At 34.6% G+C, this 71,166-nt stretch overlaps 2 protein-coding genes across 10 annotated transcripts; one reads left to right on the top strand and one right to left on the bottom strand.

Moving 5' to 3' along the window:
* Positions 1-10,764: 10,764 nt before the first annotated feature.
* Positions 10,765-19,321, top strand: RBM12B (RNA binding motif protein 12B). 7 transcript variants are annotated; one of them, XM_031946984.1, is made up of 3 exons: positions 10,765-10,819; positions 14,735-14,792; positions 15,456-19,321. In XM_031946984.1, exon 3 carries the CDS (start codon positions 15,484-15,486, stop codon positions 17,719-17,721), a length of 2,238 nt encoding a protein of 745 aa, XP_031802844.1. In that variant the 5' UTR covers positions 10,765-10,819; positions 14,735-14,792; positions 15,456-15,483; the 3' UTR covers positions 17,722-19,321. The 7 variants fall into 7 exon arrangements, with proteins under 7 accessions (XP_031802844.1, XP_031802843.1, XP_031802845.1 ...); XM_031946983.1 differs by having other exon boundaries at positions 10,774-10,823; XM_031946985.1 differs by lacking the exon at positions 10,765-10,819 and adding an exon at positions 10,855-10,974.
* Positions 19,322-19,646: 325 nt separating this feature from the next.
* On the bottom strand, positions 19,647-52,253 carry CIBAR1 (CBY1 interacting BAR domain containing 1). Of its 3 annotated transcripts, none has more exons than XM_012541718.3 (9): positions 52,085-52,253; positions 51,487-51,721; positions 48,509-48,577; positions 47,394-47,495; positions 44,636-44,641; positions 37,743-37,847; positions 26,561-26,674; positions 23,702-23,821; positions 19,647-21,553 (listed from the first exon to the last, which is right to left on the bottom strand). In XM_012541718.3, the coding sequence occupies exons 1-9, from the start codon at positions 52,108-52,110 to the stop codon at positions 21,467-21,469; spliced, it is 864 nt and encodes a 287-aa protein (XP_012397172.2). In that variant the 5' UTR covers positions 52,111-52,253; the 3' UTR covers positions 19,647-21,466. The 3 variants fall into 3 exon arrangements, with proteins under 3 accessions (XP_012397172.2, XP_012397171.2, XP_031802846.1); XM_012541717.3 differs by having other exon boundaries at positions 19,647-21,556; positions 52,085-52,251; XM_031946986.1 differs by lacking the exons at positions 44,636-44,641; positions 47,394-47,495 and having other exon boundaries at positions 19,647-21,556; positions 52,085-52,224.
* Positions 52,254-71,166: the final 18,913 nt, after the last annotated feature.

The raw sequence follows: 71,166 nt of genomic DNA, 5'->3' as shown, positions 1-71,166 counted from the left end.
TCAATACTAAACATATATACACCAAATGATATAACATCCAATTTTTAAAAGAAGTTAAATAGCTACAGGAAGAAATACATAGTAAAACTATACTAATGAGGAAAGTAAGAAAAACACAAAAAAGCAAAAACAGACGTTAAGGTGGTGAATAATTTTTTTAAAATTTAGATATAATAAATTTCTGGAGAAAACTGAATGGTAATAGAAAAGAATACACCTTCTTCTCAAAGGTACATGTCACCTACACAAAAAATTGATCAGGTGCATAAAAACTTCACAATCAAATGCAGAAAAATAGGAAATATTAAATGCATCCTTTTCAGAGCATAATACAGTAAAAATTACATTCAATAAAGGGCAATGGAAAAAGATTAAGAATTAATTGGGAACTAAATAACCTAATTCTAAAAAATAAGTAGATCAAAGAACAAATCATAGCAACAATCAATAATTAAAGAGAATGACAATAATGAGGCAACACACCAAAACTTATGGGATGCAGTAAAAGAAGTACTCACAAGGAAAGTTTACATCTCTTAAATATTTATACCAATAAAATAGAGAAAGAGGGGCAGCTGGATGGCGTAATGGTTAGAGCACCAACCTTGAAGTCAGAAAGACCTGAGCTCAAATCTGGCCTCAGACACCTCCTAGTTGTGTGACCCTGAGCAAGTCACTTAACCCCAACTGCCTCAACAAAAATAAAATAAAATAGAGAAAGAACAGATTAAAGAATTGGGCATATACACGCCCATACTAGTGTATGCGCACGCACACACACACACACACACAAAACCTAGGAAAAGAACAAATAAAAATTTCCCAATTAAAGATCAAATTGGAAATCCTAAAAATCAAAGGAGAGATTAATAAAGCTGAAAGTAAGAAAGCCATTGGACTAATAAATAAAACTAGAAGATGGCTTTATGAAAAAAAATTAGATAAATCATTGGTAAATTTTATTTAAAAAAAAAGAAAGAAGAAATTACCATTACCAAAAATAGGGTGAATTCACCACCAATAAAGAAGAAATTATAGTGATTATTAGGATATTTTTGTCCAATTATACGCCAATACATCTGACAATCTAAGCAAAACAGATGAATATTTACAAAAATATACATTGCCCAGATTAATAGAAGATATAGAATATACTTAAATAACCTTAACTTAGAAAAAGAAATTGAATAAGTCATCAATGAGCTTCCTAAGGAAAACAGTTTCCAGGGCTAAATGGATTCGCAAATGAATTCTACTAAACATTTAGAGGACAATCCCAATACTATATAAATGATTTGGTAAAAGGACTCCTACAAAATTCCTTTTATAGCACAAAAATCATGCTGATATTGAAACCAGAAGAGCAAAAACAGTGAAACAAAACTATAGACCGATTTCATTAATAGATATTGATGCAAAAACTGTAAATAAAATATGAGCTAGGCAGTTACAGAAATACGTCACAAGAATCATACATTATCACTAGTTAAGATCTATACTAGGAATACAGGACTGGTTCACTATCAGCAGAAATCATGTAACTCTCTCAATAGATGTAGAAAAAAGTCTTTGACAAAATATAACACCTATTCCTATTAAAAATACTAGAGAACAAAAGAATAAATGGATTTTTCCTTAAAATGAGCAAGCAATTTCCTTAAAATCAGCAAGAATTATTTAAAATGGAGATAGGTTAGAAACTTTTCCATTAAAATCAAGAGTAAAGCAAGGATGCCCATTATTATCATTATTATTCAATAATCCAAAATGCTAGCTATAGCAATGAGAGAGAGAAAAAAAAATAAAAATAAAAAATAAAGAATAGACAAGGAGGAAACAAAACAGCCAATCTGCCAGAAAATATGATGGTATACTTATAGAATCCTAAAAAATCAACTTAAAAATCTAGTTGAGATCATTAACAAGTTTAGCAAAATTATAGGATATTAGATAAACACACATAAATCATTAGCATGTTTATATATTGCCTAAAAAGTCCAGTAGGAAGAATGATAAGAGAAATTTCATTTAAAATAATTATAGACAATATAAATACTTGGGCATCTATCTGTTAAAATAAATTCAGGAACTATATGAACACAATTACGAAACACTTCATATAAATAAAATCAGATCTAAACAACTGGAAAAATATTAATTGCTCATAAGTAGGCAAAAGCAATATAATGAAAACAAATAATTCTACCTACATTGACCTATTTATTTAGTGCTATACCAATCAAACAGGCAAAAAAATTTTTTTATAGGACTAGAAAAAATAACAAAATTTATCTGGAAAAATAAAAGGTGAAGAATACCAAGAGAATTAATAAAAAAGTGATAGAAAATGTCCTAGCCATACCAGATCTCAAACTATATTACAAAGTGGTCATCATCAAAACAATATGGTATTAGCTAAGAAATAGAGCGGTGGATTAATGGAATAGATTAGGCATAAAATATGTAATAACAAATATCTTTAGCAATCTAGCATTTGATAAAACCAAAGATCCAAGCTTTTGGAATAATAATTTATTATGTGACAAAGCATCTGGAAAAACTGGAAAACAGTATGACAGCAACTGATCAATTTCACACCATGTACCAAAATAAGTTCAAGATGAGTATAAAATTTAAACATAAAAGGTGAGCAAATTACGGGAACATGGAATTATTTACCTATTAGATTTATGGATAGAGGAAGAGCTTAAAGCCAAACAAGAGATAGAGAGGATTAAAAAATATAAAATAGATAATTTTGAGTATATTAAATTTTTAAAATTTTGCACAAACAAAATCAGTGCAACCAAAATTAGAAGGAAAGCAGAAAACTGAGTTAAATTTATGAGAATACAAATTAATCCCAATTGATAAATAGTGAAAAGATATGAACAGGAAGTTTTCAGATGAAGAAATCATAGCTATCTATTGTCATGTGAAAAAATGCTCTAAAATCATTGTTGATTAGAGAAATGCAAATCAAAACTATTCTGAGATACCACCTTACACCTTTCTGATTGACTAATATGACAAAAATAAAAAAGGGAACTGATAGATGTTAGAGGGGATGTGGGAAAATTGGGACACTAAATCACTGTTGCTGGAATAGTGATCTGGATCAGTTTTGGAGAACAATTTGGAACTATGTCCAAAAGGGTATGAAACTTGTGTATACCCTCTGACTTAGCAATACCACTATTAAGTCTGTAATACAAAGAGATCAAAGGGAAAAGGATCTATGTAAACAAAAACATTTATAGTAGCTCAATTTGTGATAGCAAAGAATTGGAAATAGAGGAAATGCCCATCAATTGAGAAATGGGTGAGCAAGTGGATTATGATTGTAATGGTGTATTATTGTAAATAAGAAATAATGAGCAAAATGCTTTTTAAAAATCTGAAAAGGCTTTTATGAATTGGTGTAAATTAAACAAAACCAGGAGAATATTGGACCCAGTTAATAGCCATGTTGTATGATCAACAATTGTCAATGACTTAGCTATTCTGATCAATACAATGATCTAAAATAATCCCAAAGGTTTCATGCTGAAAAATTCTATGTGCCTCTAGAAAAAGAACTGATGGCCTCTGATCCTAGACTGCAACTTAGCATTTTTCACCTCTCACTATGACTTCCTAAATGAAAGATAAAGTCATGTTTGTTGTTTAAAAGCCCTTCATAGCCTGGGCCTGTTCCATCATTAAAGTTTTTACTTTATTTCCCTCCATGTATTCTATAATCCAGTGCCACTGAACATCGGCATATTGCTTAAATAAGACAATCTGTCAATTCCATGCATTTTCATAGACTGCTCCCCGTGCCTGGAATGGTCTTTAACTTTAGTCTTGCTGGTTTCCCTGGCTAAAATCCTATCTTCTATAAGAGACATCTTTGAACCCCCTTTAATGATGATCCCCTTTAATGCTTTTGCTCTGATGATCTTTCCATTCTCTGTCTTTCTCCCTGTCTCCCTCTTTTTTCGTCTCTTTTTTCTGTCTCTCTGTCTCTCTCACTTGCATGTAATTTTCATCTTGCCTTACCCATTAGACAATAAATTCCTTGAAAACAGGGACTGTCTTTTTGTCTTTTTCTTCAGAACTTAGCATGGTCTCTGATACATATAGAGTAAGAGCTTATTTTTTAAAAAATTGCAGTAGATAGGGTACCAGCCCTGAAGTTAGGAGGACTAGAGTTCAAATATGATCTCAGGCACTTAACACTTTCCAACTGTGAGACCCTGTGCAAATCACTTAACCCCCCATTGCCTCAGGGGAAGAATGAAAATACGGGGGAGAAGGAGGGAATGTTGCTTAATATTATAAAGATATATTCAAGAGAATAATATTCAGGTAAAAATCAACAGAGAAACAGCAAAGGCTGCTTTCCTTTCCTAATCCCTGTCATTTACCCAGAAAAGTAATGAATATAAATGAATTTCTATTTTGTCAGGGCAACTGGATGGCCCAGAGGATACAGCACTGGGCTTAGAATCAGGAACACTCATCTTCATGAATTCAAATCTGACCTTAAGACACTTTCTGAATGACCCTACACAAATCATTTAACCTCAGTTTCCTTCTCTGTAAAATGTGCTGGAGAAAGAAGTGACAAAGTGTTCTAGTATCTTTGCCAAGAAAACTCCAAATGGGGTAATGAAAAGTCAGCACAACTGAACAATGAAACAAGGATTATTAATTTGTTTCTAAGGTTGCCTTTCAGTAAGGAAGTAGGGCTCCCAATTCTTCAATTTTGCTTCCATATCAGATTTCTGAAGATCAAATCCGTTTTTCAGTCTAGTCCAAGAAGTCTTATTCAGTGGACTGTGGGACAAAATACAACAGGGGAGAGAAAAATATAAGATAATCAGCTTACAAACATGAATCAGATATGGAACAGGAGTTTTTATTCCCAGGCAGAAAGGGAGCACTAAACATAAAGTACTGTAGTGATTACAATTGGTTAAAGAGGTTATAGCTAAGCTTTGTAAGGTCATTTAGAACAAGGAGGTTCATTTACTATTACAGATTTTACCTCCATTGAGAGCAACATGATTAAAGTGGAGTGATTATTTCTAGCTGTTTCTCTCTGTGGGTGACTTTTTTCTCTTAGCTAGTCAGCCTTTGCTGTTACTGTGACTGTTCTAGTTGCTGAAATCCTCATGATTCTCCTTGTATGCCAAGCCATTTCATGCTTTTTGCAAGGGCATTGCTTTTCATTTCCATTTTTTACAAATCCTAACTTCATTCATGGTTCAGTTTACATGACATTTTTTACATGAAACCTTTCCTGATCTTTCTTCTCCAACTGTTAGAACTTACCATTCCTCCAAAATTATTTTGTCTGCTTGAGTGCATATGTTACATTTACTTATTTGTGTACATGGTGTTCTCTAAGAGCAGAATACAAACTTCTTTAGGACAGAGGTTATTTTTAGTTCTGTTTTGTATCTTTGGTAAGAGAGCCTAGAACATAGTAAGTACTTAATGGTTATTTTAATTTAATTGAATTCACATATTGCAGTAGTTAGTAAATTTGGAATATTTATTGGTCTACTCACTGTGCCATGAAATAATTTCATGTTTTCTTTCCCTTAGGCCTTTACTCAGTTATGCCAGAAAGATATCTGGTTCTATTCTCCTTTTCAAACATCATTCAAACATCATCTTCAAACATCAAACATTAAGCATCTAGCTTAAATGCTACCTTGTCCTTGAAAATTTTCCCACTTTCTCTTTTCTAGAAAATAGACTTTCTTTTTTGAATTTGCATAAAATTTGTGATTTTTCTCATTAAATTATATTTTATCATAATGAGGGTGTCTTATCTTCCAAACCTTATGGAAACAGTTTGCTATAATAGAAAGGGAAGTTGGTTTGGACACAGAATACTTTAGTTTATATCTCACTCCACAATCAATCAATCAATTGATAAACATTAATTAAATGTTTACAGTGTATTAGGTACTGTGCTAAGTGCTACAAAAAGATACAAAAAGAGGCAAAGGACAGTTCCTGAATTCAATGATTTATTTTTCACAACAATACAATTCTGGGTAAATCACAAAACTCAATTCAAAAATTTTTTTGAATGCTCATATGCTCATAGGTTTGAAGGAAGGAAGATAAAAGATCAATCAGACATAGTCCTTTCCCTCAAGGGGCTGATAATCTAAAAGGAAAAAATAGTTTGAGAACATATTACTATGAGATACAATTAAGCCACATCATCTCACAAAAATTATAGATGAAACTGGAAGGCTGACAACAAAAAGAAATAAAAATAGAACAGATACATAAACATTTCTATAACAATATTCTTCATTAATAGTAAGGGAACTGTCCTTTTTTTGTATTTTAATATCTCATAGAAACTAAATGAGGGAAGTGAAAAGAGTACAAAAGATAAAGATGAGAATAGAAGGTAGTTCTAAGCACAGAGAAATGCTAAAGGTAAGTTTTTAGTGTGTTAATGGTTCAAGTATTAAGATCCCTAAAACATGTTACTATCCCGAGTTGTTCAGTTCAGTTCTTTTAGTCATAGCTAACCTTTAGTGACCCTGTTTGGTTTGTTCTTTTTTGGCAGAGATACCAGAGTAGTTTGCTAATACTTTAACAACTCATTTTACAGATAAAGAACTGAGGTAAATAGGGTGAAGTGTTTTGTCTAGAGTTATACAACTTGTGATTAGGGGCCACATTTGAACTCATGAAGGTAAATCTTCTTGACTTCAAATCTGGTACCCTATCTGCTATGATAATGCATTGAGATAATTGTGCAGTGTTTTGAATAATTCTGAAATGGTACCTGAAACAAAAATCTGTTTTTTCCCTTGATATTTTATTTCTTCTTAATTGTATGTAAAAACAAATTTTAACATTTAAAAAAATTTATCTCCAACTTCTCTCCTTGCCTTACTTTCTTCCCCCCTACACATGTGCAATTATGTAAAACATCTCCATTTTAGTCTTGTTATGAAAAAGAATGGACTGAAAAGGCCAACCATAAGAAAAATAAAGAAGTGGAAAATAATATGTTTCAATTTGTATTTAGACTCTATTAGATTTTTCTCCAGAGGTTAATAGCATTTTTCTTCATGAGTCCTTTAGACGTTCAAAAAAAAGGGAAAAGGACTTATCTGTACAAAAATATGTATAGCAACTAAGAATTTATGGTGGGTAAGAACTGAGAATCAAGAGGATATCATCAATTAGGAAATAACTAAATAAGCTGTTGTATATATGATTCGGTGTTTTTTTGTAGAGACACTCAACTGACTTTGCCCAGAGTCACAAGCTTACTAAGCATCAAGTATATGAGGTCACATTTGAACTCAGATCTTCCTAACCCTAAGGCCTGTACTTGCCTACTTGCCCCATGTGGTAGATAATTGTAATGGAACATTATTGTATTATAAGAAATGACAAGCAGGATGATTTCAGAAAAACATGAACTGATACACAGTGAAGTGAATAGAATCAGAAGACCATGGTACACAGTAACAGCATTGTTGCTCCATGAATAACTCTTCTCAGAAATATGATCCAAGACAAAGCCAAGACTAATGATGAAGCATATCATCCACATCCAGAGAAAGAACTGATAGTTTGACTATAGGCTGAAGCATGCTGTTTTCACTTTCTTTTTCAAAATGATTAATAGAAATGTTTTATGTATACATATATAACCTATATCTGCTTATTGTCTCAGGGAGCTAATATGAGTGATGGAGGTGTGAAATAGTGTTCCCTTTAATATGTAAAATTAATACTCTAAAATTGTGTACCCTTTGATCTGTAAAGAAGGGAGATTCCAGTCTCAGGTCCTCCTGGGAAGCCTATCTCCTCAGACAAATTAGGTGGCATCATCTGACTGGGCCATTTCTAAGGCAAATCACCTCCATTGATAGTTCGTCTCTATTCAAATTCAGCCTGAAAAAGCCTTCGAATCAATTTCATTTGGGAGATTCTGGTTTGATCAGCTCAAACTGCCCAACCCCACTCTCTTCCCCAAGATCTGCTCATATAACAAGTTTCTGTTTACTCATTTCTTTGCAGAATGTCCAAAGCAGGACTATGCCTTTCCCTTGGTATAGTTGCCTGTCAGGACCCTGCCCGCTGAGAAGACATTCTTTTCTCAGTGCCAGCCTCCATTTCCTTAAAAGGACTTTGCCACTAAAGAAGTCAGTCTCTAAGCAAAGCTGACTTATCCAACAATAAACTTCCATTTTTGCCACCTAAAACTCTTCGGGTTCATGAATTCTTTCATGAAGAACCTGCACCTTCCACCAAAAGGGGATTTCCACAACTTTCTGACTGCCACTAGAACTCTATCATGAGGATTACCCAGATCTTAGGCACAGGCATGATGAAATCATGCAGCTAGGGGTGGGAAATAATCTAAGGAGGTGTGAATTTGATTTGATAATTTGTTGTTCAATGGGTTCAGTCATGTCTTTGGGACCCTGTTTGGGGATTTTCTTGGCAAGGATACTAGGATGGTTTGTTATTTCCTTTTCCAGTTCATTTTACAGAAAAAAGAAAACAATCTGGCCCAGAAACTCTAAGATATCTTGCTAGGTTTTAGCAATCAAAATTTACATTCCTTTGGCCAGAGCGCCTGCAATTAAGAGTTTGATATCTTATATAGATCGAGGGAAGGGAAGAGAAAGAAGAGGAGAGGAAAGGATAGCTGTATTACCCAATTGGGTAGCCAAGGAATGTACAGGGATAATGGGTTATCAAGTAGATCAGTCAAATAACAAAACTTTCCAAGAATAATGGTAATATAGGATACTGATTTGATCATCCTTCAACTATCACTAACCTCATCAGAACTCATCATGTTCTATATTCTATTCCAAACTCTAATCATTATCACATAATGAGGAAGCCAAAACGAACGACTCAATGCAGTCCTATACTTCCTCTTCTGTACACTACTAGTTGGATCTCTCCCACCCCAGTGGCCCTACTCCACCTATACAGCAACCTAGGCTCACTTCATATACTAACTATATCACTAATTTCACCAACTCTAGACTCCTCTATGTCAACTTCCTTGCTTTGATACATCTGTATAATAGCATACATAGTAAAAATAACATTATATGGTTTCCACCTATGACTACCCAAAGTACATGTTGAGGCCCTTATTGCAGGGTCCATGGTCTTAGCTGCAGTCCTATTGAAACTAAGAGGCTATGGCATCATACGAATTACAACCTTTCCTGAACTCACTGTTACAATCTATGTTATCCATTTATAATCCTTTCACTATGAAGCACAATCATGACAAGCTCTATCTATGACAAAGAGACCTAAAATTAATATTAGTAATAATAATCAAGTAAAGAAATGCCATCAAAGATCTCATCAGAAAAAGGCAATTAAGCACTTGGGTAATGGAGTATGGTATGAACTATTCCAATTTGGGAGTGGAATGTCCAAGGACAGACTTTTAGTTCCTTGCAGGAAGATCTCTCTCCCTTAATGGTCCCTTTCAGAGGATTTAAAGGAAGCCAGAGACTAGAGTGACATTAGATATTGTGTGCACTGGTTTGAACGATACCACTTGAAGGAATAACACGAAAGATAACAGCCAAATTCTCATAGGTAGGCTAAGGTCTCACCTTTGTTTATTCACTTTTGTATCCCTAACATAGTGTAATGTATAGTTACATTTTAATAAATATTTGTTGAATTCCAGATTTTTTTTTTAAAGGGGATGGGGAGAGACATATAGTAAATGTCAATGTGTCACTGTGTTAAACTCTTGGGAATACAAAGTTCAGAAGAAGGAAGACAGCACAAAGAACTGAAAAGGGCAGGACAACTCTTAGCTCTTAGGAATGGGCATGATGAAGTTAGTTATAAAGTTTAATTTATCTCTGCAGAACGATCAGTTTCTGGAAACATGGAGATCAGAAAGGGAAGTAAATTCCCCAGGTGCTCTCCTTAAATGATGAGTGTTCTAATAGGAACTCTTCAATGTCCCTCTCCATTCACATTTAGGGAAACCCTCCGGGGCAGAGGCAGATGCAGGAACAGACAGGGCAGCAGAGAAGGTGTGAATTACAGCTGAATTCTTTAACAAAACGATTAGTTTCTTAATCACAAAGAGTGAGGGCAGTCAGATAAAAAATAAAGTATCTGACTCTCCCCACCCCCTTAAATTGAGGATCTGGGAGGAGCGGCCAAAAAAAAAGTCTCACGCCTTTTGATCAAAGAAGGGCAGGGATGCTGAGGAAGTGTCAATTAGAGTTACGTTTGTCTAGCAGAGTTACCAGTTTCTGGAGTCCATGGAGCCGCCCGGTGGGAAAGGGAGGAAGGAGGAAAAAGCAGAGGGTACTGAGGCGTGAGCTCCGAAGCGGATTCTGTTCTGCACTCTTATCACTCCTCCTCGATACTTTCTCTTGCCGCCTCCCCCATCCCGCTTTTATTGAATTTTTTTTAATATTGTTCTCCCCCCCCCCCCTCCCGTTAAGACTTTTTTTCTTAAAATCCCCTGCGCTTAGCATAGCGCCCGGCACGTGGAAGGCACTTAATGTTTACGAATTAACTGACTTCTACTCTTCCGCTCCTCTCAAGGCATTGCCGAAAAAGCAAAAGGCAAAGAAACGCCGTCGACGCGCACGCGTAATAGTCACGAAGTAGAGGAAAGGGGCAGATTTCCTCGAGGAAAAAAAAAAAAAAAAAAAAGACTTTAACGAGTTCGGCGACCGAATGCGCATGCGCCTCGTTTTGCCCTATGGAGAGGGGCGGGAGGAGGGGGAGAGCGCGAGCTCCGAGAAGGGAAGGCGCATGAGCGGACCAACTGCAAGTCGGTTTGTCGAGAGACCCCGGGTGGGGGGGGAGGGGTAGAAGTCGCCGCCATTTTGTTGTAAGCTTGCTCTGAGTTGGAGCTTTTTTTTTTTTATCCTCCCCCACTTTTTATTTCCTCGGGAAGCGGTTGTGGTGCAGAAGGAGACCTCCCAGGTTCGGCTGGGAGCTTGAGACTCGGGAGCCGCGGTGTGTGTTTATAACCGGGTTGTGGAAGAACTACGCTGCAGGCTCCAGGAATGGTGGGAGGGGTCCGGTCAAGTGGGGGGGTTAAGGGGGATTGGGGAGGAAGCGAGCCGAGGCCGAGGCCGAGGCGGGGCCCGCCCGCCCGCTCTGGAGGAGGAAGCGGCGGAAACGGCGGCGGCGGCGGCGGCAGCAGCGGCGGTGGCGACGGCGGCCGCCGCGCAAGGAAGTAACTGCCGCCACTGCTGCGGGCAGCGCCCCCGACACGAGCACCGTGCCGTGGCTCCCGCGGCGCGGTCTTCCCGATCGCGGGCAGCCGCTGCCCGTCTCCCTCTCTCTCCCTTCCCCTCTCTCCGTGTTACACCCTCCTCTGAGCTTTGAGGCCGGAGGTTCCGGCCCTTCAGCGTAGTGACGGTCGGGGGAGGCCCAGGCCCGCCTCGATTTCGGGGAGGGAGGAGGGGGCGGCCGCGCGCCTCCCCTCGGCTCCCCCGAGTTAGGTAGGATGGAAGTAGCGGACGACCTTGGCCGAGCCGCTGGGTAGGGGTCCTAGCCTCCCCGGGGGGGAGCGAGTGACTGAGTGCCCTCGGGCCCGGCCGGGGAGACGGACGGAGGCGCCTGCGAGGTCAGGCTTGGTTGACCCTGGGGGCTGGCCCCAGGCCTTTGGGGACGGCGTCGGATCCCATCTGGCGACCTTGGCCTGGCGGGAACGAAGGAGCCGCTTGACTCTCTTGGGAATGTGGACGGACTCTAACGGCATTTGGCTCTAGAACCCGTGGTAATGGAGGCCCCTGGAGGACCCCCCTTTAAGGAGGATGGAGGATGTTGAGGGGAATCCCGTGCACCCCGTGGAATCCATCGTCTCCATTATTTTCTTGTGTCTATCGGAGACTAAGGCTCTGGGCAGTCTGGCTTTGGCGCTCACTTGAGGGATCCGTTCCCAAAGACACCCAGATAGGCAGTCCACCGATCCTAGAAACTAATTGAGAGTGGCAAAGGAAGAGAGACCCGTAGAGTTGTGGGGCTTGCTGAAGAGCTGTAGGAGCAATCACGTTTGATCCGAGAGCCTGAGGAAATCACGGTTTAGTCGTCCTGTCTGGAAGGAAACTTATGGTGTTATAGTTGAAGGAATGTAGAGCGGACTGATGCCAGAATTGAAAGGTGATGGTTTTTCGTGTGTGTTTTTTGGCTTACATTGGAGGAAGACTTTAATTTGTCAATCTTGTAGGAAGAACTGGTGAAACTGTTTTTGCTTGAGTGGTCGTGTAAACTCGATGTCTGTTGCAGTTGAGTTCACTTTTAAATGAACTCTTGTAACCTGCCTCCCCACTTCTAGATTTCATTTAGATTTTTTTGTTGTAACCAAAATGTTGTAACTCAACAAAACTAGGCAAACTAAAATTTTTCTACTTAATTTTCAGAGTACAGTTGAATGTGTCTTGTGTTACTGTCATTTTGTCTTAATTAAAAAAATTTTTTTATTAGGGTAGACATACATGGAAACTTAATTTAAAGATGTAACTTGGTAGTTTGACAAACTTTTGAAAGTTTGCCTTTGGATATGCTTGATTAGTCTCCAAGACAGGATTCACTAGGATAGTGAAAAACTGCCCATTCCCCACTACTCTCAGTACCAAAGTGTTTTCATGAAACATATTGGAATGTTTGGTGTAGCTATGGTGCTTCCTTAGAATACCATCTTGCTACTCCTTAAAAAAAGAATCTCTAGGATAATTCTTAAGTGGAATCATTAAGTCTTCACTGAACTACTTCTTTAAATGGCTTAGTGTTTTCAATATCAGTGTCGTTAGAGATAGATAAACCTGACACTTTGCCCCTAGTATCTTTCAAGAATCTTTGGTCTTAAATTTCTTTTATATATTCTAGGGAATATATATTGCTACAAGAAAAGAATTTTCTTTCTAATAGGCATACATTTACCTTACTTTAGGAATAAAGGTGTGGCCATAGTTAATACTGTTTTCATCCTATAAAAAAGTTAATTTTTTTTGTACATTGTGCAGAATAGGGAATTTTGTAGTTATGTATAGACCCAGTGCCAAAAGAAGTTTGCTTAGAGTGTTAATAGCTACTTTCAGAGTGTTCTAGATATTGTTTCAAAAAAAGAAAAGATTAGGAGTATTCCTGGCAGTTTTTTCTTGGTGGCAAGTAAAGTTACAGTAAACTTCATTAATTTGAAATTAATCCTAATTCAAGGCAAAGACTGAGTTAAACATTTCTGTTATGAAAATGTTAAGGAGTGAGGGTGTATTTAATCTCCCAAAGTCAAACAGTTTTCAAGTTTCAAATTTTTTTTTAATAAAAGGTAATTACAGAAGAAGCCTCTTTGTTTATTAAATAAGGCTTGGTAAGACATTTAATTGGACATGCTTTTTAGTTCTGCTTGGCTTGGAAAAAGTAGTAAAATCACTTTTATAAAAATATTCCATAATTTGAACCTTTGACTAATTCAAACTGCCCTTCCTTTAAACTCCCTTCATTGAGAGTAAGTTTGGTGTAGCATAAATAAAAAGTACACTGGCCTTGGAATAGAAGGCCTGGTTTCAATTCTGGCCTTAGTATTTATTTTCCGAATCATGAGAAAGTCACTTCAACGTGCCTGAGTCTCACTTTTCTGTAATATTTCATCTCTCAGTCTATGATGGGAATAAAATTGTATAATTTATCTTACAGTACTGTTGTGAGGAGTGTGCTATGTAAAGTTGAAGTGATATGTAAACGTGATATATTCCAAATTAATGTGATGTTACTGTATTTCAATTGTTTTTTTTCTGTAGTTTATTTAGAACTTTTTGTAAATAAGTGCAATTTAGTTGTTTTGAAATGAATTAAGATCGTATTCTACAGATATTTGTTTTATTTCACTGATTTGTTGGGGAACTGTTATGTGGTAGTTTTTTAGTTAATCACATTTTTCTGTGCATCAGTAATTGTCTGTAGTTCCAGTCTATATTATGTTCCTGGTTAGTAAAAACTCATTTGATTTTAGTGATGGTGTAGGAATTGTTTCAAGACTTTAATGAAGACTAGTTTTGTTGTTGTTTTTTTAAAGAGATGGGTACGTGAAAGTTTGGTTCTGTCTGAAAGTTAGGCACAGTATTTTTTCTGCAAGGGTCACAGGTTATGACATTTGGTTGAATTGGACTTGTGGTTTACATATGACAGAAAGATTCCAGGCATTGTCTCTTATGGTTTCTTTTCCTTGATATTTTGAATGATTGGACTGTTGTTTTATTTTGGTTAGTTTCAAAGAGGAGGAAGAAAGAGGATTTGAATATTAGTCATAACGTGAGCTGGATTTTTGTTCCTTTCATGGATGGAAGTTAATGGAGGGTTTTCCTCCTAACAGTCTTGGAGCTAATTCATTATGGAACAGTTGATGATCAAGTAATTTCAAGCATGTTTTCACCATTTGCTGACCTCAGTTTCTCATTTTATATTTTCTTTTCTACTTCTAAAATGGAATCAATCAGATTATATTAAAAAAAAAAAATTAAGCAAAGGCACAGTATGTGGCTTTTTGCTGAAGGAGACCTGATTTGCCCTTGGAACAAAGAAGAATATTTCATAAAAATGTGCCCATAATTGTGGTTCCTTACAGTGCTTCACTATTGTGTTATAGCCACTGAAATGGACATTCTACAGTAATCTGGCATTGTTTAAGACAAAATACAGATGGAGCAGGCATTAATTATGTTTCATTTTCTTTCCACAGTTAAGTTGGTTTTACAGAATTATCAGGTCTTCGAGAAAAAAAATAAATAATCCAACAGGTAAGCTGTCTAGAGCATAATGCTTTTCACTGAGCCTTGTCAAAGATCATGGCTTTTCTCACAGAACTCTACCCGGAAAAATAGAATTGTACACCTGGGTACCTATGACTTCTGCTCTTTAAGTCTGATCTACAGTGCGCCATTGCTAGGTAGTTTTACATTGGTGAGCAGAAATCATCCACTGATAGAACTTGTCTGAGAACAAAATTCATCATGGTTGGTGAATTATTTTAATTCTAAAGTTTTTATTTTTGTCTTTTAATATTCTATCAGTTAAGACTTTTCAGTGCAAGAGAGATAGAATTCTAAGTCAAACTAATAAGAGTTTGGTCTTGGTATGAAGCAGCATTTGGCAGGCTGAAGCCATGCCATGGAAGATTTGATTTTTTTTTCCTTTTTTTCATTTTGGCATTTGGATTGTGCAGGGCAGGTGATATGGGATGTTTCTTTGAGGAAGAAGTTGTTTTTACTTTTTTTTTAGTTGGGATAAAGTTCTTCCCATGATTTCTTAAGAATAAGATAGGATCAATATGTTTTGTGAACTTGAGTCTCGCTTTCATTCATAAATCTTGAATGAGACAGAAACTAGTAATTAAAGGTTTAGTTTGTGCTAAGATATTATAAAAGTAAGACTTGCTATTATGTGTACCTTTTTGTCTGCAGGTCATTATTGCTGTGGTTTGAGCTCAGCATGGCTGTAGTCATCCGTTTACAGGGGCTTCCTGTTATTGCGGGGCCTGTGGATATTCGTCACTTCTTCTCGGGATTGAATATTCCTGATGGAGGAGTGCATATAATTGGAGGAGAAATTGGGGAGGCTTTTATTATTTTTGCAACAGATGAAGATGCACGACGTGCCATGAGTCGGTCAGGAGGGTTTATCAAGGACTCCCCTGTAGAGCTTTTTCTTAGCAGCAAGACAGAAATGCAGAATACCATAGAAATGAAACGAAAAAGATTTGATCGTGGAGGAAGAGAACTGATATCAGGCTCCAAAAGACCAGGATCTAGTAGTTCTGGTGCATCAGGGGTTGGCAGCCTATCTAATTTAGTTGAGGCTATTAAGAAAGGAATAAATAAACCTGGCTATGATCCTTCTGATGATCCAGAGGCTGGTTTTCATACCAATGGTACAAGACATGGTATTACGGGGCCAAGAAAAGAAACACGTACATTCAAATCAGATAACCGTTACTTATTTTTACGTGGTTTGCCATACTCAGCAACTGAAGATGAAGTACGTGCTTTCTTTCCTGGATTATGTGTGGATGGAGTTATTTTATTAAAACATCCAACTGGCAGAAATAATGGTGATTGCTTGGTAAAATTTGCTACATCTCATGATGCTTTAGGAGGTCTTCAACGCCATAGACATTACATGGGTTCAAGATTTGTTGAAGTTAGTCCAGCTTCAGAGCAACAGTGGATTGACTGTGGCGGTAGTGTAGATATAAAGGATGAAGTTCATTTCAGAAGTGAAGAGCGTTCTCCACAAAGAGGAATAAATGATGCACATTCAAAAAAACGATCGCGATCAAAATCCCCAAGAAGAGTGAAAAGACGCTCCCGTTCCCCTCACAAATATGGATTTTATGTTCATTTAAAAAATCTGTCACTAAGTGTTGAGAAGAGAGATATAAAAAATTTCTTTAGAGATACTGATCTGGCCAGTGATCAGATTAAATTTTTGTATAAGGATCAGAAAAGAACAGGATCTGCCTTTGTGATGTTCAAGACATTGAGAGACTATAATTCTGCTCTCGCCTTACACAAATTTATATTATTTCATCGTCAAGTTCTTATTGATCCTATATCTAAAAAAACAATGCTGAAATTCATTGAATGTTATGAAAAAAAAAGATCAGGGTCAGTGGGGAGAGAACGACCTGGGCATATTCCAGAAAAAAACTACCGGGAAGGACATTCTGGCCCAAAGCTGTGCATATATATAAGAAATTTTCCATTTGATGTCACTAAAGTTGAGGTACAAAAGTTCTTTGCCGGGTTTTCTATTGATGAGGATGATGTTTACTTGCTTTATGATGACAAAGGAGTTGGTCTGGGAGAGGCACTGGTGAAATTTAAATCAGAAGAACAGGCAATGAAAGCTGAAAGTTTAAACAGACGAAGGTTCTTGGGAACAGAGGTATTATTAAGACTTATATCTGAGGAACAAATGCAGGAGTTTGGTGTGAATATTTCATCTATCTCAGGTGAGAAAATGCAAGATCATTCACAGACACGAGATAGAGATGAACATTCCCATTCAGTTGATACACAAGGACCATCTGTACATTCATTTGGCCCTCCTGGAAAATTCCGCCATCCCCCAGAGGATTTTCGTCAACAACCTGACAATTTCCGGCATCCTTCTGATGATTTCCGGCACCCTCCAGACAGACACCCTCCAGATGATTTCCGGCACCCTCCAGACAGACATCCTCCAGATGATTTCCGGCACCCTCCAGACAGACATCCTCCAGATGACTTCAGGCAACCGGATAATTTTAGACCACCACCTGATGATTTCATGTGCCCACCTGATGATTTCAGAGGTCCTCGTCCTTTCATGAATTTTGGTCCCCCTGAAGGTGAACCTTTTGGCAGGTTTGATTTTGGAAACAATAACATGGGAGGCTTTCCAGAGGGAAGATTTATGTCTGATCCAAATTTCAATTGTGGCTCAGGTAGAGTAACTCCTATTAAAATAATGAATCTTCCATTTAAAGCAAATGTCAATGAAATCTTGGACTTTTTCCATGGTTATGGAGTAATACCAGAATCAGTTTCAATACAGTATAATGACCAAGGATTACCATTAGGGGAGGCCATTGTTGCAATGGTAAACTATGATGAGGCTATGGCTGCTATTAATGACCTGAATGACAGACCAGTTGGCCCACGAAAAGTTAAACTAATTTTGCTCTAGAGGCTACTTAGCAATTTACATTTCCCCCCAACTCCCCCACAGTATTGGTGCAGCAAAATGCATTTGTATAAAAAAAAAGTGTTTATTTTTAATTACCAAAAAACCTCCCCAAACCATTAATTTTGACAATTCCTATGAAGAGCAAATTGTAAATAGTGGAATGTTTAGATCTTTTTTCATAAGGTGTTTTTTTTTTTTTTTTTGAGTGTGCGTGTGAGTGTGCGTGCGTGTGTGCGCAAATTGCCATCTAACTTTTTTAAATTTTCAACTTCATTATGCTTTATTCTTTGACGGTGGATAATAGCACTAATCCTTTAAATGATTTATGTAAATTGCATAGTTTAATTTCAAAAATTGAAAAGTAGAGTTGTAATGTTATTTGGGAAAAGGGAAATTTTTATTCCTCCTTTCCATAGTCCATAGTATCTTTATACAAATGTTTAAGGAAATGTTACATGATTTGTTCAGGTATGACATTTTCATTGCTTACCTGATTGTACAAATAAAATTTCCTAACCATCACCTGGGACAATACTGTATTAGTCCCATGTTAAAAATTGCAAAATGGACAGAATGTAAACTTGAAAATTTCTTCTGTGAAAAATCTTATTAGACTTGTTAAATTGTTTCATATGTTCACAGGAATTCTTAAAAGTTTCCATGTTCATTACTTTACAGAATTAAAAAAAAATAAAGATACAGCTGAATGGACCAACTATTCAATGTTTACTTGTGTTTGTATTTAAAAAAAAAAAAAAAAGAAAAGAAAGGGAAAACTTTATCAGCTTAGTGTTTGGGGGTACTTTTAATAAAAATGTTAAAACTTTTTACAAATATATAGGATCAGATATTCTTTATGTATAACACTCTTTGTTTCTCACAATATTGCAAATACATTGATTTAGGAACCACAGGCATGAGGCTTGTGTATAAAAGTAATATAGCAATTCTCTTGATTTCTTTGTGAAAAATAAATGGACCCATTGGTTTAGGTTACAAAATTAGTATTTGTCATTTCTAGTTTCCAAACAAATGGCTATAGGTATTAACTGTTAGATACCTTAGAGGTTGTATAATAATCTTTGATAGGTACAAAATTAATAACCAGAGAGGTAAAATAATTTGCATATAAATAAAATCACATAACTAGGGTAGGGGCAGGACTTAATTCAAGGATTCATTACCGACCTTACAACATAGTGCTTCTCAAAAGTTTCAAATCACCATAGGCAAAACAATAACTTATAAAATATCAGATTTTATCAGTATTTTTGGACATCTTATTGCATCTATTTGAAAGTATTTCAAGTTGATGCCACTTTTGTGAATGAATTTCATTTCAAAAGTTACTCGGGTACTTTTTGGGAATTCTAGCATGGCAATTTACAGCATGTAATTCTAGTACACATCTCATTGTAAAGTTGCCTTTACATTAAGCTCAGCAATTCTAAAATATTAGGTTATCCTTTGACTTTTGTATCAGTATTTGGGCTGATTACTTAGCCAAAACATTTAGGTTTTCAACCTGCAAAAAAACCCCTCCACTTTTTTTTTAGACTATCTTTGGTGGGTGTCTACAATGTACTTCCATACCTTATTTCCATATGAAAAATTGTTTTTAAACAGGTTTTCCTAAAATGAAGCCCAGTTCTTTTCAAGTGTGACAGGTTGAATCATATAACTTTTCTGAGCCTCCTAATTTATCTGAATAATAAGGGGGTAGGGCTAGATTGTTTTCTAAGATTGTTTTCAATCTTTAAAATTCTGTAATTGTAGTTTTCTTGTTTTTTTAAAAAAATTTCTATAATAAAATTCAGTTTAGCACGTAGAAATATTCAAAACCATCATATTAAAATAGTACACCCATATCTTGATGTCGTTTCCAAGAGGTCTAAGGTACTGGTTTACTTTTTAGGGGGAGGGGGGAAAGCCTATTGAAAGTGACGTACTAATACACTAACGAATTAGGAAGTTTTGTCTAGTTAACTTTCTAACACCCCCCCCCTCCCCCTGATTTCTGTTGGGTATCAGAGATTAGTATAAACCTGTGACTGAAAATATAAAGCACAGATAGTCATCAGCAACCCTCAATTAAATAGGAATTTTGTTATGTTTTTAAAACAAATGAGCAAAAAATGTCTTACAGGGTAAAAATAGGATTTTTTTAGTGTATAACATTTTAAACTAGGTAAAAAAAAGCAGTGTACTCCTTGAAGTGAATGTTAGGATTAAAAGTACAATTTACAAGGGCTTGGCAAATGTTTGATTTGCAACAACTTGGCATCCTTGAGAAGAAAATGTTGGGGGGAAAAAAACTTCTGAAAATAACTTTTTAATTTTCATAGCTAAATAAATAATGCCACAAATCTAAATGTAACTTATCTTGGTTAGACATTTTGAGAGCTGAAAAAGACTTTGAACTAATTAACTTTATATAAAGAAAAATGAATTGATCAGATTGTCACCAAAGAATTTTGAAGCTTTTTTGAAAACAGTGAAATAACTTGCTACAGCCCCAGAAATGTTAAATAGAAAATTTGTAAATTTTTTTATTTATGAATTTTTTTAATGGAAGGTCATATGGGAAAGAGGGAACTTCACTGCTTAGATATGTAGAAAAGAAATGAGTTTCCAATGGAGATTAACTCTTTAGCACTATACATCAGATTTTCAGCTTTTAAACATTTTTACAATGGTATATTAAAAATATGTGAATTATATACTAATTGTAATATTTCAGAGGCAGTTACCTTTATTAAAAATCAAATCACAAAACCAACAGTTTTCTGTAAAGTCTTTATTTTTATGTTGTGAATAGTTGGTTTTCTAGTATTCCAAAGGAAATAAATTTCACAATTGGTAAAAAAAACTTTTCTGAATCATTGAAATGATTTATGTTTTCCTTAAAAGGAAATCTTGGAAATGAAAAAATGTCACAGATATATACTAAAATCCTATGATTCTAATGTCCCTAACTGTTATTTTTGGGTACAAGAATCAGTAATAAATTTTATTTAGAAATTTCTAAATTTCAGGTTCTTTTATACTAGGGGCTTGCCTCTTCTGGGGAACAGCAGGTTTTCTAAAGTCAGTATCATACACTGTAATAACTGCTATTTAAAATCATGAAGGTTGCCCTATTTCATATTTTGTGAAATATATAAAAACCAATTTCCTTACACCCTTTTAATTCTTTTGCTCATGTCCTTTAAACTATTTAAGGTATTAATTTTGCAAGTAAAACTTCCAATTTTTGTAAGTGGTAAGTAAAACAACTAGTACTTTATGGGATGGTATTTGTCAGAATGATTCAAAAGGAGTAACATGAATTTTTTTAAAAACAAAGACATGGAAACTTACATGCAAAACCAAGAGAAAATGATGTAATTCTGTTGGCAATTGTATTTATTTGTGTGGTATGACAACATCTGAATGACAAGCTTTCAAGATATTTAAACAAATATAACCCTGGGTAAAAGAATGAAACTAAAGGTATATTTTAAATTTTTTATTTGAGCTACTTAATTTTTGGGCTACAGAAATTTTCTTTAATCATGTTCCATTTTGGGGATAAATCCTCAAAAGCCATTTACTTTTTAAAATTGTAGGTTCTTTGAAGTATCTGTTAATGGTATATATTGTTGCCTAGTTTTAAAATTTTGACAACTGACAAGCTAAGCTAAACAATTTAGTAAATTGAAGTCTTGATGATTCTGAGGGAAACTGTTAAAAAGCTCATATAAAATTAATTTTCTTCCTCTGTAACTTCTAATTCATCATCATCCTCTTCATCATCATCTTGTTGGTCTTTTCTTATCCGACTGGTGGGAATCTGCTAAAAGTGAAGTGTAACAAAATCATTTTTTTAAAATTTGAAAACTAATATCTTTATTTTTAGGATCCTCCAATTTTCAGAAGGGTACATGTAGCTCTTATAATTGATTGTTCAATAAAGAAAAGGACTGCCTCAAAACTAAGAATCATGAAAAAATAAGATGAAGTTCTATGACAGAGTATTTTAAGTTCTGCCTTGATTAGGAGGATACTTGAAATAATTTGTAAAGATAATATTCTAAAAGGATGGTTTAATTTTTGTTTTGTTCTAATGAAATATTCCCGTAAATGCCAATACATTAAACAATCTAAGTTTTTAGGCTGTTAAGGTTCTGTTTTAGGACCTTTTTCCCCTCTCTGTAGATTAGAAAAATCTCATTTACTCCACCTATTAGATATCCCTATAAATATGACTCCCAAATTTTATGAATTCCAGATACACAAGATTGGAAATCAAAGTTGATAAGGATTTAACACGTCACTTGCTATAAATCCCTCTAAATCCCATTTTACAAATGAGAAAATGGATTGAGAGGTAAAGTGGCTTGCCCATAGTCATAAAAATCATAAGTAGGAGAGCTAAGATTTGAATGTAAATCCTGATTCCAAATAGCACTGTACTATTCCAAATCCATTTCCACTGTACTATTCTACATCTACAACTATCTCAAGAAACACTACTTGGATGTCTATTAGCACTTCAAACTCATTTGCCAAACTGAAGATATTCTTTCTGTACCTGTTTCTCCTTCATTGTTTCTGTCTATAGTACCATTATTATTATTTGTATTCTGTATATAGTACCATTATTCATCTAATCTTCCATCAAAACCTCTTCCACCATCATTACCTCTTCCTATTCCACCTAACCAGTTAGCAAGTCATGTTGATTTCACCACCATATTGTTTCCTATTGTTGACTTCTGTATTTCCACTACTTCTACTTCAGTATTATCACCACCATCTTGGTTCTATAATTGTCCTTTATATTCCTGCTAGAGTATGTCTTGCCCTTTCAAAGATATGGCCATTTATTCAAATGTTTTTAGTAGCTCTCATGTAAAGTTCAAAGTCAAATCAACACATGAAGCTCTTAATCTAGTACCAATATTACTATTCTCCAAGTATACTTAAGTTTTGTTCAGATTGGTTTACTTCATCACTAAACATGACATGTCTTGCTCAATGCTTACACTATTATGTATGCCTAGAAAAATTTCTTCCCACTAATCTCTTTAATTATTGAATTCTAACTATTTCTTCAAATCCTAATTTCATCTGTTGTATGAAGTCATCTTAATTGCAGCAACTATTAACGGGTAACAATCTTCAAGTAGCACTTCTTAGTATTACACTTATTATGTTGAGTATTATCTATATTCTTCAATATATGACATAGATGATATATTTCATTAAGTCTTGTTGAGTGAATAGAAGATGCAATATATACAAAGAGTTCAAATCTATCTTGGGAGACATACGAAAGTTAATAATGCAAAGCAATTTAGAGTAGCCAAGTTGGAATGATAAAGGAAATATGTGCTAAAGGAATTGAGGTGAAGTAAAAGGAAAACAGGAAATAAAAATACCATGCCTGGTAAAACTATAATTTTGTTCAGTTATTTTTAAACTCATGCTTTAAAAGTTTTGACATTCAAGTAGGCTGGAGTCTCAGTTTTTTTCCTAGGTATGATGGGAAGAGAAATGAAGGCCAATGGAATAACTGGCTGTTCTAAAGATTAATATATCTGTATCTATTTTGGTAGTCCAACAATTCTAGTTGGGGACCCAATCCAGTCCTCTTATCTTCCATGCTTATCTTCCATGGATAAATTAGTATTAGTACATGCAAAGTAGGATTCATAATTCTATAATTAATCAGAATGAATAGTGAAATATCAATTCTTACAATGACATTTTAATCTAGGTATAATTTTTCAATAGAGGAGGCTCTGAGAAGTTAAATGACCATGTTCATGCTTGTCGTTTAAAACATGTACTTTAAATAAAAGATTAGGAATCAAATTTATACTAATAATATATTTTAAGATTGGTAGAGTAGTATTTTAAAGTATTTGGTAAAATACTTAAAAGTATTCAAAACATTATTTCATTCCATTTTACTCATTCTTTGGTTTTACCTTACCTGTGCTGTTCCAGATATACACTTGGCAGAAAGAGATCTCTGAAGCGGGGATTTTGAGTTTGCTCGAACAATATCTAAACGAGTTGAGTAGTCAGGTGGATAAAGAGAGCTCCGAAAAATCTATTATAATGATAAAAAAAAATTATACATGGAGGTGAAAACAAAATTATCAAGTAATGGTTTTAGTTAAGGAGCTTCTTCTTTAACAAACATCTTTTACATTAGATGAAGACATGATATATATTTTTTTAAAAGCTGTAAAATGCATTAGATAAGACTTCATTTTGGAAAGATTAAAGTTATGAGGTTATCCCTGATATATAATTATAGAATTATAAATGGTATAAACATTTGTTAATTCAAATTCATTGAATTTGTTCATTGAGCACCTACTGTGTGAAAGAAATAAACCAGGCCCCTTTAGGAGATACAAATTTGAGTAGCATGGAGCTTATAGCAGGGGAAATAAGTACATAAATAACATGGACTTATGCAACAAATAATTAAAATTCATTACTTAAAGGGAATCCCTTTAAGCCTGAAAGACTGAAGACACTAAAAAGGAATTGCTTTAAGCATTTAAACAATCAAGACATTAATCTGAAAGAGCTAGCTGAAAATAAAACGGGCCCAGGAAGAAACAGATTCTCCAATAATCAATTAAGGGATGTCTGTCATGTCTGAAGGCACATTCTAAAGAATGGTTAATAGCACAGGACAAGCCTGCTTTTCAACAGTGTCACTTGCTGCAAGTGATGGCTGGGATGTTTTTATGTTGCAGGAACTTCATAACTTTTGAAATAAAATCTACTTTAGCTGAATAAGTGAAGAAATAATTGAGAGTTATGATTTCAAAATTCTAAATACATTAATCCACTGAAGTCTTCTGAAAACTAAGCTTCCCTCATAATTAAAATATTTATGGGAATTTTAACTTGGAAGCAAGAGAGTATAGCTTAAAACAAGTAATAGAATTCCAACTGCAATATAAACATATATAAAACATGTACCTCTGTATAAGTTTGTTCTAGCTTCCTCGATTGTACTTTCTTGTTCAATTAGTTGGGACCCAACACAGTGGAAGGAAAGGAAACCCAAAGACTGCCTTCTTGGATACATCCATGAGTTATTAGATTACTTTAAATATTATCTTGAAAGCTATGTCAGATTTTCAGAGATGTTTATCTTCCCTCCCTAAAACTGTACCTGTAAATCTTGTCAATTTAATAAATCTAGAGAACATTCAGTGGAGATGCTCCCTCTATCAATGTAGATCAGTACATATCTGCAAAGAATTTATCTGAAGCACTGAGAGGCTTTATTACCCTAGATAAATTTGCCTATATATGGCAGAGGTAAGAGTTAGACCCTGGTGCTATTTCTATCTTTTATTTTTCCAGATACATGTAAAGATAGTTTTAAGCATTTATTTTTAAGATTTTGTGTTGCAAATTTTTCTCCCTCTCTCCCTTACCCCTTCCCTTTCCTTAAGACAGCAAAACATTCTGATATAGGTTAAAAATATTGGTGCTATTATTTCTTAAACTTAGCCTTTATCCATTATATTATACCATGACTTTTAAGGTACCCTTACCAAAAATTTTTAAGCAGAGGTATAAAACCAACCAAAAGGTTGGGCAACTAGATAAAACAGAACTCAACATTAAATGATTTCTATGAGAAACTGTTTAAAAAACAATTTTTTACTGAGGATAATGGTTATATAATCAAAGTAGAGTTTATTTGAAACAGGCAAGAGTTTAGATAAAAGAAGTGAAATAACTTTTTTCCTTTACCAGAAACATCTAGATTAAATGATTAATTCTGCTTTACTTGTTGATGGCTTGGTTTCAGTGGAAATTTAATCGCCATGTACTGTTAATTAAGCAGTATTTATAAGTGTTCAAAAGACACTTCTAAAACAGCCTAATTTTTGTAATCTTTCAAAAACAGAAGACAGCATGGTACAGTGGAAAGGGTGCTACATTTGAATTCAAAGGACCTGTGCTGAATTTTAGTTCAGCAATTGGATTTTGGACAAATCTATCTCTCAGTGCCTCAGTTTTCTCATCTGTAAAAGGAATTTGGGGTAGATGACCAAGTTCCCTCTGGCTTAATTTATCATCAATAATTCCGTTAATGTGTATAATTCCTAGCATGGACTTACTTTTTCCTTACTTTAGTAGAAGGGCAAGTTACATATTGTCTGGCAGCCAACTTTTTGTAATTAATCTTTCTGAATTTACTTAGGCTGATATTGAGATGAGGGGCATTTCTATCACCAGACCTGTAAGAACTCACTTCCATACCAAAATGAAGAATGAGAGTAGAGAATTTTTACTTGTACTTTACTAAACAAAATGCTTTATTTATAAGCTTCATTTGGTAATTAATAATTGTAATAACAACTGTTAAAACTCAAACTAAGTATCTACAGTTTGAAAAGCAAAAGTGGAAAAACATTTATCCTGTTTTTCACCCTATAAACAAAACCTCAATAGCCAGATTTATCCATAGAGTTAAAGTCTCAGATTACATGTAAGATGACTATTAACAAAATTTTCAGTCTGTTTGAGGCACTAGGCTAAGTGCTAAGGAAGATGCAGAGATAAATAAAACATATGATGCTAAGGTTTCAATCTAGTGGAAGAAGCCATCTAAAATTAGTATAGTATAGTGTATAGTTTACAAGAGGTCCTTAATTTAAGAATATAAAGAAACATATAGGGAAGTGATGTTATGCAAATTACCATCACCTCCACCATGTTCTAATTTAACACACGATCATCATGACAAAAATTTACACAGTATACCTTCATATTATTGAGAGAAATGGGCTTATGTATTAAAGAGTCTTACCTCTAGATCTTCTTCTTCATCAATCTTCTGCATATTTTGGTAGGCAGCTGTGTAGACTTCTAAAGCTTTGCCATGGAATAGCATTTCAATTGTTATAAATTCTGAAAATATATTCTAAAAAGTGGAAATGTAATTATATTAATAAAATTTAAAGGCAAATTTTTGTTTCTCAAACATTCTGTGAAACTGGAATACTGAAATGTATTTTTGGAACACATTGGGGAACTTGAAGAATTTAAAAAACCTTTAAATAAATAATAGTTTGAGAACTTTCGAATATTACCTCCATTTGCTGTTCATTTTCTCTTTTGATTTTGGCTAGCACTTCTACCTGTACCTGACAAACTGTTTTCAGTTGGGAAAGAGAACACAAGTCAAGTAAGAAGTACCACACTAATCTATATACTCTGTCCTATCCCATTATTTGTGGAACAGGGATTTTTATTCCTTCCATTTGCATCTCTGGCACTTAGAACAGTGACTGGCACATAATAATAGCCATTTAACAAATGCTTGTTGATTGTGCAACCTTAAGCAAATTTTATTACTTCTTATTTCATCTACAATAATAGGATAGTAGGACCTACCTCTTATGGTAATAGTGAAGTTCAAATGAGACAATCTAAATTCACAAGTTTAGCTTTTAAAGCCTTTCATGATTTAGCGTCGATCTTAACTTCCCAAGCTTACTGAACTCTTTCATACAGTTCAAACCGGCCCATCTAGTATTCTGGGAATTCATATCTTGCCTCTCCTGGTCATTGTATAGACTGCTGTACCTCATACTTAGAATGGTAGCTAGGTGGTAGAGTGAATAAAGCACAGGGCTGGAGTCTGGGCAAATCATTTAAAAGTCTGAATGTCTTGTTGTTTTCTCAACTGCAAAATGGGGATAATGCTATCTACCCCCTAGGATTGTTGTGAGAACCAAATGAAGTAATATTTGTAAAGCATCAGGCACAGTGCCTGGCAGAGAGTAGGCATTTAATAATGCTTGTTTACTTTATTTCCCCTTCCTGGAATGCACTTTTTTTTTTTTAACATCATTTATTTATTTATTTATTCTTATAACTTTTTATTGACAGTATATATGCATGGGTAATTTTTTACATTATCCCTTGCACTCACTTCTGTTCTGATTTTTCCCTTCCCTCCCTCCATCCCCATCCCCTTCCCTAAATGGCAGGCAGTCTTATACATGTTAAATAAGTTATAGTATATCCTAGATACAGTATATCATTGTAGAACCAAACAGTTCTCTTAATTGCACAGGAATAATTGGGTTCAGAAGGTAAAAATAGCCTGGGAAAAAAAAACAAAAATGCAAACAGTTTACACTTATTTCCCAGTGTTCCTTCTCTGGGTGTAATTGATTCTGTCCATCATTGATCTATTGGAACTGAATTAGATCTTCTCTTTGTTGAAGATATCCACTTCATATCAGAATACATCCTCATATAGTATCATTGTTGAAGTGTATAATGATCTCCTGGTTCTGCTCATTTCACTCAGCATCAGTTCGTGTAAGTCTTTCCAAGCCTCTCTGTATTCATTTCTTATAGAACAATAATATCTGGAATGCATTCTTTTTCATCTCTGCCTCTTAAGACTCTTTAGCGTTTTCCTTTAAAGGCATAGGTCATGAACTACTATCTTCAATAAGAAGCTTTTCCTGGTTTCCCTAATTGTTAAGTGCCCTCTTCCTCTTCAGTTTATCCCCTATACATTTAAATTTTTATGCATTATATTTTCCAGTAAGATGTAAGCTCCTTATGGATAGGATTTGTTTGTATCTTCAGAGTTTGGCATTGGGCTTTGTAAATGCTTGTTGGATTAGATTAAGGAAGTTATAGAGGTTAGAAGTGGAGCAGCTAAGTGGCCTAATGAAGAGAATAATTTAAGAGTAAAATGGTAAGTGGATAGAGCACCAGCCCTGAAATCAGGAGGACCCGAGTTCAAATCTGGCCTCAGACACTTAACACTTCCTGGCTGTGTATGACCCTGGGCAAGTCACTTAACTCCAATTGCCTCAGCAAAAAAATAGAAAAGTAAATAAAATGGGATTAGAATAAGTCCAGTCCTTGTCCCTAAGGAATTTACCTATCAATCTGAAACACAAAGATAAATATTATGTAAAATAGTGCCTAAATACATAAATGAAGTATAAAATAAAGTGTTATATGAATGTCTAGGGAGGGGATAGTCATTATTGATAGGGATGATCAGGAAGATGGAATTTTAAATTAGAATTTAAAGACTGTTTCTTATAGAAAGTAAAAAGTCTTGTGGATAGTAGGATAGAGCAAATAAATGGGAGCAGTATAAGCTGATAAGTCAGGATGGCAGGATAATAAAGGTTCATGTAATAAAGATGTTTGAATTTGGTAGGCAATAAAGTACCATTTAAAATTTTTGAACAAAGAAGTAATATAACCAGATCTATTTACGAAGGGTGTGTGTTAAGTAAAACAAGTCCACTGAGCTAGGAAAATAATTGCCTTTTCATTCCAGGAAATTTTCATTCTCCCTAACAAGATGAGAATAAAAATAGGGGAGGAGAGACTATATGTCTGGGAAGAATGTACAATTATGAGGTAGTATCCTCTAGAAGTATAATCTGGAAATCCTCAAGATTTCAAAATACTGACTTGATGACAAAGGAAATTGGAAGGATTTTAGAAAAAGGAAATCTTTTTACTACTTTAATGATCATTTACTGTTCCATTTTGGAGACTCTGTAGTTCACATTTGATTTTTTCCCTCTTTATATCTAGTTATCTGAGTTTCAATATTTGATAAATGTCTTAAGGAAAGCTTGTTTCAAATCATTAGAGACAACTACATTACCTTACTCAGCTACAGAAAGCTAGAAGAACAAAAAGGAAAAACCTGTGATCTAATCTATGTTAGCAGAGAATTTAAATGCTTATTTAGAATAGGGATTCTCTAATCATTTATTGATGAATTAATTTTGGTTTATTGGAAGTCTTTAAATCTATGGCTTGTATTAAAAATATTTAATAAGAGATTTCACTAATTAAAAACCCAACATTACACATTCTCTCCTAGTTTGCTGTGTAATTTGCAAAAATGTCAGGCAGTCCTCCAGGTAAATATCGGACCTTGTCCCATATTACTATTAACTTTTTATGCTTATGTTATTTATTGATCCACAAATGAGTACTTATGACTTTCAGTCATTTTAAATAGCTATTTCATTTTAAAGATATGTCTTGTCAAGATTACTTTTTTTCTGCAATCTACCATTATCAACAGTGATGAATGCAAAGAGTATGAAGCTGCTCTAACACTTCAGCTCTGGAGTTCAAAATCTTGCTTCAGGAGTCTCCTTCCATAACACCAACCTCTAGCTCTCTCATTCAATATCATTTAGCAAGTCAAATGGCAGTCAGAAACAAAACCCATGAGTCCTATTATTGAGTCAAAGAAGCCTATCTTTCCAGTATTTATACACCTTACCTTCATGCTTTATACAATCCAGTGCCAGACCTACTGTCATTATATTTATACAATACAGTGACACTCAAATAAGGTATGTCTGAATTGTCTTCCTCTTTCATTTTTGCTTCCTGAATTCTTTAGTATCCTTTATGTCTTAACTAAAGACCCATTTGCTAGTATGTTCTCTTTGTGATTATCTTCAGTATTCCTGTACATATCTTGTTTGTACACAGTTGTGTGAATGTTGTGTTTTCCATTAGATTGTGAGTTCCTATAAGGCAGGGCCTGTCTTTTGCCTTCCTTTGTATCCCTAGGGCTTAATACTATGTCTAGAACATAGCTGAGTATATAATAAAAGCTTGTGAACCTGATTTAGGAGTTGGAAAGGGCTCACCTAGTTCCAACTCCAGCCATTCACTGCTTCAAACTGCCAAATGGTTGGTCAGCCTCTATTTTAATACATGTAGTGACAGGGATTCATTATATTAAAGGAAAGCTTATTCCATGTTTAGATAAGTGGTGATTTTAAAATCTGTCCAATAAGCCTCTGTAAATTTTTTTTTGTCCTTCACAACAGAATGTTTAGTTCATCTTCCTTAAGACAACAACTCATACATTTGAAGACAGCTAATATGTATCTCTTTCTACTCTCTTTATCACTCATAATAAATTCTCTCTAGGCTAAGCAAGTTCTTTAATCAATCCTCAAATAAGATGATTTTTGAGCCTCTTCACTCTCCTGATTATCCTCTTTTGGACACATGCTAGCTTGTTGTCGATGTTCCTCACCAAGTATGGCCTCCAATAGCAAACTCAACAACCTAGAAGTAGCCAATTAACAAACAGTAAGATTCTCCTATTAACACATCCAAAGATTGGAACACATTAGGAGTTGCTTACCTCACAAGTTGACTCTTCCTCACACTGTTTTCTGTGGCCCCAGTGAGGGGCTTATTTTCCCATGCTCACTTCAAGGGCACAGAGAGAACTCCTAAGGACCAGGGTGAAGATGTCAGATAGAGAGGAAATGACTAACATGTCAGAACACTTTTTGCCTTAGGAAGACACTAAAAGACACTAAGTCCCACCAGCTGAGTCTTTGCCCCTCACATCCTTCCTTCTAATGCCTCAAATACCTGTTCCTATTAACATAGCTGTTTCTCTTCTACTTCATTAAACAAGTATCTCCTAATACTCCCTCAAACACGACAATGTTACTTACCCCTACTCACACCAAATTTAGGTGACTAATACTGTCTCTAGCTTCTGGAATATTTATACTTAGGCAGTGTTTTGGGTCACTCACAATTTCCCCATAAATAGCCCAGGGAAATCCATAGGAAAAAATCTATATAATTAGTCTTAGCACTCACTTGAAAGGTTTCAAATGACAGGCTAGAGACCCCAAATCTTGGACAGTATCATTTCAAGTTTAAATATATTTCAAAATTTTATAATATATAAAATTGATCACTTGTATATATCTAAATTTTTGATATACTTCTTTCTATGCATAGGTAAATACAGATCTCAAAATGTAAACATTTTGTTATTGCATAAAATAACTTATTGGGCTTGGAGGCAGAGGAAGATTATTTAATCTCTAAGAATAAAAAGTAAATTATTTCCAAATTCTATTTTATTAAATGATAAAATTCTCAGCAACACTGAACATGTTTATGATGTGAAAATAGACTTATGTGAAGTACAATTAAGTAGAACAAAAACATACAACTTAAGCTTTATTAGAAATGTCTCCCTTTTTTCTGGGATATCACTTGTGTATAATAAAAATTTAAAAGATAGATTTGATTGAAGATTTTAAATTTAAGAAGTGTCAAGCAACACTGTAGATTTTATACTCCTGATTCTACATTTTGAGTATGTGTGGAAATAAAGTTAATTATTTGAGCATTTCTACATTAGTGTAAGTTAACCTGCTAAAGTTTGCACAAGGCATATAACTTGAGTTATTTATGAAGTTACTTATTTTTACATGGAAAAAAAACCTAATCTCATTTTTATGGTCTACTTCATGTACACTTTAATACTGTTGAATCAATGTATCATGTAAAATGTAATCTGTAGTTAATAAATATCATCTAGAGGTTTGCTTAGTTATGCTTCATAAGTTATTAAAAGTTTGAAGTAACCTACATTGCCAATATTTGCCATGACATTCAAACTCAAGTCATTTCATTCAGCATGAGGTACAGTTTTAGTTTTGTCCAATTGCACGGTAGGAAACATTACATTTCTATGGTTGATTAAAGCAGTACATTAAAACTTTATTATATTTCTTTAAAACATTTTAGAATCAATGAGTCTGAGTCTAATAATAGCTTTTCATAAAAGATATGGAAGAAAAGTCTTCTATTCATTTCTCAAGCTTAAGGAGAGAAACAGTGGCTACATTTTTAGTTATGTTCAGTGGCCAATAGAACAACTCTCCCTCATGAGTAACATTTTTCTAAATATAAGCTGTGCCTCTAAAATGAGATCTTTCCAAGTTTTAAAAATGTATACTGAAAAATAATTACATCAAGTTACCATATTAAAATATTTACTTAAAATTATTTCTTTTATCAAATAAAGATGTTTAGGGTATTTTTGTTATTACTGCTCTCTTAATCTTTGTCATTTTGATTCTCTCCCTTTATTTTCAATTTTTCCTAAAAATGATAGGTTGTATCTGTCTTGTATACAACACAGATTTTAATGAGACTATATTCAGACCAATTCATAACTATATTTTTCCTATGTAAGGAGAGTCATTAAAAAAAACACAGTGATATAATTAATTTGCCTTAGAAAATCCAAGGTAAGGATATTCTTGTAACTCAGATGGTTTTATTTTAAGCTATTACAGGATTCTGCACAGATAATGGTCATCCCTAGCACCAATGTGAAGAGGTAAAGGAAGTAATTTATCTAGAAAGGAAATTGAAGTTGTTGCCTACTACAGTCTCTAGTGTAGGACTAAGATTAAACTACTCAAGAGAACTGATCATTCAACTATTAAATATATCCAGAGATGGAAATCATATGCCTTCCTTGATACTCTCTTTTAAAATTATTTCACAAATTGGAAACCTTACATAGATTTCAAGCTATAATTTAAACCTATTTCTTCTTGAAGAGGGAAAAATAATCTTATACAAGTTTTTCAAATATTTAAAAATCATCTTTCAGCATTTTAAAAATCTAATTCTCTACAATCACTTGATTATAATTATCTTTATAGGAGGCATTTTGTTTCCAAGCAAGTACTTGAAAAATATGTAATTTTACCATTGCTATAATCTTATGATCTAGCAGAAAATGCTTTTTTTCAGTTTTTAAATAAAATATACCTTGATAATGAAAGATCTTTGATTTCATCCACATATCTTTTCAAAGATGCCTCTCAACTTATCTATTATTTCTCAATTTTCAATGGTTAAAAAGACTTTTTACCTGGTGATCATCCTTTTGGTAACGAGTCTCACAATTTAACTAGGATGGTCCTTTGATCAAAGTCCCCATTTGGCCTGTACTTAGGGCTGTTGGACCATAGATTTAGAGATGGAATGGACCCTTAAAGAACACTGCAGTTTATTATATGACCTGCTAGAGTGTTTGTGAAGGCTCTGTACTCATATCTTTTCAAATATAGTTATTTCTTTTGTCACAGTTATGTTATTAAGTCTTCTATGGAAGCTACAGTAAATTAAATGGATGAAATCTGAAGTTCAGCAGAGTAAAAAAGCAATAGTATTCCCCTACCCCCATTATACCAAGAATGTGTAAATCAACTTTAATATAATGTAGATAGGAGGAAAACTGCTAACATTTTATGATGACAGTGATTCCCAAATTTTCATTTGCCTGAAGCCTGGAGATCATTCTGGTTGTGTTCTGAACGAAAACAGAAAAACATAGTTCTAACAATAAAATTCCTTGGTGAAATAAGGTAGGAGTTCTTCCCTACCCCACACCCTCAACTGGGAACCTTGCACACCCTAGAATAGGGAGTCCTCGCAGGATCAATCATGTAAAAGATCTGTTAAGCTAAAGCCAATGAATTGATAGACTCCTCTCTTAATCCACTGAGCTGGAAACTGTAATTTAAGGAATAACAATCATCAGAAAAATAAGTCATGCAAGTTCTAATTTATGGTATTATTTTTTTCTTTTAAAAGAAGAGGAGTTATTCTTTATGTTTTCTAACCATCTGATATTTCACAAATCTGGAGTGTCTCAAAAGTGTAGCTTAAAACTTTAATAACAAGTATGAATGCTATAAACTTACAAAAACCATCAAGATAAAATTTTTTAAAATTAAAATTCAACATAATCATCTTTATATTACCACTCTTGTTGATTTTTGAATTTTGTAAAAACTTTTCACCAGCTACTGTTACTTAGTAACTGAAATGAATGCATTTGTAATCCTAACCTTAAAATTATCCAAGAATGATGTTCTGAAACATATTTAAGAGTTCTAACATAACTTCATCCTGCCCAAGTCTAATGGAGAGAAATCAGATGAATGAAGTGGCCAGGTAAGAGATCTTTCTCTACCAATCTAGCAGTCTGAAAAAATGGCATCCACAAGTTTTTCCACATGGAAAAGCACAATGATAGGGTGCCCTATCTTGTTAAAATTAAAACTAAACATTTAATATTCAAAATTCAAAGCTATAAATACGTTTAAAATAAATTTAAATTAACTTTTTTTTGGTAACTTTGTAGTATTTATGCCACTAAAACTTCATTGTCTTTAAGTTTGAAAATTATTTTTCTCATGTTTAATTGACATTTATTTCTATTAATGGAGGTGGGGAAGAGAAAGGAATTATGCACATGGAGCTGAAAGAAAAAACAGTATTGCAGGTAATGTATTACTGGTCAGATTTGGGGTTCATGTAGGCAAAATCTTAAAAGCAAGAGTTTTGAAATTATATCTAGGAAAATTTATTAATTTTTTTTTTAACCAGAAAGCTGGAAGTTATAACAAGGAACAAATTTACGAAAAATGTACAACCATATTCAACTCAAGACACAAAATAGTGGGGATGTTCATGGATCCTCTACTAGAGGAGCAAGTAGACTTTAATATTTGTATTTAAAAGTCCTCTGTACCATTTCTTAATTAATTCTGCTTCTTACAACAATGGGAAAACCTTATGAACTGTTGGTTAGCAGCTGAAAAGAGGAAGCTTCTGAACTTAATTCATGACTCCTACTTCTTAACTTAGGTGTCTGTCTCCAGTTCTGTCCTTCAAATAAAAGCTAATTATTTTAGGATTAATCTTCCTCCCTGTTCTCTGCTCCTAGACTAACAGCAGAAATCAGTCCCTACAAAAATATTTTGTCTTGCCTTTCTCCTGGGTTCACCACAGTTGAGAGCTATGTTTGGAAAGCTAAACAGGAATTGGGATGGCTCTATAGGGGCCTTTGAATAATTTGCAAAACAGATTTCTAGCAACAAATAAACAACTTCCATTCAAATTGCTATCTTTTGGTACTTAAAGCAGCCAGGCAAGCATAACGCATCAACTTATTTTAGTTAATTTATTTTATGAGATATACCCTTTTTAATCTTGTATCTCAGGACCTTCCCTATATATCTATCACTCCTACCCATTGCAACAAGTGAAGGAAACAGGAAGACAAAAGATTGGGTATATAAAGGAAATATAATGGGGATAGGGAGAGAGGGTAGAGGAGGGAAAGGATAGAGGGAGAGAAAAAAGAAGAAAAGCAAGAAAGAAAATGATACAGATACTTATTGTGTATCTAAGTTATATTTTAATATATTTAACATCTACTGGTCATCCTGCCATTTCGGGGAGGGGGTGGGGGGGTAAGAGGTGAAAAATTGGAACAAGAGGTTTGGCAATTGTTAATGCTGTAAAGTTACCCATGTATATATCCTGTAAATAAAAGGCTATTAAATAAAAAAAATTAAAAATAAAAAATTAAAAAAAAAAAAAAAGAAAAGAAAATGATACAGAGAGAGTAATATTTGGCTATAAAATAATAAGACTGCCCTGAAATCAGAAGGACCTGAGTTCAAATCTGGCCTCAGACACTTAGCATGTTCTGACTGTGTGACCCTAGCCAAGTCACTTAACCTCCAATTGCCTCAGCAAAAAAACAAACAAAACAAAACAAAAAAATAGGACTAATTTCCCCATGTGGTAACAGTTCCAAAATAGTAATTCCTAAAATGTTTTAAGCAATAACATTTTCATTTGAATAAGCATATAGCCATCCAAGGGGCTGTTGTAAAGAACAATAGTCATTCAAATTTACACACATAATTTAAATTTTACATATGTGTGTGTGTGTGTGTGTGTGTGTGTGTGTGTATGTATGTATTATATCGGGCTCACCATTCATACTCAAATCTTATTCAATTCTTAAAAATGATAAAAAGGCAAAAGAGGTTGTGTACTAAAGATCACTGTAATCTGCCATTATAGGACAAAGTATAGGATTTGTAGCTGAGATAGAAAGGCTCCATTTTGTTGATTCAGAATGAATTTGGGCTACTGGAGGGACTATCTCTTAAGCACAAATCTTCCTTCTAAAATGGTAAGCTACATCACAATAGACTAAAATATTTAAAGTTCAGTACAAAATTAAGAGTGGCTTCATTTATTTTAAAAGACAGATAATGTCAGATTTGGCTAATCATTAATGCTAATTGGTGAATAAACAATCACTATGTGTCAGGAATTAAATGGCAACTCAACAAGAAAATGATTGTGCTTGTTACAAAGAAACTGACAATGAGAAAATGAAGAAAAATCATTTCTTGATCAGTTTCTCAAAAGAACACATGTACCTGTATGACTGCTCCCAAGTTATCTCAAAAGAGCCCGTGAAAATCTCTCCAAAGAGGCCCTTCTAAATTCTATGCTCTTTTGATTATAGTTGTTAGATATATTATAGTTATTATGAAAGCTTATTAGAGTTAAGTATAGTATCATATAATACATACAACTTTATATGTTTAGCTAGTGTGTCCAGTTTAATTAAGATAGCTATATTTGAAAAAAGATTTGCTACATAAAGATAATTTAGGGAAGATTGTAGTTCTTTCTATTAAAAAACTAGCTTTCAGGATTTCTGTGAATAACATAACTTTTTATTATAATTTCTATGGAAAAGTAGATTATACATACTGTTTTGACTCAGTTGTTTTTCTAGCAATAAACCTTTCTATAAGTGTAAACATTGCATGTATTTTATTTTCTTTATTTTTTTTGCTGAGGCAATTGGGGTTAAGTGACTTGTTTAGGGTCACACAAAGTGTTAAGTACCTGAGACCAGATTTGAATTCAGGTTTTCCTGACTTCAGGGTTGGTGCTCTATCCACTGTGCCTAGCTGCCCCAAGATTGCAAAAATTTTAAATTCAAAGAATTATGACTTTGTAGCCTAAGATCCTGAAAGTAGAAATAATATTTCTGGGGGGGGAAAAAAAACAATTTTTAAAACTTAACAAAAGATCACAAGGTCACAAAAGGGATGGAAGAGCCCTTAAACTCTCTAGTCCAAATCCTTAATTTTATAAATGAGTAAACTAAGGCATAAAGAAATGAAGTGTAAAGGTAGCAATTAGCACCAACATAGTAAGGTGCAAAACCAGGATGAAGACTCAAGATAGTGGGACTCCGAACCTACGTTTTTTCTACTACACAGTGCTGCCTTTATCAGCAAGCTTTTTACCTTTATGTCCTTTATTTTTTGCTTTTCAAAATTGTCAATTGTTTCTTCTAGATGCCGACTTGTTCTGGTAGCATCCATTGTAGCTCTCTGTAATTCAGTTTCTGCCTATAAAAATATCCACAGAAAACACACACAAAAAGGATGTCAGAATTAATTTTCTAAGCCTACCAGGAAAGATATAATGGGATAGTAATACATTGCCACTGAGATTATTTTAAATTATTGAACTGTGGGTAAAACAAATCCAATACTAAGACCACCCCTTGAGTCAGAATACAAGTGTTCAACAGTATGGTCACCACTCACCTTAGAAAATGAATATGCATCGTATGGGGTTCAATAAAGATGAAATCACTGAAAAGCAAATGGCTGGCAAAAACCAAACAAAGCCCAACTCAACCCCAAAAACAGAATCCCAGAGCTGGAGGGAACTTCGGAAGTTACTTGGTTCAATTCACATCTGAACAAGAACTCCTCCTGAGATTTCCAACAAGAAGTCTGCTAGCCTTGGTTTGATGGGAGAACCTATTACTTCCTAAAGCAACTCAAAAAGTACTTGAAGATATTCTTTGTAAAGTTCTAAATATTAAAAAACCTTTTCTTTTAAAATCTGACTTTTTGTAACTTCTTCCAATTGCTTTTAACTGTTTTCTTTGAGTCTAGGCAGAACAAATCAAATCCTTCTACTTGAGTGTCTTTCAAACAGCTGAAAATATTTCTCGTCCCCCATGTCTTCTCCGAGATAAATGTCTTCAATTATTGCATGATCTTGAAGAACTTCTCCATCCCAATTGTCTTCTTTTAAATGCTCTGTGACTTGTCAGTGTTTCTTAAAATGTGGGGGCCCAGAACTGAAGAAAAGACTCCAGATGAGTGTCAAGCAGAAAATTATACAACGGTGACCATTTCCTAGTCCTGAGGCAGCCAGTTTTTCTTTATGCAGTCTGAGATTGCACTTGCTCTTTAGGTCATCATGGTAACATTACTGGCATTTATTGAATTTGTAGCTCACAAAAAAACCTTAAAAGACCTTTTCACATAAATTGTCACCCAGTCATCCCTCTCTTAGCTTTTACTTGTGAAATTAATTTAAAAAAAAATGTAAGTTTAAGACTTTACATCTATTCTTATGACCTACTCACAATGGGAATGAGTTAAATAGGCAACACTATGTATATGTATACATAGGTATAGTATCTATACCTATGTATAGATATAGCACCCTCCAAAATCTATAAAGAAGTAAGGGGGGAGGGATCTGCAGACAGGGAAGCAAAGAGTGAAAGAAGAAAAGGAAGGGATCCTTGGGTGAGGAGAAGTTAAGTAATAACAAGGCAAATTAGGAGCAGGATAAAAGCAAATTGTTAGCAGGGATGGGAAAGATATGTGTCTATGTGTGGGGATATGTGTGTTTATAAGTATATAGCTACATCTGTGTGTGTGTGTGTGTGTTTGTGTATATGTATATATATATACAGCAAAATTATAATTTTGAATGAGGAAAAAAAGGAGAGCTCGTAGTTCTGAAAAAATAGAAAACAATAACAAACATTTATTCTTGTGAAGTTTTGTCTTACCAGACTCGGCTCAATAGTTTAGCCTGGCATGACAAGATCTTTTGGGATCCTGATTATCATCTAACATGATAACTTTTTCCTAACTTTGCCACTTATAAATTTGATAATCATATCACTATTATCTTTTAAGTCATTAATGAAAATATTTAATAGAACAAGAAGATCCCTGAAAACTAATTTCAAGATAATACTGAATCATCAATGACATATATAGTATCAGCATTCAACTTATTCTAAATCTACCAAATATTTTTCTAAAATCAAGGAAACAGAATTACAACATACCTCTCTCTAAGCAGTTTAGGTAATGTAAAATAAGTAAAGGTTTAGACACGTACACCTCACTATTTCTCATCACTTTTTTTCTAATGCTCACTATTATTTTAGAATTTTTAATAGTTCCATTTTGGTCAAATTTCACGTGTTTAGAGACCCCACATTTGTTTTTTGAAAACTGGAAAAATATTTTCCTCTTTTGAGGACTGCATCATCTCTATTCTCCAGTAATAGCACCTCTGTAATCACATCTGCCAGTTATTTCAATACAATGGGATGTAGTTCATCTGGCCTGGTGACTCAAATTCGGAGAAAGTATTGAAATGCTTTTTCACTCTCTCTTCTCTCCACCCTTTTATCTTCATCAGTTTTATATGCTTCTATACCAATTTCTGTTCATTTTTGAATGATAGAGAGATCATTCTTTTTGCTTTAGGAAAAGAAACAAGAATTTTAACAACTTTCTTTCTGCCATTCATTAATATTATCTCATATACTTCAGAAATAGCCCCATCCTTGCTTTGATTTTCCATTTTTTCCTGGTGTAGCTTAAAAAAACAAAAGACCTTTTGGCCTTGCCAGTCTCAGTTCATCCTGGGCTTTTACTTTTGAACTACTCTTAAAGGATTCTAACATAACTTTTTATTTATCTTATGTTGTTTGCCCTTGTTCCATATTCCACAAAATTATTCTGATTTTAACATCCCAAAGGAGATCATTTCTTTAAAGTAGAACTCGAAGATATATAAAAATGATCCTCTTAAATACAGTTTGATTTGTATAACTGTACATGAATAAGTCATTATGTTACTTTCAAAATTGTCCTACTTGTCTGAGTTTTTCCCTGAATTTCCTTTTGTTTCCTTGTGTACATTTTTAAAGATGCTTCAATGACTTTTTTGGGAGGCAGGTCTATAAATAGCTCCCCCTCTTTCTTTGTCCTCAAACCCCATTAAGAGGAAAAACACAATCCTTATAAGCAAATGAGCAGTCATGCCAAAACAAAATCTACATATTTGCAAAAACATGGGTCACTTTACAATCTTGGCTCCATTATCCCTTAGGAAGTGGGGGTAGAATGCTTCATCATTGATCCTATGGAATCATGGTTGGCTTTCCCATTAATCAGTTCTCATGTCTTTCAAAGCTGCTTTAAAAAAAAATTATTGATCTTGTATTAATTGTTTTCAAGATTCTATTTACTCTTCATTAGTTTATATTGCTCAGGATTCCTAAAATGTGGAGGGACTACTGAAAGGAATTGTTATTCTATACCTAGTTCTTATCAAAAAGAAAAAAGGTAGTTGTTGAATTCTTGAGAGAGTGTCAGCATCTTTTCTTATAAAGAGTTGCTGTAAGTATTTTTCTACATAAAGAACCTTTCTTTCTTTGATCTCTTTGGGGTATATTTGGGTCAAAGTTACCATAATGTGATTTTGGGGGCTTTTCTTTTTCCTTTTCAGAATTAGACCAATTCCTAACTCCACCAGTGGGTTACCTACATGCCTATGGTTTCTCACCCTTTTCAATAATGGTCATTTTTTGGGGTCATCTTAGTCAATCTGATAAGTGTGAGATGTATTAATAGGGATTTGGAACTTTTTTGTTATCACTTGGATTCCTTTTAAAAACTGCTTGTTCACCTCCTTTGATCTGCACATCTTTTTAAAATCCAAGTTCATCAACAAGTTCCCTGTGTATTCACATACAACTCCTTTTTATCATCACAACTTTTCTTCTTTAGTATTTAATTGTGAGAACTTCCCACGTTTCCAGAATTGGTTTCTTTTATAGAATTTTAGTCTACAATAGTTTCCTAACCATTCTCTGACTTTTCTGAAATGCTTTCTTAAAGAGTGCAGTTCTTAGGATAGTCATCTCTTGCTTCTCCCCACAACATATTTCCAATCCAACAACTAATTTTTCCTTATTGGTTAAAAGTAACAATTTCCGTAAGAGTTCCTCCCCATTTTTAAGGATGAAATAAATTACCATTAAAGTTAGTTTATTGATTATCTGCTTTGCTTTTGACACAGAGCTTAAGTAAATAACTGGATAAATGAAAACTCTTCTAGCATTACTGTATTATGCCTCTAGGCCAGGGGTCCTCAAACTACGGCCCATGCGGGCAGCAGCTGAGGACATTTATCCCCTTCACCCAGGGCTATGAAGTTTCTTTATTTAAAGGTCCACAAAACAAAGTTTTTGTTTTTACTATAGTCCGGCCCTCCAACAGTCTGAGGGACAGTGCACTGGCCCCTTATTTAAAAAGTTTGAGGACTCCTGCCCTAGGCTATAAGGCTTGATTATCTTGAATTTATTGATTTCTTTTTCTGCCAAGTCATATTCCACCAACAATAGTGCTTCTATTTCTATGGCAATCTTCATCCAGAAGCTCTCCACATGTGTTCTCCGCCTCAGAGAACACATGTGGCTCTGGGTTAGTTATATGTAACAATCTTTCTGAGTCAGACTCAAATTGTATTTACAATAAACCTCAAAGACATCCTTGCATTTGTTCTTTAGTTCACTCCATGTTGCGTGCATTTGTGTTACAGACAGCAATGAATTTCATTAATGACTTCTTCCTTATTATTTGTTTTCTGTATATTTTTGGGCAGCTCTATTGCTAGTCTTCTTAGTTTATGTTCATTATATTGACATAACCTTCTAGAGCCAGTGAATAGGGAAAAAACAGGAATAATGTAAGTTGAGTTCCAGATTTTGGAAAAATATATTTCAAAAATTTAGAAAGAGCATATGTTGGTTAATAAATACATTGGGAAGAGGATTCAAAAAGACAGCCTAGAACTTTGGGCCAAATATAGTTAAGATGAAATTTCACAGATATAAAATGGAGAATTATCCAATTCCTGTATTTTTGTCCACCTGCATTTTTGATTTTCTTCACAGGCTAATTATACAATATTTCAGAGTCCAATTTTTTTTGTACAGCAAAATAACAGTTTGATCATGTATACTTATTGTGTATCTAATTTACATTTTAATATATTTAACATCTACTGGTCATCCTGCCATCTGGGAGAGGGGGTGGGGAGAAGGAGGGGAAAAATTGGAACAAGAGGTTTGGCAATTGTTAATGCTGTAAAGTTACCCATACATATAACCTGTAAATAAAAGGTTATTAAAATTAAAAAAAAAAAGAACTTGAGAAAAAAAAAATAGAGAATTAGGCTAAAAAAATAAACTTTACAAAAGATGGGAGAGCCTTGGCTAGATAGCAGTTTTTCTGGAAAAGATATGGTGGTTTTAATGAGACTGAAAATGGAATACAAGTGTTATATGGCAGGCAATAAAGATAATGAAATCTCAAGAAATATTAAGGTAAAGGATTAGGGAAATTGTGATAGGAATAGTCCATTTGTGTCTGTTCCATGTGGATTAAACTAGTCATTTTCTTAAAAGGTCAGGAAACTGAGGGTGAAACTTGACTAGTCAGCCCAGGAAGTCATTCACCAAAGGGAATAAAATGGACCAACCTTGAAGGAGTCAGTGTCCTTCAGGGCTTAGAGTATATACCATAACCATGTGAGTCACCCTTGTAATCAGGAAGGTTTTTGTATGGAGGGAAGCTGCACCACTGAGACAATGCTGTACTTTTGCAGATTATCTTTATCATGCTTTAGTTACATAGATTTCCTTTTTGTTAATTGTTAAATGGCTCACAGATGTCTCATTTCATTGCAATCTTGAAAGCTCAACTACCAAAGTGAGTCAGACCAGGTCTACAACAGAAGTGGTAGCTCCAATATACTCTGCCCTAGTCAGATATTTTCTATAGTCCCATATTTAAATCTGAGTACTACATTTTAGAAAGCACATTTTCAAATCAGAGAACATCAAGAGCCAAAGCAGTATTAGTTAAAAACCTTGTTACTAGCTGAGTTCTGTTTAAGAAAACAGAAATGTGGGACTTAAAGTGTTTATAAAGGATAGCTCTGAAGTCAGGAGGACCCGAGTTCAAATCCAACCTCAGACACTTAACATGTCTTAGCTGTGTGACCTTGGGCAAGTCATTTAATCCATTCAACCCCAATTGCCTCAGAAAAAAAAAAAAAGAAAGAAAGAAAAAGAAAGAAAACAAGACATAGGAGAGATCTATCTTAAGGGTGGTCAAGTGGGACAGATATTAGATTTGTTTAGCCCAAAAACACAGAGCCAGGAACTGTGGGTAGAAAGGTATAATGCAGAACTGGTATTTTACTTGTTCTGAGAGTACAGAATTCAAAAGAATGTGTGGAAGCTATTGAGGCAAATTAAAACATGAAATTTTAAGAAGAAAATTTGATGATTAGAATTATACCAAAAATTGATGGTGTTACTTTTAAAGATAGTGGTAAGGTCTTTAGGATTAGGTTGAATACTACTACTTATTAGAGATCCTGTGGAGGAGATAGATACCTGTTCAGGTTGGGTTGGAGTAGATGCCTCTGAGTTCCCATCCTATTCTGAGATTTTGTGATAATGATGATGACAATGAGGATAATAATGCCGAGGACAGAGACTGGACCAGTGATTTCATTAGTATAGGAAATTCCTTCTATTAATACTGATTGGTATCTTCTCTACAATTCAAGAGTCTTAAGAAAATTGCCTAATGCATTGATAGTTTAAGTGCCTTGTCATTCAATGCTTGTATCAAAGGTGGAACTTGGAGGCTAATTATCTGCTACATCACACTAACTTTTATAAAGTATTCTAAAGTTTTCAAAAAACTATATATATGTAGATGTATATATTTTTTGGATCCTCACAATAATTATGGGAAGAAAATGCTATTATTATCATCATTTTACAGATGAGGAAACTAAGGCTAAGAGGCATTAAAATTATTTGCCTGGAGTCACAGAGGTGGTAAGTGACTGAGGCAAACTAGAGTTTTTTGATTCCAAGTCCAGCAAACTATTTTTTCACCTCTGCCTCAGACGGTGGATTTTAGAGATAAATGTATTTATGATAAAACTCAAAAAGAATTTACTTTAAATGATCCATCTTGAGAAATACCAAGCGATTACCCACCTGTGACTGAAAGTGTTTATAAAGGAAAAAAAAAGATTCTCAAAGAGAACATAATATTTTCAATTTTCAATTGCATAAAGTTATGCAATCTTAATTGTGACACTGTGACAATTTAGAAATAGTGATCATTTAAAAATTAGGTGACGTTTATATCAACACTTTCCCCTGTAAAAACATGTTTTTATTAAAATCAATTAATAAAACATTCTTTTCTGTTAAAATTAGTTTCTTCTAAATATAACCAACCATGCACAGAACATTCCAAACACAAAGAGGTAAATTTGATATCACAAATGTCACTGAGGCTTGAGGGGAAACTGAAACAGAAGATAAGCTGGAATAGTATATTAAATATAAACTTTCATGTGATAAAATAGATTTTATCACTATTACTGTACTACTAGAGTAAAAAGCACAATATAGAACACTTGTATAAGGATCAACACACGTAATATTAGTATAAGATGACAATATGGACAAATTGGGCAGGAAATAGAAACAGAAGAATTCCAATACAAAGGCATGATGGGGAATTTCAATTGTTCAGATAGCTATTAAAAGCTCTCATTGTCCAAAACAGAGCAAATAATATATTTCTGTACTCCTTTAAAAATAAGCTTAATCTTCAAAAACCAGAAGAACCAAAGAGGGGTACTTCTACTCTAGCCTTGATTCTCATCATCAAATACAAAGCAGTTACTGGGGTTGAAAAAAAAAAAAGGCACATTGTCATGAGGAAACTAATCAAACCATCTTAGAATTTAATGTTAGCGAGAAGAGAAAATCCAGGTATATCTGACATATCTGACAAAAGAGAGAAGTTTAGGTTTGAAATCGGAAAAAACTTCATAAAAATCTGAATGATCACAAAATGGAATTTGTTGCCTCAGGAGGTAATGAGTTCTTCATATTAGAGGTCTTCAAGTCAATGCTGAATAACCGTTTTTATTGTATACAAAAATTTTATTCAATTTGTGTGTTGGATTAGAGGATTCTTATTTAGGTATGAGTTCAATCAGAATACCTCTGAAGCCCCATTGAAGATTTTACAAGATTATATGTGAAATAACATATACAGATAAGAGCATGTTGAAGTTAAAGAAAGTCTCAGACTCGTGTATATTTATGGGTCAGAAGAAAAAAAGAGGAACAAATGAAGGACATTAGAAAGGGGTGATCAAAGACATGACATGGAAAAAGTGGATCAGTAAATTTTTGTAGAAGGCTGTCAGTGAAAGAGATAGTACTTTAACTTGCTCATGGGAACTAAAAATGTACTATGGCTATGGAGGAGTAACTGGTACAGGAGAAATTTAAAGTTTAAGTAAAAATAGGGTTGATAAGTGCAACAGCAAAGTCAAGGCCATAGAAGAGAGTATAATTGGGACAAAGGGATTAGCTTTGATAAGAATAACCACTTCCATCTTTTAGATGAAGGGGAAGAGAGAATGGATGAAGACATATTGGGGTTTGGAATATTTCAGAAGAAAAAATAGCTCCAGTATTTTTGTAAAGTAGTAGATGAGATAATGGGATGGGGAGGTGAAAGAAGAACTGAATGCTTAAAAAATATGATAGAGATAAGACAAAGATCATGTGATAAATGGGAAGACCTATAAACTGATATGTGATGTAAGAAGAAATCAGGAAAGCATATGATACTCTTATGTAAATAGAAAGAACAACAAAACTATCAAAACTGAATGTTTTATAATTATAATGACCCAATCAAGCCTCAAAGAGGAGATACTAGAAGATATCTTTCCTTATTCTTTGCAGATAAGGGATTTTAAGTGTGGAATACTGTATATAATGTTGAGTTTTTTTGGGGATGTTTTTTAGCCTTTCTGAACTGTTTTTCGTCTCTTTCTTTGTTATAAGGGATGGCTATGGAAGAGAAAGAATGGAGGTTATTTATAGTCAAGAAATATAGGTAATATAAAAACAAATAAAAATAAAAACTCTTTAAAAGGAAATGAGACAAAAACTAGAAAAGGAAAAAAGACAGAGGATAGTGTATTGAAAACTGGTGCTATTTTTTCCTTTTTTCTAGATAAGCAGAAAGCAGCCAGAAACTATTTCTTGTTACATGTAAAATTATCAATAACAAAGCACATACAAGAGGAAGGCAGTTAAATGAGAAAACTCTTAAGTTTTATTCTAGAATTTCTATATTGCTCATTTTATTTTTGGGGATGGGACTGAATCTTTAAAATTATTCTGAAGTCAAGGAACTTTGGTTAGTTGTAGAATAGGTGTTTGTTTCAAAATTGATTTTAAAAAAAGTATATGTGAATTATGTTAGGAAAACTTTTACTTTCTTCTCCAAAAATAAGCATAAGGAAAAATTGTGAGAATGGTTTTGTAAAAATAAGATAATATGCTTTAATTGACTTTAGTTAACTCATGAATAACTGGTTCTACAAGCCAATTTTATATTTTGGGACATCAAATCTCCTAGTCTCATGAAAATCCTGTTGTGGTTTTTAAATTGTCACTATACAAAATGATATCTCATTAGTAGATTTTCTAGAAACTCTTCAGAGAATTGTTTAGGGGAATCAATTAACAATTAATATCTAAAATGGGGAAAGAAAATCTAAAATCCTTTTAAATTTGGAATTCAATTCTCCAATCACTCTGCATACTATACTTACAACAGTAAGTATAGAAACTAAAATGACAGTTTTTCAAAGGAGATTACCTTTTTATTAAATAAATTACAACCTAATTTTTTTCTTCAAAACTGAAAGGATACTATAATATGCCGATCTGATGGATTCCGCTGACGTGTCCTTTCTAGTTGAGTTAACTGCTTAGCTTCTCGATTCTTTGCTGTTAGAGTTGCTTTGAGATCCTCCTGTAGACATATTTACTTTTTGGTAAGTTACTGCTTTATTTACCCATTAATTCAGAGGTACAATAATAGGAAAAAGTCCCTTGCTTAATATGTATTCTTTTACTAAAAGAATTCAGACTTGCACACTTTATACATATCCAAATTTACAAGGCTCTTCTTTTTACAAAAAATAAAGCTATTTCTGCAAAACTTTAAGAATTTCGGTATCATCCATGCAATAAAGACTTTACTTCTAAATATTTAAAATCACAACTCTGCCCTACCTTAGAAGAAAATGAGCCAAAAGCTTAATGAGCTTCAAAGATGATTTCAACCCAGGTAGTAATGCTCTGGTGGTAACCCTGTTTATCCTTAGCTCTGTTGCTATAATAAAGTTAGAATTCTGGGCTTGCCACTTATGTGACCTCTGAAGTCCCTTCTTGGGTCTCAATTACCTCAATAGTAAAATATGAGTTAAGACTAGTTTTATCTCTAAGCTTCCAGAAATCTCAGATAGAAAACACAAAATCCACTGCTGAGGTCAAACAAAACCTTTTCAAGTTAGTAGGATCTGCCAGAACTTAGGTTCAACTGGTCTTCAAGAACATGGAGTTACCTCGCTATAGTAAGGAGGGCTTTAGTGGAAGGAAATGCAATTATATGGTTAAAAATAACTTTACTGCCTATATTTTTATGACTAACCTGTACATAAAAAGTGTTCCAAAATTTTTAGTGCAATTTTAATAGCTTTAATTGCTTAAAAGTGTACTAAGACTTTTGGAACATCCTGCATAGAGAAATTAAGCAAAATCAGAATGTCTTACATTTGTAGTTTTATAATTTTGAAAATATTTTTTCAAAAACAGTCTTTTCATCTAATTTTATTTAGTTACAGGTAATCATCTTCCAAAATGTAAAAAGGTAACTTGACCTTTCATTCCACTCCATGTACTTTAAAACAATTACTGCCACTTGTGTACAAACAACTCTTCCCAGAATAGCTAGTAACAAAGAGTGGAAATCCATGTACTTACCCGTTTCATTTTCACAATAGTTCCATAAGTTTTCAAAGGTTCAACTACTTTGGCTTCAAGTCTTTCAACCTATTGGCAGATTATAAAGTGTAACTTGTAAAGTGTAAGTGAAACAAAATATAGGAATAAAATACTTTAAATTAAAAATTAAATCTAGTATTAATTTTATCTGAGTACAATCACTAGGGTAATAAGTCAGTTTTCTTTTTTTTTAAAGAATCATGCCTGATTTTTTTAAACATGTTTTTTGTAGATAAAAAATCCTAAGGACAATCACCAAAAGTACTTTTAAATCTAATAAATTCTACTGGTCTTCAGTTCAAATAAATTCATTGGTCTTCAAGACCCTCCATTCTCCAGGTTTGGGGCATTTCTTTTAGCTGTTTATTCTCTTATAGCTGAAATGTTGTCTTTTCACATCTTTGTTTCCTGAATGCTCTAGCATCCTTCAAGTCTTGGCTAAAATCCCACCTTCACAAGAAGCCTTTTTGGTTTTTCTTTATAATAGTACCTTTTCTCTGTAATTATTTCCAATTTATCCTGTATGTAGTTTATTTATATAAATTTATTTGCAAGTTTGCCTTCCTCATTAAAATGTGAACTTTTTTAAGGACTAGGATTATTTTTTGCCTTTCTTTGTTTCCCCAGAATTTAGCACATTGCCTGGCACATTAGTAAGGGCTTAAAAAATGTTTAGTGACTGACATTCCAAATAAGATAATCCAAATCAACAAGCCTTTATTTAGTATTTACTATGTGCTAGGTTCTATGCTTAGTGGAGACTTAAGAAAAATCTAAAAAAGGCCCCTGCTCTCAAGAAATTTACATACTATAGGGGGAGTGATATATATATATATATATACATATATATACATACTATATATATAAACTAATAAATACAGAAGAAAGCAAAGTAATCTTAAATGCCATATGTTGTTCTGTCTAGTCTGACTCTTCCATGCCCCTATTTGGGTTTTCTTGGCAAAGATACTGGAATGGTTTGCCATTTCCTTCTCTGGATCATTTTATAGGTGAGGAAACTGAGGCAAACTTGGTTAAGTGACTTGCTCATACAGTGTCTGAAGCCAGATGGAAACTCAGGTTTTCTTGACTCCAGGCCCACAGATACCAGGAATTCTATGAATTGGGAGGTTGGGAAAAAAACATTCTAGGTACAGGGACTAGCCAATACAAAGACACAGACGTGATTTGAGAAGCAGTAACCAGGCCAGTATACCTGGATGGTAAGAGTAAGTGATAGAGAGGAGAATGTAACATGACTGGAAAGGGATGAGTTGTGAAGGGCTTTAAGGGATTTGGAGGTTAGTGATTAAAGAAATAATATGATCAGACTTATGATTTAAGAAAACCAATTTGGCAGTTGAACTAATGGTTGTATATTAGAGAAAAGACAAAGACATCAAAATGAAACACTAATGTAATTTAATTAGTGCTTAAATTTGGATGGTGGTTTTGTGAATGGAAGGAAAAGGGATTATGTGAGAGTTGCTGAGCAAAAAATTACAAGATTTTGGATATAAATGGATAAGTGATCAAAAGAGAAGAATGGAAGAGACTTTGAGGTTGTGAAGCTGGAAATAGGGCAGCCTGGGCAAAGGAATGGAGTAAGGAGACAGAATGTTATGTGTGGGGAATGAAAGAAGGTTCATTTTGCTGCAAAAGGGAGTTTTATAGAAGCCTTTAAAAGAAGATAGCAGCTAGATGGCCCAGTGGATAGAGCAACAGCCCTGAAGTCAGGAGTACCTGAATTCTGATGTGGGTCTCAGACACTTAACACTTTCTAACTGTGTGACCCTGGGCAAGTCACTTAACCCCAACTGCCTCAGCAAAAAAAAAAAAAAAAAAAAGTAATTTGTATAATTATAACCCATCACCTGAATACAAACTCTGAGAAGTCATGAGAAGCACTATATACTATACCCTGTCTGAACTGTAATAAATTAAGGAAAAAAGGCATCTACAAATGAAAAATGTACCACCCAGGAACCACAATTCTGAGCTACCAATTAACCTATCCCTCTTCTTAATAACTTTACAATTATATGAACATAAATGAAATAAATCAAGTAAAAGCTCTTTGCCCTGTTACAAAGCATAAATCAAGATATCCCAACCTCTTTCAGGTTGGTACTCAACTATAAATTTGCTGAGGTAAGCTCAAGGGTAGTCTGGGGAGATATCAGAAAAGACAGCATCAGCACTTAGTCATTCATATACACCTTTCTTCCCAGTCAGAGTTGTACATTTATATATACAAATCCTCTTTTTCTTCAGTCATAGCCAAAAAATTTATGAAAGGAAGTAGCCATAGCCACGGCATGGCATGGCATAGCACAAGAATTTAGGATTTACAATTGGCAAGATTCTATGCAGGGCAATCTTTTGAGCTTCAGATTACTTATAAAAAAACACTCCAAGCAATCAAGTTCGGAAATAATGATTTGCATAAGGTGCCAGGAAAGCTCACTCTACTTTGCTACCTGCAGCCCTGTCTAGGGAACAAGGTCATCCTTTCTGAACTCTCATCATCATGTTCCACGACACCATCCTCGATCAGCTTCCTCTGCCCTGATTGGATGGCTGCAAGGTGGGGTGCTCCTCCCCAAAACTTCCTTTACCGAGGGTAGAGACCAGAGTCCACTTTGCATTTGCCATTCTCCCTGGTACAAGGACCGGGACACACCTTACACCTTCCATCTTCCATAGCATTGTACCTGACACATAGTAGGTGCTTAATTTATTGTGTTAATAACTGTTAATTTATTATGTAAAAATGTTAATAAATGTTCACTGAACCAAAGTTACTGAAAAGTCAGGCTCTTTCCATCTCATCCAAGTGTCACTTTTCCCGGAGTTGCTACCCTAAATATTTGTATCCTCATCCACAACAAAAGGAGGTCCAAGCTCCCGGCGCGCACTACAGAGCAGGCACAAATCTGGGCGGGCTCCCTTCCTACCTCGGCTTGCCTATAATCCTGAAGTTTAGCAAACTCTTCAGCAAAGTTCTTGAGGCCGTGCTTTAAGTTGGGCGTTTCGGTGGAGGCGTAGGCGTTGATTTCATTCACCAGGAGGTCGGCCTTGTCCCGCAGCCGGGCCTTTTTACGCACGTACCCCGCGAAGACCTGGCACAGCTCTCCGAAGTGCTTCTCCACGTTGGAGACCGCATCTTGCATTTGTCTGGTCTGGGCGTCCCTGGAGAGGGCGGCGTGCGCGCCCACCGACACACAGACACACATGAGCCCCGCGCGGGCCCCCTCTTCTTCTTCCCGTCGCCCTTCCCCCACACTCCCAGAGGTGACTCTCCCGGCCCGAGACCGCCCTTAGGCCTCAGGATCTCGCCCCCGCAGGGCCCGCCCGCCAGGGCCTAGCGGGTCTCGGAGAGGGCCTTCGTTACTGAAGGGATCCCTTCCGGGGAAGGAAGGGAGGGCGGAGGGAAAGGAGGAAGAGAGAAAGAAGGGAGAGCAGGAGGGGAGGGAGAGGAGGAGAATAAGGGAGAACCCGGTTCTTCTCCGCTCCCTCCCTCCAGCCAGTTTCGGGTCCCGGGGAGATTGTTACCGGCTGTCCACACTCCGCCTCAGCATGTCGCCTCGCAAACGGCCCCGGACCCCGGGATAGAGCCCGCAACGGGCCCTGCGGTGGAGCCGCCGCGGCACGCGCCGGGACGGGAGCCCGCGTGCCCGCTCGCGCGGAAGAGAAGGGGAGAGAGAGAGCGGGAGCGAGCTCGACCCCTTTCCTGCGCGCGCGCGCGCGCCCCGGAGAAGGCACCACCTCCGCCCCCGCTGTTTCTATGGAGACCAATCCAAAATGCTTGGGGGGAAGAGGAAGAGGGGCAGGCAGGGGAGGAGGGGGAAGGAGCATTTGGAGGACGGTATTCCACCTCGGCTCCAATTAACTTGAACCCGGGGTGGGGGTAGAGAGAATGGAGTAGGTGCAAAAGGTGGGAAGGAGAGCAAGGGGTGACCCCTGAAGAAGCTGGGAGAGTTCTTAGGGTCACCCCAGATTGAACCTCTCTGGTGACAAATGGGGAAAATGAGACTTAACGGAATGGATTTGCCTGTTTACACAACAGGAAGGCAAGCGCAGCCTGGTCAACATGACCAAATTTGAACATAGGATACATTTTAAAGTTGATTCTCATCATTAATGTTTTCTCCATCACTTTCTTAGGTCTGAATAATCCACGAGACAAAGAGTCAAGAGCTGTGTGTGGGGTTGTTAGCAGCTGTAAATCCCAGCTCTTAGAAGAGCTTAGGGAATGGTCTTTATACATTTTGGTGGTTCTACTCTCCCCATGCACTCTCCCCCACCCTCCCCCCCATCCATTTCCAAGTTGCTGACTCTCCAGACACATTTTGAGACTTTGAAGCTTGTTGGGAACTAACAAAACTTGTATCCATTTCATTAACAGTCTGAGAGCAGAAGTGTCACTCAGGCATTTGCAAAGGCCCAGAAACAAATTAAAATATAATCGGGAAGTGTTTAATTAAATAAAGATGTAATACAACATAGATAATGTTAATTTGTGGTTTTCGAAGACAATGTGAGGCCTGCAACTCTATGTGAGTTACACCATTCAGTTACTTCCGGCACTACATTGACTAAAACCAGTGACTAAAACCAAGTTTTACTGGAAAATGAATGGATGCCCATCAATTGGAGAATGGTTGGGTAAATTGTGGTATATGAATGTTATGGAATATTATTGTTCTGTAAGAAATGACCAGCAGGATGATTTCAGAGAGGCCTGGAGAGACTTACATGAACTGATGCTGAGTGAAATGAGCAGAACCAGGAGATCATTATATACATCAACAACGATACTGTATGAGGATGTATTCTAAATGGAAGTGGATTTCTTCGACAAAGAGACTTAATTTAGTTTCAATGGATCAATGATGGACAGAAGCAGCTACACCCAAAGAAAGAACACTGGGAAATGAATGTAAACTGTTTGCATTTTTGTTTTTCTTCCCGGGTTATTTTTACCCTTTGAATCCAATTCTCCCTGTGCAACAAGAGAACTGTTTGGTTCTGCACACATATATTGTATCTAGGATATACTGCGACATATTCAACATATATAGGACTGTTTGCCATCTAGGGGAGGGGGTGGAGGGTGGGAGGGAAAAATCGGAACAGAAGTGAGTGCAAGGGATAATGTAAAAAAAATTACCCTGGCAGGGGTTCTGTCAATAAAAAGTTACTATAATAAAAAAATAAATTAATTAAAAAAATAAAACCAAGTTTTATATCTGAACATACTTTGAATATCAGAAAACTCTTCTCCCCCACCCCCCTAGCAAAGAAGTGTAATTATTTTGTGAAGGGTCTAAATATCATGTGTCTCTAGTTGGACACTAAAACACAGGGAACACAAATTTAAAATCTTGCTTGCAGTTTATAAATGGCTATGTTACTGCCTGATTAGTACTCTCTGCCTTTGAGAGTTTATTAAATATGATAAAAAAAAGCAGAGACAGGCTTTATTATTCCTAAGCACTACAGTCTAGTCCTGTGACTTTGAATCTGGATCTCAACTTCTTTATTATTATGAACTTAAAATGACATAAAATTTATATAGTGCTTATTTAGTAATGAAATGGGTTTCCAGTACTGAGGTTTGAGTCTCATGCTTATGAGATGGGTTAGCAGGCAAAAAGAAGGACACTGGAAAAAGCTTTTGTTATAAAGACAAGTAGTTGCCCATGACACCTTTTTATTTTATTCAAGTTATACTGATGTATTAAAAAGCCTAATAGTATTACAGATCTCAGTACTTTTTTTAATAATAGTTTTTTATTTTTCAAATACATGCAAAGATAGTTTTCAACATTCACCCTTGCAAACTTTATGTTCCATATTTTTCTCCCTCCATTCTACTTCCCCAAATCGAATATAGGTTAAACATGTACATTTCTTCTAAACATATATCCATATTCACCGTGCTGCAAAAGAAAAATCAGATCAAAAGGGATAAAAAACACGGGAAAGAAAAAACAACAGCAAAAATTTAAAAAGTGAAAATACTATGCTTTTATCTATATTGTCTTCATAGTTCTCTCTCTGGATGAGAATGGCTTTTCCTTTACAAGTTTGTTGGCATTGTCTTGAATGACCTCATTCCTGAAAAGAGCCAAGTCCATCACAGTTGATCATAACAATTTTCTTGTTGTTGTGTACCATATTCTCTTGGTTTGGTTCACTTCACTTAGCATCAGTTCATGTAAATCTTTCTAGGCTTTTCTGAAATCAGTCTGCTTGTCATTTCTTATAGAACAATAATATTCTATTACATTTATATATCATAATTTATTCAGCCATTCCCCAACTGTTGGGCATCCACTCAATTTCCAGTTCCTCGCTACTACAAAAAGGGCTGCTACAAACATTTTGCACATGTGGATTTGTTAAGAGGCAGGTCAATTCTCCGAGAGCCTCCACAACTGTGGATCATAGCATCTGAAGGAGTTGCAGGGCAGCCTTTGCTGACATAGGGGTTTTAGACTGAGATTCAGATAAATTGGAGGCAGAGGGAAGAGGAGACAGGTCAGACAATGCAATGGCGTCTCAGTCAGAGAGGTCAGAGAGAACAGCAACTGCCTCTCAGTCATCATCCTCTCACAAAAGGAGATCCATTCTGCAGGTCTGGGTTGGATCTCCATTAGCCATTGCTGGGTGGCTCCTGTGTATTCCAACATGGATTTTTTCCCATTTTTTTATCTCTTTGGGATACAGAGCCAGTAGTGAGACTGCCAGATTAAAGGGTATGCAGTTCTATAGCCCTTTGGACACAGTTCAAAATTGTTCTCCAGAATGGTTTGATGTACTGTAACTTTTAAATTGGTGCGTATATTAGAAATGGAAACTGAATTGTAAATCATAAGAGAATCCTACCCATTTTTATGATAAATTATGTCCTATTTGAATTTTAAGAATTGTCTTATTTTCTCCTTAAAACAAAATAATTTATTTAAGGGAACAGAAGTAGAAAGCCCAAGTCCTCCTGAGAACTCCCAGAACTTCAATAGCTGGGGAAAAGAAAGGTGGTGTCTTAAGTCTACCGAGTGATGAGACTCAGTAAAATATCATACAAATTATGGAAAAAAGGAAAAATTAACAACTGAATAACTAAAAAAAAAGTGGAAAATCTTGTTAAAAACGTGTTACTTTTTTTTTTTTTTTTTTTTTTTGGCCAGTCTTGCTAATCCTGTTTTACAATGTTATGTAACCTCCTTGGGATATGAGGTTATGCAGTACCCTTTCCTCCCCCTTCACAGACTGGGGGGAAGTGTCAAAGAGTACAATTCACAGCTAAGGATAGATGGGTGGGCAGGGAGGAGCAACAAGCTCAGTCTCTTCTTTGGGGTTCTCTGAACCCCAACAATACTATAGCACAATTAAGGTCCAATAAATGGCTTGGGTGGATTCCGAATGGTGGAGTTTATATTGTTTTATACTTAGGAAACACAATGAACTAGACCTCCTTCCTTATAAATGAACAAAACTATCCCAAGCCACCTTTGAATACACAGCTCATTATTAAACTTGACAAGGAGGCACATTGGGATTGGTAAAAAATTTTTGGTACTCAGTGTTTGGCTTAGGGACTCATCATTCATTTTAGCCATCTTTCTACATATCTACCATGCCTCTTGGAGTTCTAATGTCACTCGACTGTTATTTGGAATCATATCGAACAAGTATAGAATGGGAAAATGTGACTTAATAACAGTTTGGGTTACTTGCAACAAAAAAGTGGTAATTTGGCTCCCTTCTTCCCCCTACCCCCCATGGTGAACTGCTGGTAAAGAAACTTTCTCTACTAATGCCAATGTGGTCAAATAGTGTTGTACAAGACTGAATAATAATCATGTTTAAAATTTATTAGAGTTTATAAAGCCATTGAAAAGACTTTGAGTATGGCTCCAGGGATAGTTTATTATTTTATCTGTTGCAATGGAACCAGCCTGGTAATGAATAGTAACTAACAAATAGAAGATTGGTCAGTAGATTATCAGTTTTTTCATTCACAGCAATTTTAGAATTGTAAAAAGCATGCAAGGTTTGTAATTTCTGTTGGTAAAGGTAATGTTTATATTGAAGAAATACAGTTCCTTGAAATATTGAAGTATATTTGAAAAATTTTATAGTCATATTCTATGTTGTTAAGATCTCAAACTGAATGTTTCTGTCAATCATCTATAGTAAAAGGGAAAAAATATTCATGAAAATATCAAAATGATTTATGTTGAAAATGAAATCAAATACACATCAAAGAAAGAATGAATTTTAAAAGACTTGCCTGTGCTGCCTTGTTTTGCATTTATTTAAAAACTGTGCAAATTGACAACACAGAGTATATATCTCTAGCTAATAGGGTTGAGTGGTTATCTCAATATTACATCCTTGGGCTCCCTCTGGTGGTAGAATCCAATACTTGAAATTCTTCCAAACACATAGCTAGTTAATTAAATTGATGAATCTTGTCCTGCTGTGTTGGGGTCCTAGGAAAAAAACAAACTTTTAAATGGAAAGATCTATAATATGCTTTATCTTTGGTATATCTTTATATCTATACACACACATATATATTTAAATTGGTAAAACTAATTTATAATTTTGGCTTTGGGTGACAGGATCAGTCCACAATTATTTTATAAATATTAAGCATTTGAAAGTTTTGCCTTTTATTGTTATATCTATAGGGCCAATATTTGCCCTGTATCACTATTTTTTACACATATAAGAAGATTTGGCTCTGATACAGGTATCAGATTCAATTTTTCATCCTTTTCAACAATAGCTATATTTTAAAATTATTATTAGTAATAAAACTATAGGCAGTGTACACAGAGAGTTAGCCTTAAAATAAAAAAAAGTGCATTTGGGTCCTACATGTGATGCATATTGTCTGGGCTACTTAATTTCTCAGTACTCTAGGTAATTCACTAAGATAATATGTGGCACAGAAGGTGTCAGTCTACATTGGTTGAGCAAAATTCCTCACTTGGAAGTTTCTTTTACCAGTGTAATCACAGTACAACTAGGGCATGGGGTTTGGGAAGGAATTATAACCATTTATAAAAATTAATTTATGGCAGGCTGGAGATGGGAGGGATAGATTGGAGGCTGGGAGGCTGAGGAGAAGTCTCTTACAAGTCTGAGTCAATGGTAATATGGGACTGAAATATGGTGGTGGCTATATACATGGAGAGAAGGGGATAGATATAGGAGTTATGTTCAAATCTTGTCATACAATCTAGGTAAGTCATTGAATCTATCTAGACCTCAGTTTCTTCATGTAGAAAGTGAAGGAATTTAAAATAACCTCTAGGATCCCATTTATTCCACTTTATGGCAACACTCTATAAATATCCCATTTAGAATTATAATTATATAGAGAGGGACTTGATTTACCCTGTTGCTGCCTAACCATAAGAAACCATTTTCTACTTATCTTATTATATTTTGAACTTTTTCTTTGCTTTTATGACATTTTACTGGAAAATTAAAAATGTTTTCTTACATTCTTTTCTACTTAATATTTTTATTTGCCTTTTGAATGGAGATATAATTATGATTAAAACTTTTGGGTTCAATAATCTTATTGAACAGTGGCCATAGACTGAGGTGTCTGATAAATGTTAGTATGTACTAAGCACTACCATCTATGCTTCTTGAATTTTTTTTTAACTATCATGGCTAAGATCATTTGAAAACTGGAAATAGCATTCTTCAGTCAATAGGTAGTCTAGATATTTTGGAAAGAATATGATTTATTTTTTCTAAAATAAGAGCCTTTTAATATTTCTTAGGAAGAGATAGGCTTGGGGGAAGTTTTCTGTATCTTATTATATATTAAGATCTAGAAATCGTTAAATTTGACTTCTGTTCTATTCTGTTCTATTCAGGTAGGAATGAAAAGTGAGACAAAGTTAGAAATGATCAAATTGTGAAGTCTTCAGACTTTTAAAAAATAGAAAACTCTTCTATGTTATCCAAACAGCTTTGTAATTAAATTATGAGCAATTTGTCTCTATAAAGAATATCATGTCTTTCAATAGCTTTTTAATTCACAAAGTAAAAAGATTTTTATATCATACATATATATTCAATATTCAACATTTATTCAATTTCAAATTAGAAATCTATTCAAATATTTAAATTTTTAAATTTCTAAATGAATGAAAATGTTTCTTTGTACTAGGATTTTTATAAATCTTAAATAGCTAGATAGTGCAGTATAACCAACCCTGGAATCAGGAGAACATGAATTCAAATGTAGCCTCAAACATTTAATAGCTGTGTGGCCCTGGACAAGTCACTTAACCCCAATTGCCTCCCTCTTTCCCAGTCTTAAACAACTAGTAACAATAAGACTATATATTTCAAAAAGTAGATGTTTGTCTATATTCCTAATGCACAGTTGACAGTTGGATAATGAATATTTCTCACCTAGAGAGGTGACATGATTTGTCTGGTTATAAAATGAATTTTGGTTTAAAGAAAAATAATTTCTATATAACATAATATCTCAATCTATAAAACGCATTTTACTTTGAAATATTTTTATAATTATTTTTCAGATTAATCTTTTTAGTTACTGAATTAGATGAGGATCATTTCCAAGTGCATGGTGAATAAGAACACTTTATATTAGCTTACATAGATGATTGGAAGGACATTCCCTCACGTTCACTTGCTTCCTAGATTTTTCTTCTTTGTACTTGACCTGTGATTTTATTTGTAGAGAGAAGTCCCTTTATCCATGCAAATCAGCAACTCCTCTATATTTTACATTCTTAGAGAATACTGAGGGAAAACGAAAGGTGAAATAATTTGCCCAGGGTCCCACAGGCAAGTATATTGCCTGAAGCAGGACAAGATCAGGACGTTCTGTCATAGGATCGTGCTACCTAGTCTTTAAGGTCTACTCTTATCTAAGGACTAGTAGGCATGCTTTTACCATAAAGAGCCTTGACTTTGACTCCTATGAGCCCAGTTTCTTTCTTGGGGAGGAAGCCTTGTGCTTAAAAGAAAAGAGGCTTTAAAAAAAAAAAAAACTATCACTGTACTCTGGTGTTCTGGGAGAAATATTAGGTGTGGTTTTTGCCTGTGATATCCCCAAAAGGAATTAACAGAGTTCATTTTAGGAAAAGTACTTAATAAAGTAGATGTCAGGTATAGGACAGCTATTTATTTCCACTACTGAAAAATAAAGGCTGAAAACACAAAAGATTCATATGCTTGCATTACAAAATAGCTTCTCTATGAATGAGCCCACCTTAATTCAGTATTAACAAAACTGTCATTTGTATTATAGATTATATGAATGCTACTGTGAAATAATATTAAATAATAGAATAAAATAATAAATTAAATTACATTTGTTTTATGAGTATAAAGCAATTCTGATATCCATATCTTTTCAGTATACCATATAGCTTATCACATTAAAAACTGATCAACTTGTCTTATACCTTCTGAGTAATGCAGATAAAACTTGGGAGCAAACTACATAAAAATCACTTGTAGAGCTACTGGCCAAATATTTGCTGTTTACCTTTGATCTGCTTGTTTAATTTTGGATTCTACTCAAGCTAGTGTTTGACTTTGAAAGTTGATGAACTTTCAAGGTGGTTATGTTCCTCTGAAAAGTACTGATCTTGCAGGAGTTAGTATCTGACTTAGAACACTTAAACTCTTAAGCTCCCAAATTAGCCAACAAGGAAGGCTATGGTTTTGGTTTAGTAAAATGTACTCAAGGAAAGAAACAAGAAAACAGAAGCAACAGTTGCAGACTTTGAATCCAGTCTTGGGTTTACCTGATCATGTTCTATATGTGTGTAGTTACCATACATGTTTCTGGGGGAAAAAACATCTTCTCCCTCTTCTCCCCACTAACTTTGGAAGTTCAAAGGAAAACTGGAAGAATTTCTCATGACATGCTAGAAAAAGAGCATTTTGTTTTTCTTTGAGTTCTCTTTTGTGTGGACAGTTTTTTCTGGATAAATTTCCCATTATCTTCAAGCCACCTTCATCTTAAGAACATCCCAGAAATACTTTCTGGGGGATTCTCAGGCCAAATTGTTAAGTGGGACTGATTTGGTTTGGTGCTCTTTGGAACATTTTCTCCCTTTTCAGCTCTCTATCTACAAGGTGCTAAGTATATTTTCATACTACCTTGGTCTCTCAGTAGAAGATGAATTACTTATTTCACATTAAGTTGTCAAGGACAGTACTACACAATGGAAAAATGTTGGGGAAAAATAGGAAAAGCATCACAACTCTGACATATATTGACCATAAGACCTTGGCCAGGTCTACCTCTCTGAACCTGTATTTTTTCATATATAGAATAAGGGGGTGGAACCAAATGATCTTTATGACCCTTCATAGCTGTTTATTCTATACCTTATCTCCCTTAGAAATACTCACATTTGAAAAAGTTTATGCTTAACACAGAAGAATGAATTACTACTGATAAGATTTGCTAGAAATTTTTTTGATAAACTATCCAACATAATCTTGACTCACTAACAAATAACTTTATTGCTCATATGGTAGAGGAAACAGTGAAGGAAATTACCACTTTGGACTTAATCTTAATAAACAAGAAAGAATTAGACAGTAGAGTGGAATTGAATAAAGCTTTAGGCACTGTTTCTCCTCAAAGTTCATAATAGTCAAGTTAAAAAAAAGATGATTATATTCAGATAAATACCCTCTCCGTAAGGAAAAACAGAAAAAATGCACTATTTCTACAGATAAAGAAATTGGGGAAAATAGCATTTAAGTGACTTGATGAAGCTCACACAGCTAGTAAGAGTCAATAAAATTGGATTTGAACTTGAAAGCATATAAATGTAAAAGAATTGAATAGAATGAAATAAGCATTTGTTAAATACCTACTATGTATCAGAGATTATACAAAGCATTTTGAAACATATATCATTTAGGGGAAACAACATCTAAAGAAACTAACATTGCTACATGTAGAGTTTTCCAATGAATTTGAATTTTTAAAAGGACATGTGCAAAAGATAAAAGAAAGGACAAGATGCCAAAGTTAATTATGAAAGTTTGGCATAAACTGTAACATAAGTATCTCAAACTTGTGTTTGAAGAATCAATTTCACAAATATAGGATTAAAGTGATATGGTTTGAAAAAGATCTTGAAAAAGATCTTCAATGGACTGCAAACTCAGTGGAAGTTAGTATGATGTGCTAACTGCATACCCTTTGATCCAGAAATGTTTTTTTGGGGGCCTATATCCCGAAGAGATCTTAAAGGAAGGAAAGGGACCTGATGTGCAAAAATGTTTGTGGCAGCCCTTTTTGTAGTGGCAAGAAACTGGAAACTGAGTGGATGCCCATCAATTGGAGAATGGCTGAATAAGTTGTGGTATATGAGTGTTATGAAATATTATTGTTTTGTAAGAAATGACCAACAGGATGATTTCAGAAAGGCCTAGAGAGACTTATATGAACTGATCCTGAGTGAAATGAGCAGAACCAGGAGATCATTATATATTTCAACAACAATATTATATGATGATCAATTCTGGTGGACGGGGCCTTCTTCAACAATGAGATGACTGATGCCAGTTCCAATGATCTTGTGATGAAGAGAGCATCCACACCCAGAGAGAGGAATGTGGGGACTGAATGTGGACCACAACATAACATTCTCACTCTTTTTGTTGTTGTTTGCTTGCATTTTGTCTTCTTATTTACTTTCCTTTTTGATCAATTTTTCTTGTGTAGCAAGAGAATTGTATAAACATATTTACACATATTGGATTTAATATATATTTTAACATGTATAACATATATTTAATTGCTTGCCATCTAGGAAAGGTAGTGGGGGGAAGGAGGGGAAAATTTGAAACACAAAGCTATGCAAGGATCAATGTTGAAAAATGATCCATGCATATGTTTTGAAAATAAAAAGCTTTTAAAAAAATTTAGTATGATGTGGCATCTAATAAAACACGTGTGAGTCTGGGTAGGATTAAAAGAAACATAGCTTCCAGGAATAAAGAGGTGAGTGAACTCTGAACTGGTCAAATTAAAGCTGAAATTCTAAGGTAGTTTCTGAGTATTACAATTTAAGAAGATTGATAAGCTGGAGAATTTCTTGGAATACAGGAGACCAAAGCACAAGGCAGGTGTGGGGTTTAGGCAAGTGGGCAACAAGCATTTATTACACATTTACTGAGTGCTAGCCAATGTGCTAAGGGTCCAAGGATGATGGACCTAAAGGCTTCCTCATTTGGGAGTTGTTCTCCCTGGATTTAGGTTACCCACCTGAACCATCATTGTTTCTAAGTAGTCAAGGAGTACAGTTGCTGTTAGTGCTTCTAAATTTTGGCATTCTGGATCAAAGTTTTCCATTCGTACCTCTGGCCAGATGATAATGAATATCTTGGTGCCTAAATGAATGTGTTTCCTGATGTAAGGAGAAAAATTGATATGCCAAAGTATTGAAAACTATTTGATGTGATATTGAGCCCTTGTTGAAAATCTTGAGAAATTGGGGAAAATCAGAGAGGCACTAGAAGACTAGAGGGTGACAAATATTCTGATACTCAAAGATAGGGAAAAGTTATAAATTTGTCCCTTCCACATTACAGGAATTAGGTGTTAGAAACCTTCTGTCAATTAGAAAATCCACGTAAAATTTTTGGCTCTCTCTTTGTACTAGAGAAATTTTTCCTTTTTTCTTTTATGAGGTGTTTACAGTCCCTTATTGTAAAATTTAGGTTTAAGTATTTAGTCGTGGCTCTGTATTGTCTGATAGCCTTTGAGTGTCATATATGGCTTCTACAAAACTCCCCCAAATTCCCATTTAATTTTTCTTATACTCACGTATCATATATGGAAACCATAATAGAAAAAGTCATGATGTGGAAGAAATAACTATACTTGAAAACTATATACTTGTGAGCTTGTTTACACAGAGAACACTTAAATTGCCTTAGGTCCAGGGCTGCCCTATTTTTGGAAAATTGACTGGAGAAGGTAAACTTGAGCTTCTAATCCTCATGAATTCAACAACATCCTGAGGATGGTGTATAGTCTGGAAACTATCTCATATGAGGAACTGCTGAAGAAACTGTAACAAGATTTAGGAATAATTTAGTACCTTTTTCAGCTGTGTGTAGGATTATCATGTAGAAATGTTGGTTCAAATTCCAGCTCTGCCTTCTTAACCTAAGGTATAATTTTGGCCAAATCACTTAACATTTATGGACCTCAGTTTCTTTGTCTTTAAGAGGAGGGGGTTGATCTAAATGACTTCTCAGGTCTGTTCCAGCTCTAAATAAATCTATGATTTTATATTCCTATCTCAGTTGAAATCCCAGTCCTGTCACTTGCGTTCTCTGCCACTTGGATAAGTCATTTCATCTTTACAAGTCTTAGTTTATTCATTTGTAAAATGAGAAGGTTGGATTAGATGACCTCTGAAGTTTCTTTCAAGTATAAATCTGTGACCTCTCACTGGATGACCTTGAAAATCCTTTCTAGCTTTAAACCTATGATTCTATTAATTGAATTATTCTCTGGGGTTCCAGAGAAGCTGACTAAGACCAGTGGAATTATTCACAAAAAGCCGGATTTTGTTTCAGTATAGGGAAGACCTTTCTAACAAGCAGAACTGCCATAAAATGAAAGGAACTACCTTTTGAAGTTCTAAGATTCCTTTCGTTAGAAGATTTCAAACAGACTAAATAATAGATAACACATATACTTTGAGATTTGCAAAGCCCTTTATATATATTTTGTCATTTTATTCTCTTAAGAACTCTGAATGATAGGTACTATTATCGTTCCTATTTTACAGAGGAGGAAACTCAAGATAAAATAAATTATTTGTTATTTACCTCAGTTTCGTCCTCTGTAAAATGGTACAATTTTCTGTTGAAATAGTGCCTAAGACTTTCATCAGTTCCACTTTACTATCTAGTTCTTCCTTGTTGGTTAAGACTAAGTTCCAGGTAGTAATTTCCTTCATTGCTTCCTCTACCATCTGAGAAATAAAATTATCTACAAATAAGTCAAGATTATATTAGATATTTTATTTATAGAGGTCAAGAGTCTTTTCCAGGGTCACACATCTAGTGAGTATCTGAAGCAGGTTTTGAACTCAGATCTTTCTGACTATTCTATTATGTTACCTAGCTGGTGGTGTAACTTCTCAGGTCCTTCAGTAGAGGAAAGATTTTTGGGAAGGAGCAGAAGAATTTTCTGTCCTGTCTCCTCCATTTCAAATTAGTTGCTTATTTTGCCTTTGCATAATGTCTGCTATGTTCTCTAGAGTCGTCCTGGTCCAAACACAAATCTTAAGTGACTTCAAAATGGGAAGGGAAGAAAGGATTGATAGCATTGAACTTGGGGAGGGAGAAGAGTAATTTGATTAGACTATTATAACTTCAGGGGGGAGAAACTGTGAGGCTTATTAAATCTATATCAGTTTTGAATAATGGTCCTGTTTTAGATAAGCAGATCACTCTACTAAACTAATGAGTAATGCTTTTTCAGTCAGCTTTTTTTTGTCACTCTCTTTCTGCTTTACATATAAAGAAATTGGTAAAGTTCCCTGTTTTGGGCATTTATATTTAAACTGTGAAAATGAGCTTTCTAAGGAGTTAATGGAAAGAAATCTGCAATCAAGAGTTAAAAGCTAAATACATATCAGGAAAGGCCACAGACTTCTTTGATTGATGGATCATGAACAAATATTCTCTTAATAGTGATTTGACTATTTTTCATGTTAAATCAAATTTTTGGAATCATGAATTGGATAGTATGTTGTTTGTGAAATTATCAATCAATTCATCAATCAATAAGCATTTATAGCTAGATTCTGATTTGTTGGAATAATGAATTCCTCTAAGTGGCCAAATGTATTTCAATTTTCACTATTTGAAATGATAATTTTGCAAAATACAGTAATTTTTTCTCACCTAATGGAAATATGCATCTAGTATATGCTAATCACTGTACTAGGTGCTAAGAATACAAAGATAAAAATTTGAGTCTCTACTCTTGAGGAACTTATGTTCCATCAAAGAAAATAATATGTATATATAAATACATTCAAAATGTATACAAATAAAGACATTTTTGGGTGGGAGTCAGAGACACCCTATTATTAGAGGTGGGGGATGAATTAGGAAAGGCCTTTCATAGGCTTTGAAGCTCCCAGGGATTCTAAGAGGGAGGGATGAGGAGGGAATGAATTTCAGGCATGTGGGACAGCCTACACCAAGGAGACAGGAGATGCAGTATTGTATATGAGAAGCAGCATGATGGCCATTTTGGCTGGAACTGAGAGCACTTGAAGAGGATTAATGTGTAGTAAGCCTGGGAAGGTAGAGTGGAAGCAGATTGTGAATTGCTTTGTACGTCAAACAGAAGAGTGTAGTAGATCTTTCAGGCAGTCGGGAACCAACGGACTTATTTTGAGCAGCAGCATGACACAAGATATGAATATAAATTTTACCATTGTGTGAAATCTTGAAGAGGGAAGAGTCTTGAGTTGGAGATACCAATTAAGAGGATATTGCAATAGTTCGGTTATGCAATAATGAGGATATGAACTCAAGTGGTGACAATTCAAGTGGAGAGAAAGGGATGGATATGAGAAATATTGTGAAAGCAGAATCAACAAGATGACAATTAATTGGATATATACAGTGAAAGAAAGTTAAGAATTAAGGATGATTCTGAAGTTGTCAGCCTAGTTAAGAAGGATGCTCTTAACAGAAATAGGGACATTAGAAAGAATGGTTAGTTTGGAGGAAAGATACTGAGTTTTGTTAGACATGTTGAGTTTGATATGACTATTGGTCGTCCCAATGCAAGTCCAATAGAAAATTGGTATTGCAAGACAGGAGCTCTGGAGAAAGACTAGGTACAGATCTTGGAACAATAGGTATAAACATGAAAATTGAACCTGTGGGAAAATATAAAACTGCTGAGAGAAAATATGGATGAAGAAAAATATGGACCACACATAGAGTGGGTGTAACATGAATGAAAATTGTCTTTGATTCAGATTCTCATTTGAAACAGTCAGAAGGGTAGGAGGAGAACAAGAGAGAATAATGCTACAAAACATTAATGAGGTGAGAATATTTAGGAGGAGCTAGCAAAGAGGCATTTATTAAACATATACTATATATTGGGCGCTCTCCTGGAGATGCAGAAAGAGACAAAAAGACCAGTCAGCAGATTATTGTAATAGTTGAGAGTGTCACAGGAGAGAAGGGGCATATATGATAAATGAGTTGTTACAAAGATAAAGTTGAAAGGACTTGGCAACAGATTAAATATGGGGAGTAAGAGAGATTGAGGGGTTCAGGATGACATCTAGATAGGGTACCTGGATGATAGAGAAGATGTGGTATCTTTTATATTAATATGTAAATTAGGTTTTTAATTATTTTAATTAATAATTATTTAATTGATAATTAATAATTAACATTTAAATAATAACAATATTAATTTTTCCAAATACATGCAAAGATAGTTTTCAACATACATCTTTGCAAAACCTTGTGTTGAAATTTTTCTCCATTTCTTCTATCCTTTCTTCCTCCCCCAGATCCAACAGAGGATAAATATATGCCACTCTTCTGAACATATTTATATATTAATCATGCTGTGCAAGAAAAATCAGATCAAAAAACCACAAAAAAGAAAAAATAAACAACAGCAAAGCCAAAAAAGGGGAAAATACTGTGTTTTTATCCAAAGTTAGCCTCCATAGTTCTCTCTATGGGTGAGTTTGAGGATGGTTCTTTCCATCACAAACCTATTGGAATTGTCTTGAATCACATCATTGTTGAAAAGAACCAACTCCATCACAGTTGATCATAACATAATCTTGTTGTTGCTGTGTACAGTGTTCTCTTGGTTCTACTCACTTCACTTAACATCAGTTAGTGTAAATCTTTTCAGGCTTACTATTATGAAATCAGTCTGCTTGTCATTTCTTATAGAACAATAATATTCCATAAAATACATATACAATAACTTATTCAGCCATTCCACAACTGAAAGGCATCCAGTCAGTTTCCAGTTTCTTGCCACTATGAAAAGGGCTGCCACAGACATTTTTGCACATGTGGGTCCTTTCCCCTTTTTAATGATCTCTTTTGGATATAAGCCAAGTAGAGGCACTAATAGACCAAAGGATATGCACACTTTTATAGCCCTCTTAGCATAGTTTTGAATTGCTCTCCAGAATGGATCAGTTCACAACTCCACCAACAATGCATTAGTGCCCCAATTTTCCCACATCCCCTCCAGTATTTATCATTATCTTTTCCTGTCATGTTAGCTAATGTGAAAGGTGGGAGGTGGTACCTCAGGGTTGTCTTAATTTGTAATCAGTAGTGATTTAGAGCATTTTTTTATATGACTAGAAATGGCTTTAATTTCATCATCTGAAAATTGTTCATATCCTTTGGCCATTTATCAATTAGGGAATGGTTTGTATTTTTATAAATTTATATCCTCTCTATATAAATTTTATATATTTATTTCCTCATATGTAATTTATAAATTTATATCCTCTATATATTTTAGAAATGAGGCTCTTATCAGAAACACTGCTGTAAATCTCCCCCCTCTGCCAGTTTTCTCCTTCCCTTCTAATCTTGACTACATTTGTTTTTTTGTACAATTCTTTTTTAATTTAATGTAAACAAAATTATCCAATTTGTATTTCATAATGTTCTCTAGTTCTTCTTTGGCCAATAATTCCTCCCTTCTCCAGGAAGGTAAACTATTCCTTGTTCTCCTAATTTGCTTATAGTATACCCTTTATATCTAAATCATGAATTTCAACCTAATCTTGAAATAAGGGTATTAGATATTGATTAAAGCCTAGTTTCTGTCATACTATTTTCCAGCTTTCCCAGAATTTTATTTTCAAATAGTGAGTCTTTGGGTTTATCAAACACTAGAATACTTAGTTAAGAATTATTGTGTCTTGTGAACCTAACCTATTCCACTGATCTATTAGTCTATTTCTTAGCCAGTACCCAGTCATTTGATGACTGCCACTTTATAGTATGGTTTTAGATACAGCTAGGCTACCTTCCTTTGTATTTTTTCATTAATTTTCTTAAAATTCTTGACTTTTTAAAAAGGCTTTTTATTTTCAAAACATATGCATAGATAATTTTTCAACATTGACCCTTGCAGAACCTTGTGTTCCAATTCCTCCCTCCCTCCTCCCCTTGGATGGCAAGTAATCCAATATAGGTTAAACATGGTAAAAATATATGTTAAATCCAATATATGCATACATATTTTCACAATTATCTTGCTACACAAGAAAAATCAAATCAAAAGGAAAAAAGATTAGAAAGAAAATAAAATGCAAGCAAACAACAACAAAAAGAGTGAAAATGCTATGTTGTGATCCACACTCAGTCCCCACAGTTCTCTCTCTTGGTGGCTCTTTTCATCACAAAATCATTGGTACTGGCCTTCATCATCTCATGGTTGAAGAGAGCCACATCCATCAGAAATGATCTTGTTGTTGCCATGTACAATGATCTCCTAGTTCTGCTCATTTCACTTAGCATCAGTTCATGTAAGTCTCTTCAGGCCTCTCTGAAATCATCCTGCTGCTAGTATTCCATATATATATATATATATATATATATATTATAATATAGTATTCCATAACATTCATATGTAATGTTCTCTGTTGGTTTGGTTTTCTTAGGGTCTCTGGGAGCAGCCTTTCTTTCAGTTCAGTAATGACCACAAGTACAGCCAGATGTTAAAGTCCAAATTCTTTATTATCTCTTTCAAAGTCCTATCTCCTTCACTTGGTGCTTGGCTAGTTTTCTTAGAGGCCTGTACCCATAACATTCATATACCATAATTTATTCAGCCATTCTCCAATTGATGGGCAACCACTCAGTTTCCAGTTTCTGGCCACTATCAAGAGGGCTGCCACAAACATTTTTGCACATGTAGATCCCTTTCTCTCTTTTAAGATCTCTTTGGGAAACAGGTGGGTTAGAAAACTGCTGGATCAACCAGGTATGCAAATTTTGATAGCCTTTTGAGGATTGTTCCAAACTCTTCTCCAGAATGGTTGGATCCATGTACCCACCAACAATGTATCAGTGTCCCAGTTTTCCCATATCCCCTCCAACATTCGTCATTATCTTTTCCTGCCATCTTAGCTGATCTAAGAGTGTGTAGTGGTATCTCAGAATTGTTTTAACTTTCATTTCTCTGATCAATAGTGATTTGGAGCAACTTTTCATATGACTAGAAATGGTTTCAATTTCTTCATCTGAAAATTGTTCATATCCTTTGTCCATTTATCAATTGGAGAATGGTTTGAATTCTTATAAATTTGATTCAATTCTTTATATATTTTAGAAATGAAGCCTTTATCAGAACCCTTGAATATAAAAATGTTTTACCAGTTTATTGCTTCCTTTCTAATCCTGTGTGCATTAGTTTTGTTTGTACAAAACTTTTTAACTTAATATAATTAAAATTATCTATTTTGTGTTCAATAATGAACTATAATAGTTTTTCTTTAGTCACAAATTCAACTTTGTTTTTCTTAGATGAATTTTGTTATTATTTTTTCTAGCTCCATAAAGTAATTTCTTGGCAGCTTAAATTGGTATGGCACTGAATAAATAGATTAATTTAGATAGAATTATTATTTTAATTATATTAGCTTAGCCTTAAATCTAACTTTATTTGTGTGGAAAGTGTTTTGTAATTTTGTTCATATGGTTTCTGATTTTGTCTTGGCAGATAGACTCTCAAATAATTTATATTATCTATAGTTATTTCTCTTGATGCTGGACTTTGTTGTTAACATATAGAAATAGCAATCATTTATTGGGTTTATTTTGTATCCTGCAACTTTGTTAAAGTTGTTAATTTTTTCTAGTAGTTTTTTTTACTTGATTTGCTAGGATTCTCTAAATATACTATCATATCATCTTCAAAAAGTGATAATTTTGTTTCCTCATTACCTATTCTAATTTCTTCAATTTCTTTTTCTCTTCTTAGTGCTAATGTTAACGTATCTACTTCAGTATTGAATAGTAGTGGTGAAGATGGGCAAACTTGTTTCATCCCTGATCTTACTAGGAATGCTTCTAGTTTATCCCCATTGCATAAAATGCTTGCTGATGGTTTTAGATAGATGCAACTTATCATTTTAAGGAAATCTCCATTTATTCCTATGTTCTCTAATGTTTTTTTAAAATAGCAGTGGGTTGTACTTTGTCAAATGCTTTTTCTTCAAAGATTAATATAATCATATTATTTGTTAATTTGATTATTGATATGGCCAATTATGTTGATAGTTTTCTTGATACTGAACCAGCCTTGCATTCCTGGTATAAATCTTATTTGGTTATAGTGTATTATTCTTGTGATAAGTTGTTACCTCTTCACTGACAGTTAAGAGAGCCAGAAAAGAATAGTGTCAACAAAAGCTAGAGAGAATACAATATCAAGAAAAAAACCATGATGGATAGTATCAAATACTGCAAAGAGGTCAAAAGAGAGTGGGAATTGAAAAAGAGATGTTAGATTTGGGGATTAAGAGATCATGGGTAATTTTGAATGG

This window comes from Sarcophilus harrisii, chromosome 1, assembly GCF_902635505.1.
Source record: "Sarcophilus harrisii chromosome 1, mSarHar1.11, whole genome shotgun sequence".
In the NCBI taxonomy this organism is placed as follows: Eukaryota; Metazoa; Chordata; class Mammalia; order Dasyuromorphia; family Dasyuridae; genus Sarcophilus; species Sarcophilus harrisii.
The sequence above is the reverse complement of the archived record's forward strand: the minus strand, read 5'-3'. Positions and strand labels throughout refer to the sequence as shown.

Coding starts and splice junctions, on each gene's coding strand:
- RBM12B (XM_031946984.1), top strand. CDS start 15,484: ATGGCTGTAGTCATCCGTTTACAGGGGCTTCCTGTTATTGCGGGGCCT.
- CIBAR1 (XM_012541717.3), bottom strand. CDS start 52,110: ATGCTGAGGCGGAGTGTGGACAGCCG. Junction 51,722..52,084: donor AGGCGGAGTGTGGACAGCCG/GTAACAATCTCC, acceptor CGCCCTCTCCAG/GGACGCCCAGACCAGACAAA. Junction 21,557..23,701: donor GTATATCTGGAACAGCACAG/GTAAGGTAAAAC, acceptor CTTCACTTTTAG/CAGATTCCCACCAGTCGGAT.